This window comes from Helianthus annuus, chromosome 5 (assembly GCF_002127325.2).
Source record: "Helianthus annuus cultivar XRQ/B chromosome 5, HanXRQr2.0-SUNRISE, whole genome shotgun sequence".
Classification (NCBI taxonomy): domain Eukaryota; kingdom Viridiplantae; phylum Streptophyta; class Magnoliopsida; order Asterales; family Asteraceae; genus Helianthus; species Helianthus annuus.
In genome coordinates this window covers 147,961,824-148,033,912 of record NC_035437.2, presented here as the reverse complement: position 1 = coordinate 148,033,912, position 72,089 = coordinate 147,961,824, and the positions used below count along the sequence as shown (strand labels likewise).

General features: G+C 39.3%; 3 protein-coding genes, 3 long non-coding RNA genes and 1 other non-coding gene across 7 annotated transcripts; 2 read left to right on the top strand and 5 right to left on the bottom strand.

The window, feature by feature from the left end:
* Positions 1-32,326: 32,326 nt before the first annotated feature.
* On the top strand, positions 32,327-33,610 carry LOC110939238. Its single transcript, XR_002592094.2, has 3 exons — positions 32,327-32,979; positions 33,161-33,290; positions 33,377-33,610. It is a non-coding gene; the product is annotated as an uncharacterized LOC110939238 (long non-coding RNA).
* A 660-nt stretch (positions 33,611-34,270) lies between these two features.
* On the top strand, positions 34,271-35,250 carry LOC110941465 (deoxyuridine 5'-triphosphate nucleotidohydrolase). Its single transcript, XM_022183102.2, has 3 exons — positions 34,271-34,623; positions 34,711-34,802; positions 34,897-35,250. Exons 1-3 carry the CDS (start codon positions 34,271-34,273, stop codon positions 35,139-35,141), a joined length of 690 nt encoding a protein of 229 aa, XP_022038794.1. The 3' UTR covers positions 35,142-35,250.
* A 647-nt stretch (positions 35,251-35,897) lies between these two features.
* On the bottom strand, positions 35,898-35,969 carry TRNAE-UUC. Its single transcript has one exon. It is a non-coding gene; the product is annotated as a tRNA-Glu (tRNA).
* Positions 35,970-36,293: 324 nt separating this feature from the next.
* On the bottom strand, positions 36,294-42,381 carry LOC110941466 (triadin). The gene is made up of 5 exons (XM_022183103.2): positions 42,073-42,381; positions 39,991-40,043; positions 37,750-39,480; positions 37,486-37,669; positions 36,294-37,008 (listed from the first exon to the last, which is right to left on the bottom strand). The coding sequence occupies exons 1-5, from the start codon at positions 42,179-42,181 to the stop codon at positions 36,398-36,400; spliced, it is 2,688 nt and encodes an 895-aa protein (XP_022038795.1). The 5' UTR covers positions 42,182-42,381; the 3' UTR covers positions 36,294-36,397.
* A 671-nt stretch (positions 42,382-43,052) lies between these two features.
* Positions 43,053-43,844, bottom strand: LOC110939239. The gene is made up of 3 exons (XR_002592095.2): positions 43,733-43,844; positions 43,391-43,447; positions 43,053-43,276 (listed from the first exon to the last, which is right to left on the bottom strand). It is a non-coding gene; the product is annotated as an uncharacterized LOC110939239 (long non-coding RNA).
* An 87-nt stretch (positions 43,845-43,931) lies between these two features.
* Positions 43,932-44,391, bottom strand: LOC110939240. The gene is made up of 3 exons (XR_002592096.2): positions 44,302-44,391; positions 44,097-44,218; positions 43,932-44,017 (listed from the first exon to the last, which is right to left on the bottom strand). It is a non-coding gene; the product is annotated as an uncharacterized LOC110939240 (long non-coding RNA).
* A 1,343-nt stretch (positions 44,392-45,734) lies between these two features.
* Positions 45,735-46,843, bottom strand: LOC110943712. The gene is made up of 4 exons (XM_035990010.1): positions 46,641-46,843; positions 46,141-46,347; positions 45,806-46,054; positions 45,735-45,740 (listed from the first exon to the last, which is right to left on the bottom strand). The coding sequence occupies exons 2-4, from the start codon at positions 46,315-46,317 to the stop codon at positions 45,735-45,737; spliced, it is 432 nt and encodes a 143-aa protein (XP_035845903.1). The 5' UTR covers positions 46,318-46,347; positions 46,641-46,843.
* Between the last annotated feature and the right edge of the window lie 25,246 nt (positions 46,844-72,089).

Here is a 72,089-nt window from a genome sequence, read left to right as displayed (position 1 = left end):
CTTTTGTTTTGGGATCTTGGAATTTGTTTGATGTTGCATGTTTGAAAGGTGTTCATTAATTCCTTGGATTTTTCTTTGTATCTTCTCATGTTGGGCTCTTTGGCAACATAGCTGTCATTGACTTGGCTTGATACCAATAGTGAATCAGTGAACACTTCAAGCTTGTTGACTTTCATTTCTTTGGCTAGCCGGAGACCAGCAATCAGTGCTTCGTATTCAGCCTCGTTATTGGTGGTCTGAAAGTTGAAACGAAGAGCATATGTGAATTCTAGCCCTTCAGGGTTGATTAAGATTATACCAGCTCCTGACCCTTCAACGCTTGAAGCCCCGTCTGTGAACAGTTTCCAGGCTTCAGGGTTGGAGGGTTCAGTGGTTGTGGTGTTTACTTCCTCAGTCTTTTGGCTTGGGATTTCTACTAGAAAGTCAGCCAAAACCTGAGCTTTGATTGCTTTTCGTGGGACATAGGTGATGTTATGTTCACCTAGTTCCACTGCCCATTTTGCCAATCTTCCCGAGTTTTCAGGTTTTTCAAGCACGTTCTTAACAGGTTGGTCAGTGACCACTTGTATAGGATGTGCTTGGAAGTACCTTCTAAGCCTTCTGGCTGTTTGGACCAAGGCTAGGGCTAATTTTTCAAGGGGAGGATATTTGGTTTCAGCCAGTTTTAAGGTTTTGCTGAAAAAATAGACGGGTACCTGAGCCTTATCCCTTTCAATGGTTAGGACGGCACTGATGGCTTCATCGGCGACTGAGAGGTACACCGATATGAGCTCCCCGGTTTCCGGTGCTGCGATATCTGGCAGTGAAGCAAGGTGCTGCTTCATTTGATTAAAAGCTTCCTCAGCCTCATCGGTCCATCTGAAATCTTTCTTATCTGAACAATTCTTTAGCGTTTTGTAGAAGGGTAGAGATCTTTCGGCCAGTTTTGATGTAAAACGTTTCAAGGCTGCAAGCTTCCCATTCAAGCTTTCAACCTCCTTCTTGGTTCTTGGCGGTTTAGCTTCGAGAACAGCCTTTACTTTGTTGGGGTTGGCCTTGATGCTTTGCTTTCCCACAATATGACCCAAGAATTTTCCTTCATCAAACCCAAACGAACATTTTTCAGGGTTAAGCTTCATGTTGATTTTTCTAAGATTCTTGAAGGTTTCTTGGATGTCATCAAGCATCTGGTATTCCGTTTTGCTTTTGATCACCAGGTCATCGACATATGCTTCCATGTTTCTTCCAATTTGGCTTTCGAAGGCTTTATCGACGAGCCGTTGGTAAGTGGCTCCTGCGTTCTTGAGGCCAAAAGGCATTTTTTGATAACAGAAAATGCCCTTGTCGGTGTGGAAAGCTGTCTTTTCTTCGTCTTCTTTTTTCATGAGGATCTGATGATAGCCTTTGTATGCATCGAGAAAGCATTTGAACGGGTATCCCGTGAGTGAATCAACCTTGAGGTCAATTTCTGGGAGTGGGTAACAATCTTTAGGACAAGCCTTGTTAAGATCCTTGAAATCTATGCACATTCTCCAGGAGTTATCAGGTTTTCGAACCATCACAGGGTTAGCAACCCATGACTGGTACTTAACTTCTCGAAGAATGCCAGCTGACACAAGTTTTTCAACCTCTTGGCAAGCTGCTAGGCTTCTTTCGGGTGCCAGGCTTCTTTTCTTCTGCACCACTGGCTTGATATTTGGTGGTATTCTTAACTCATGTTCAGCAATGTTTCGAGGGATTCCGGTCATATCCTCGGGGGACCAAGCGAATACATCGCTGTGGTGTTTTAGCAGCTTTTCAAGGTATGAAAGAGTATCTTGAGAAAGGTTGGGGTTGACCCTTATCCGCTGTTCGGGGTACTTAGGGTTGATGACTAACCCCTGCTTGTCTTTCTCGTCATCGGGACTTTCTCCTTCGATCAGGTAGGCCTCCTGAGAGGGTTGGAGGGTTGCAATCCCTCTCTCGGTGGGGAACTTGACAGTGCCATGGCCAACGGATACAGCCATGTAAAATGCACACTGTCCGGGCCTCCCTATGATCACATCATAGTTGGAAGGGATATTGATAACCACGAAGGTTAGTGATCGAGTCCTTTCCTTTAAACCTTCCCTGAAACATACGTTAAGAGTTATTTGCCCCAAAGGTTTCAAGGTTATATCAGCGATACCTTTTATGGAAGTCCCGGAGGGTTGAAGCCTTGAACGCTCCTCATTGCTTAATCGGTTAAAGAACTTTTCGAACATGATTTCAGTGGCTGCTCCCGTGTCTATGTATGCTTTGCTTGTTTGTAAGGTCCCCACGAGGGCTTCGACCACAAGAGGGCCAGGTAGTGGGTCCTTCTTTGTTGGGGGGAAGCAGACACACTGAAGCTCCCAAGCTTCCAGGCGTTGTTTCTTGTAAGGGGCCTTGTCATCAGAGTACACCATGTTTACTTCCTTTCCTTTGCTTTCAGCCATCTTGTCTCGGACTCCTTTTACCAAGTGGGCAAGTTCTCCCGACTTGACAGCCTCTTCAATTCTCTTTTTCAGTTGGAAGCAATCATTGGTGTGATGTCCCTTTTCTTCATGGAATTCACAGAACTGAGTGGAGTTCTCGTTTTTCCGACTTTTGGGAAGAGGCCTGGGAGGTCTGAAGTTTTGCTTGACCTCTTCCGTTGCCAGGATCTCCTGAGGGGTTTTGGTGAGAGGAGTGAAACTCATGTTTTTATCTCTGCTTGAAGGGTTACGCCCTTCAACCCTTCGAGGGTCTGAACCCTTTGGGCGTCTGTCGTAAGAGTTAAAGTTGCCTCTCTTTCTAGCTGGACTACTACTTCGCCAACCAGAACCCCTTTTCCTTTGTTCCTTGATATCAACAGCTTCTTCTCCTCGGATGTGAGCCTCGGCTCTTTCAAGGGCTTCTTCCAAGGTTTTGGGTAGAGATTTGTTGAAATCTCGTGTGAGATACTTAGAGGTTATGGCGTTCATAAAACCGGCAACCCTCATTTTCTCATCAGCCCCCACGTAGGTTAGCCCTTCTTTTTTGTACCGTTCAATGAATGCTCGTAGGCTTTCGTCATCTCGTTGTTTTATTTGGAAGATTACAGTCGCGTCTTTGACGTATCTCCTTTGTTGGGAGAAGTTTGCCAGGAAGCCTCTGCTGAGATCCTCAAAGCTTCGAATGCTTTGAGCAGGAAGATCGTTGAACCAAATTCTAGCTGACCCAATGAGGGTTTGCATGAACATTAGGCAACATTCAGCATTCGACCATTTTTCTATTCGAGCAGCACCAGTGAAGATTTGAAGATGATCTTCAGGATCTTCGGTCCCATCATACGTTTTGATGTGGGCAGGCATTTTGATTTTTGACTGGAAGTCATAATCAGCTATCTGTCTTGAAAAGCATGAAAGGTTGCTTGGCTTGTAAGGTTTAGCCAAGTCCTCTTCAGGTCTCGTGCCTCCGTTGTTATTATTGCCTTGGTTTCCCTGGGTGGCCAGCACTTGATTGATGAAGTGCTGCCAAGGGAAGTGGGCCATCATCTGAGACATCACATTGGGCACGAAATTGAAACCTTGAAGGCTTCCAGGACCAACCGAGCAACTTACCCCAAGAGGGGTGTTGGCAACAGCACTTCGTGCTAAAGGGAGCACGGACAGGGCTTGCTCCCATGTGGTATTCAGAGAAGTGGGACAACTAGTCACTGGGGATTGTAGGAGTTGGTCGAGGGTTAACTCGTGTCCCAGAGGAGTACCACTAGCGGTTGGTTGGGAAGAAAGAACAGGATGAACAGTGGGGTTTGTCATAGTAGACAAATAAGGATGAAAGTTTGAAGGGTTGCTGGGACCGGCCTCACCTCTTGTAACAAAGGGTGGTAGAGGTGGCCCAGGAGACAACGTTGGTTCAGGTTCGTCGTAATCGAGACGGATCCTTACACCTTTTTCCCTTTCTCTGTTCACATGTTGGTTAAGGAGTGATCTTAACTCAAGGAAGTTATTAGCGACCCCCTCGGGGGTAAGTTCAACGCGTGTAGGAGTGTCAGACACACCAACGTTGGGAGACGGGGCTCCAGATCTGGATGGGGTTGGTGTGTTAAAGGTGAGGAACTCGGGTGTACTCCCCGGAGTTGAAAAAGGCGTTGTTACCGTTGTGTGAGCTTGACCACTTCCCGGGGTAGAGGTGTTAGGAACCTGGTTCACCTCCCCCGGAGATCCACTTTCTGACATGGTGATTTTGAACGAAAGGAGCTACACGTACCAGGTCTCTTCTGAGGAGAAATAGCGGCGTAGCCCCACGGTGGGCGCCAACTTGTTGATGCAACAAACACGGGACCAAGGATGGTAGCTTAGCTGGTCAGGCAAAAGGGCTGAAGGGTTCAGTTTTGCCTAACGCAGGTCGCGGGGTCCCTCCACGTTTGCAAAACGTGGAAGGAGGTTCACTAGTATGATTGAGATATTTGCTTTGAAGTTCTTTCTTCGAGACTAGCTCGAATTCAGAAAAGAAAGCAAATGAGATGAATTTGATGAAGAGTACTTTGGAGGTGACAAAGAACTCTTAAATGACAAGAGACTAAGGAATCTCTGCTTTTTGGAATGTCCCGGAAGTGTCTTCGAGCTGTCTTCTTATAGTGGAAGACACCTCTCGAAATGGTATGGACTATACTAGTGGAACCTGTTTGCTTATGGAGGGTCTCCCCTTTTGGGGTTCAAGGCTTTGGACCCCTGGTTAATAGGGTGTGCCTGTACAGACCTGCTCTGACTTTGTGAGTTGGTGAGCGTGAGTTGGTGAGATGAGTTGGTGGACATGACTAGTTACTGTTCCTCGATTCACTCATTATGCAGCTTTTCATCCGATGAACCTTTCAGCCTTTTAAGCTCTTTGCATATTAGTGATTTTATTTGTCTTTGGGCTACCCCCGTCGTCAATCATATAATACAATAAAGTTTTCATCTAAATATATCTAATACAAGTGGGCTACGAATGATGACCAACCGATCAAGAGCTACTTTGGGACTTTGTTATATAAAAAAGCTCTACAAGGTCAAAGCATAATAATCTAAGTCCATCTTTTTAATTATGCACGTGTACACCATGTGGTATGTGCCGATCCACACTGTAATATTACATATGTTACTCATTTGAGATCACATATATCCGAAACTTAGTATCCCATAATTATGGCAGATCTAGAAAATCTTTATAGAGACAACCTTTCAAAAAAAAAGGTAACGAAATCGAAAAAATATCAAATTTTTCCAAAACTTACACTAACGTCGAAGTTTCAATGGGTAGCAGGAGCTACCCCTATTAACAAGCTAGGTCCGCCCCTGATAAGTATGGAATGCGTGGTTTGAAGGTAGGGTTTGGTATTTATCGAGTGTGGTTGATTTATGAGAGGCTAGGTGATATATTATTAAAGTTGTTAGATGTTATCATCAATCTTAAAAACATTACAACTCTTGAAGAAATAAAAGAGCTTGACATGAAGTAACCAACTACTTTTAGCCAGTTGAGGTTCTGTATAATAATAAAAGCATTCTGATTTTTTACCTTGTGTGAGTAACCTATTATTTTTGTTATGTCCATCCAATCCTTGTTTCCTCTTTCTCCATGTCCACATCCAAGTATCCAATGGTAGATGGAAAGACACTTTCAGTCTTCAGAGTTGATTATTTGTTTTAGGGTGTTTAAAAATGGTTATTGTAGTTTTTTCATTTAGCCCATTCCATTTAGGATTTTAGCCCAATCTTATTATACTCTTATTTAGCCCAACTCAATTCAATAACAAATAAAAATAATGGTTTCTCGTATTTTTTTGTAGAAAACAATAACCAAACTGAATTCCAATTCAGATTGCGGTTTCAACCGAAACTATAATACCAGAAAAAAAAAAAAAACGATAAACACCCCTACTTTGTTCAATATGTCCAGATGAAACGTGTTATGAACTGATTGAACTCTGAACACAAATTGTGGTGGTTCGTCTCATGAACCAACGTTACATGTATCAAGCATCATCACCATACTTTTGAGTAAACCGTCACCATTTTTAAAAAAGTTCTTGAACTTTCAAGGAAGATATATCATAGTGAGAATGATTTCATTCAAGGATGACTAGTTAACAACAAATTTGAAGGGAATAAAACAAAACTCTTAATAGACCAGGAGGATTTTACGGTTTCTTTGTATCCCTCCCCCCCCCCCCCCCAGGCAACCAACTCCACCCGTATCCCAACGAAGACGAAAAAACATTTAGTTATATTTCTTTAGATTTCAGTTCTTTACAACCTTCATCAACCATGTGTATCTAACCCGCATCCCTCTTCTATAGATTAATAACTGAAATTGAGTTTAAATAATAAAAAACGTAACTTACAATTAGCCGAAATGATGATATTGTATATTATGATAGGGTAGAGGATCCTGTACATTAATCCATAAGTGTGAGAAGTGTAATATAACACTATATATAACACTATATAACACCATATAAACACCGTATAACACTATGTAACACCATATAACACCTTATAACACCATGTAACACTATATAACAAATATAACACTATATTTTGTCTGATAGCATGTCTATGATAGATGTATAGTGTTATATATTGTTATATAGTGTTATATAGTGTTACATAGTATTATAAGGTGTTATATGGTGTTACATAGTGTTATACGGTGTTTATATGGTGTTATATAGTGTTATATATAGTGTTATAATACACTTTTCACACTTCTGAATTAATGTACACTATCCCTACCCTTATGATAGAGACAGAATCAAGTATAATTAGATCTTAAAACATAGAAAATCAGGTCAAACGAACTACGGTTAAACTCATCCTAATGGCGATGAAACCTGGTTATACGAGCTATAGAATTTATAGTTTAGATTTTAGATTTTAGAGTTTAACTTAGAGTTCAGCCTTAGGATTTAGAATTGGGGTTTAGAGTTTAGGTTTGAGGTTTAATTTTAGGCTTTGTGGTCGAAAAGCCGATTCCAACACCACAAGAATAAGGTAGTGTTTGGAATGCAGGAATGAGAGGCGGAATAAAATGGATCATTACGAGAGAATGAAGAAAGGGGTGTTTGGTTGGTCAATGGAATGAAATCACTTATTCCATAAGACATTCCATTCTCTCAAAATCATTTCATTCATTCCCTATGTTTTTTTTCATTCCATCCCATCTAGCACCATTCATCACCAACACCACAACCCACCACCTTCGCCACCACCCACCACCACCACCGACGCCATCGTCGGCTCCGCCCGCAACCCGTCAACGCCTCCACCGCCACCCTGACAGCCACCATCGCCGCCGCCACCCACCCGCCACCGTTGCCACCCACTGCCGCCACCGCCACCCACCACCACTGTCGACGCCACCACCACTGCCACCCACCACCACTGTCGACGCCACCACCACCGCCACAACCTGTAACACCTCGTAAAAATCACGTCCAATGATGTATTGACACGTGTAATAAACCCTAATAAAGTCGAACAGTGAAATTTAGGGACTAATTTTTCGAAAAATCGAAAACTTTGATTTTGAAAGGACTGGAAGTGTTAGCATACCTAAAATAAGTTTCTAAATAACCTCTCACGATGGGGATGTTCACAAATGTGCCACTTGATGATAAAGTGTGGCCGTTTGCGTAATTAATTGAAAGTTTGCGCAATGAATGGTTAAAAACGTCAACATGTTAATTCTTACCTCTGAGTGACCTTTTAACAAACCGGGAGCTTCATGATATTTAATTATACTCTCGGGAATGCCAAGTAATGGCCAACAAGGGTTTTTATGCCTATAAGTAAAGTTACGCGCAACTTTGCAAGTTAGAGGGACTAAAAGCGTCAATATGTTTAATTATACCTCTGAATTGCCTTTTAGCGAACCCGAAGCATCGTGATGTTTAATAATACTATCAAGGATGTCTAATATGGATTAAATGAGGCTTCAATGCTAATAAATGATGAAATGCGCAAGTTGCGCAATAGAGGGGCCTAAAGCGTCAACTTTTGAATCTACACCATTCGGTGACCATTTAAGCGAACGAGAGCATAGTAATATTTAAGTATATGCTTGGTAATGATTAATATGGGCCATGGAAGGCTTAGATGTCATTAAACGGCATTTCGCGCTACTTTGCGCAATTAAGGGACTAATTGCGTCAAACTGCAAAAGGAGGTCGAAACGTATGGTAACAGACCTTCCGGAATATGTTCATAAGTTAAACATACCCTATTTATCCTTTATATAGCTTAGGTATAGGATTAGAGGTGTTTGGTGCGCAAAAATAAACTTTTATGTCATGCAGGGACTAAAAGTGTCAAAAAGTGCACAAGTTTGCACTTTTGCGCATATCTCGCATTCTGAATATCCCCGGACACCCAAAAATTTATGTAAGCACTAAAATATTTTATTTTAGTGATCGCCGTGATAAAATTCCATTCGTCGCGTCGTTTGAATCGTTTTTCGCGTCCGTCCGTGTTCCGTCGTAATTAGCCGAACAACGTGACCGTACGACCAAACGAACCGACATCCGGCATATTTTTGAGCATGTTTCATATTACCTATGCTTAGGCATCATTTTATAGCCTTAAAAATGGTTTAACGGGCCTCAAACGCATCAGAAAGGGGCTAGAAGCATGCAGGGACCAAAACTGCCATTTTAGAAACTTGATTTCCAGCTGTTACCAGCTGTTACAGCTGTTTTAATCAATTGCAAATGGTTTTCTTCAGTCCTTGGGCAGCCCATAGATTGCTAAAACAAGGGGTAAAGGTGTACGGTCCAGATGTGATCACGTTTATCAAGAAACGATCCTAACGGTCCTCAAAAACCTATATATACCCATTGAATTTGGCTCTCATTTGCACCATTTCCTTCAAATCTGCTATAATCTCTAATTTGTGAGGGTCTTGAACTCTTTTTGAGAACCTCCTTCAGTTCATAGGACCTCTTGTAAGTACCCTTTCGTGCCTAGTTTAAATTTCTAGCGGTTATAGCCGAAAGGTCAAACGTTTCGATAAACGCTTTGACTTTTAATCGGTTGAGCCATGGTTCGGAACGAACATGGCTACGTGACCATAATTAGGTAGGTGATTAACCCTCAAAAGGGCGCCTCCTAATTACCACGTTTACTTAGTTTAATTGTCGGGTCAAATTAAAGTCAAACGGGTTAGTTTTAAATAAAATGCATAACTATTAAATTAGAAGTCATAAAATCAGTTTTGCCACATTAATAACTTGGTAAATATTAGTTGAACATGTCTAAGCATGATTCAACCCGACAATTCTAAGTATAGGCCCGGTTTGGAGCCGAAAGTCGCGAAAGTTGACTTTTGCTTTGACTTTCAGTTCTGACCCGAATTAGACTTATTTAGATATGCCTTAGGATTCCTTTAGGATCATGTTATGGGTTAGTGTAACCCTCTGAGGTTATACAACCTGAATCCTTAGTTATCCTATTCATTTGCAAGTTTCCGTTATATGCCGAATTGTTAACCGTTATGCCCTTTTGACCTTAAAACAATATTTTTGAAAATGTGAGAGGATAGAAACCTTCACTACTGAATTATAAACTTGTCCATAAAATCTGACATCAGTTTGAGGTCCAGATTAGGAGTTATGCTCAATAGCGTAATTAGAAGCTTCTTTAGTAATTAAATAGCGTAAATTGCATATAACCTATCTAAACCCAAATTTTTGTATAAAACTTTATACCTACTGTATTAAAATAATATTTTGGGATTTTTAAAGATTTTTATTCAATTTTAGGCTGAGCATAACTTAGTGTTCTAAGCTTAATTCGGCTAATGCCGGTTTTGCCCTTTTAAGCCATAAAATGAGTTTTATAAATCCGATTGACCCCAAACCTTTTTCTACTGATCTAATATATTAAATATATTATTTTGAGCCTTCTGGAATTTTAAAAATATCAGCTTTCTTTATAAAACCCGGAAATGGCTCCAAATCGCCTTTTTTAAGCGTTTTTAGCACATAAGTATGCACTAGAACCTATTTAAGCATATGGGATTGAAACCTACTGATGTATTCAGTAAAATTTTATATTTTAACACTAGGAGGATAACTTAAACTCAGAATTTCTGTTTTGACCTTTTAGGCATTTGTGAAATTACCAAAACGCCCCTACGGTGTCTAGAATGATTAAGATTGATAAATTTCACATAAGGATTAATACCCCACTGTTATAACTTAGTAAATTAAGTTTATTTACTGATTTAATCAGACCTGTAACTCAGGTTATTATTTAAACCCTTTTACACCCTTTAAAATGACCAAAATGCCCTTATGAGGCATAAATTGGGTTTAAAACCATTTGGGGCATGATGGAAGGTATCATTCCGATATCACAACATGTTTAAGGCATATTAACTTAGGAAACTTGTATATGACTCTTATGGTTACTCGTTACGCACTTTATGCGTTCGGATCAGCGTAGGTAACTAGTTTACCCATTATAGCCGAAACGGGTCAAACCATATCATTTCGGTCTCAAAATCCAGAATGTGATTAAGTTACCCATATTAAACAAGTATGCAAGCTTGTTGGGTCAAAACCACATTCTAAAAATGGTCTTCGCCTTATCGTGCGTTTAAACCGTAATCTTCATTTAAGAACTAACCGGTCTAGGCTTAGGCCAAATTAAAGACCCGTTAGAAATCTAATAGGTTATTAAAAACCTTCGTTCCAGATTTAGGAGCCCAGTAAAAGCTACCTGTACTTGCTTGGTGGTATACGGCTGGGATTAAATTTATATTTAGCTCAGGTAAATACTTTTAACTTATTTTCCCTTATACGGGCTTGGGGTACGGTATATAAAATACCGCTTGGTCGTGCAATTGACCCTAACTCATTAGTAGTTGGGTATTATCAATGTGACCCGTTTGAAAATGATGTTTTGTTTGTATAACGCCTTTGGGGGCTTAATGACCATGTCCCGGATATCCTCGGCATCATTCAAAGAATGGCCACGACCTTAGCATACGGGTGTAGGCGTACACCCGTAGTGCATTAAATAAAGTATAACAGTCGGTACGAGAAGAAATCTCGCGACGGAACTATACTATGTGGTTTGTCTATTAAAGTTTAATCCGGCACGACCCGGATACTGAACGCTAACAAACATGTAATTCTTTTACAAGATTATAGGCAAATAATTGTCCCAAGTTATAAAATGTTTTGTGCCACAGGCATTCAAATCAATTTTTAAAACCTTTTCAAAATGAGTCAGTTAAATTGTATTTACCAGTGAAAACTGACGTATTTTCCCAAAAAGACTAAGTGCAGGTACTATGCGTAATAGGCTGGTTTCTCCTAGCATCAAATAGAAGTCTCGCAAGCTTAGATGCCTGAAGTCTGTTGAACAATATTTTATTTTATCTTGCGATCCGCCTGTGGATCTTTTACTTTCCGTTTGTAATACTTGGATATTACTTCATATCGGATTGTAATATATTTTGCTTCCGCTGTGCATTTAAATTGTGTGGTTTGACTATGATGATATCAACGACGTCACGGAACCCCCACCGGGCCCACCGGTGACACGTGGTAAAATCGGGGTGTGACAGGTTGGTACCAGAGCCAACGTTGAGTGAATTAAACACTAGCCTTTTGTGTTTAATCTCAATGACACAATAGCACATTCCTTGACCTTCTGAGTCTAGACTTAACATAGGAATATTTTCATCTGTATTCGGAGAATTGTTGCTTTAAATTCTATATCCGTCGCCAAGCAAAGAAGCCGTAATGGAATTTCTCCCCATTAGAAGCCTAGGGAAGGCCGAGCTTCGTGCTGCGACTAGGGTTAACGTGAAGCCAAGGAGAAGCATTCAGAAATAAAATGAAAAAGAAACTCCTTTTTATTAAAGCTCGTTTTCCTTAGTAATCCTTTTAAAGGCATATTTATCCTTCTGTCCCTTCAAGGACAACATCACTCCTTAGAAGTCCCGTTTAGGGCAACCATGTGCCTGTATGAATTCTAGTGGGACGGTTAGATTTAAAATAACGTTTCTATTATAGGATCTGCCATTATTATAAGATGGCAAAATCTAAAAAGGACAAGACCTGGCTCAGGTGTCATATAAGACAGGGCCAAGATGGTATCTCCATAATTAGATTCAGATCCATAATTAACATCTCAACTTAGGATTGTTCTGCGTTTAATATTAAAAGAGAATCTTCGGGGTAAAACCTAGCCACGAGTCATTATAGACATGGCCAAGATGGTAGAACCTGTCCAAAAGATTCCAAAAGTTTGGTTAACATCTGAAAGTATGTTAACATGCTGGGCAAATTGTGATGCAGTATAAATCACACAGGTCATCTTTGAAAATTGGGATTTATTTAAAATTCCCTGTAAGTAAAATAGCCATCCCTTAAGGATGAAGTGCCTGCGGGTAATAAATAACGTCCTCTGGGACTAAGAGACAGTAGAAGTCTGCAACTCACTGTCAAGAAAGGGTAATGAACTGTGATTCAGACCCAAATACCTCGATTCTGTGAAAATCCTGGTTATAAATTAAACTTGTCTACGTGACTAGGCTTTTTGTGCCATAGTTATATTTTAAATAAATTTAGGATAATTATAATGAAAATCCTGAATAAAATAAATATTATTCCTTTCCTGCCAGTATTTATATTAAAAAGAGTCTCAAAGGGTATAACCTAGCTTGAATGTCGTTAGGGACCTGGCTACGATGGTAAGACCTGTTTAAAGAGATTCAGATCCTTGTTAAACACCTGAAAACGTGTTAACACTCCTGACAATGGGTGATGCGATGAAATCACACTTGTCATCCTTGTATTAGAAATCTTCCAACCCTTCTTTTAGCCTAAATGGTCAATAGGAATCATGGCTAATAATCATCGAACATGATGTATATGTCAAAACATCCTTTTTAGATGTATGCCTACGGGCAAAGATGCATTCATGATAAAGATAGTTATTCATAACTTCCTGTCAAAAGGTAATGAGTTATGAAATTTTCCGATCCAAAGGAATCATTGATTATGTTTTAGATTGTCCTTGTGACAAGGCTTTGTGCCATCTAAAGAATCCTTTAAAAAAAAGCCTTTGTGCTGTATAAAGTGTCTGTACGACATTGACAGTTGTGACTTATATCCCCTGTCTAATAAGAAGGATTAGATTCTGTGTGAACGCCAAAGATGGTTTATTTAAAAACCTAGGCAAAACATAATCAAATAAATCTTATACTATCTATTGGCCTATATGGTTTGTTCGCACCATGGCTATTTAATTATCAAGTTCGACAATTCCCTATATGATTAAATTAATTATTACCACTTAGTTTGTAGCCTTCGAAGCATCATCATGGCCGACCCCTCCGAAACTCCCAATCATCCAGTTAATCAGAATGATGATGCAAGACTGAATTTAACGGGCACCGAGTTACAGGCTATGATAGATGTAGCCGTAAACAACGCTGTGGACCGTGCGTTGAAGGATCATAAGCGAAAGTCCGATGACACCCCAAATAAAGGTTGCAAAAAGGGTAAGGCCGGTTCAAACCAGTCCAAGCCAAAGAAGGCAAAACCCAAATGCAGTAACTGCAGAAAGCAACATTTTATAAAATGCACGATAGACCCACGTGCTAAATTGTGTGGAATTTGCAAGACCAAAGACCATAAGACGTTGGATTGCAAGAAGCTGGAAGATGCAACCTGTTATGGTTGCAACGAGAAGGGGCATATCAGGACTAATTGCCCAAATAAAACCAAGAAGCCTGGGGAGGCTAAGAAGACCAACGCTGAAAACTCTCAAATGGATGCTCAAGAAGCTAATCAGGATGACGACATCGCAACAGGTACTTGCCTTATCAATAACGCTCATGCTAGAGTATTACTTAATTCAGGTTCAGATAAGTCTTTTGTAGACAATGGATTTTGTAAATCTTTAAATCTGCCTGTTAAAAACTCTAAGCGTTAAGTATAAAGTAGGATTGGCCAATGGTACCCTAGAAACTGCTTCAACAATATTAGATGGATGTTATTAGGAACCATTCTTTTCCACTTTCCTTGTTTCCATTGAAATAGAGGGATTCGATATAGTGATAGGAATGGATTGGTCATCTTATAGCTAAACCCATATTGTGGGTAATAAGAAGCAAGTGGTTATCAAGACTTTTTATGTTAAGCCCTTGGCAATTCAAGGAAGAAACATGATAAGGACTGCCTGAGCACTTGTTGAAATTGGTATTTAATACCAAAGCTTCGAGTATGGAAAACTCGGAAAGGACAAACAACAGTCGCGATGCTAGGAGATGCGACAAGTGTTAATGGCGCAACAGATGTGAGCCTCAACGTTAATGAAGTTAGTCTCCAAAACTGAAATTAACACAGCTGCTTGAAAGGATATAAGAAAAGTCATGAAAAGTTCTCAAAACCTACTCATCGTAAGTCCAGTAAGGATCTACCTCAGCTACTCATGTTATATAGATTAAGAAATAGCCAGTCAAAGCTAAGACTGCCTCGAAATTGTTAAAGATTCTGCAGCTGAGTTTAAAAGGATTAAGAATAGAGGCGTTTAACCCTCCTGATGAATGATTAGAGGCAGTTCGCATTAATAATGATATTAGATAAACCCCCTATTGTGATTTTAGTACTAAGAATTTCGTTTGGTTTCGGGTACTGATAAGTTTCTCATAAAACCATAAGCTTAGCAAACTTTTAGAAAATATTCCGTAAGAACCCATGATATTAAGTGTAAGGTAAAACTTACAAGCGAAATCATAAGAACCGTTTCTTCTGTTTCCATCAGAAACCTTCAGCCGTAAATTTTTGAAGTATCTTCTCTATAGAGGAAGTGCGTCGGCATATACAGTTGATATCTCCTTGATCTCAATCGATTGCGAATACCAGACAGTATGATAAAAGCGCCATATAAGGATTGATGTATCTTAATATGTTCCATAGATTGCTTCCATGCCTGATCAGTATGGAGGTTTAATGCATGGGACCACAAAGATATCCCGATGGTCATATGGTACTAAAGTCAACTAATGGTATTCAAAGAAGATATCCAGAATGGAAGTTTTCATGCAAATGTTCCCGATTAAGGAATTCGTGGACTTATAACATGAGTGTGTCATTTATTTGACACGAGAAATAATGGGTAAACTGGAGCCTGAAATTTGGAAAATCTCTACAACCGCCTTGTATCTTGAATTTTCTTCTCCTAAGATTACCCTGTTACCTCCTGAGAGGCAAGTAGAGTTAAGATTTATATCCCATTTAGGGCTGTATTAATATGAAATCTCCAAGACGGCTAGTACCATCATTGGATGAATCGAAACCCTGATTAAGTAAGTTTTAAAATAGAGGATTCTTATAGCCTAACTCAATATTCTGAGGATTCAGTGTAGTTAATTAAGAAAGACGGTTCATTTTGCTTATGCATTGATTACCGCAACCCTAATTAGACAACAATTAAGAATTTCCATCAGCCGCCCAGGATCGTCGATTTATTCGACTGACTTAAAGGATTAGCTATCCCTTAAGGTTAGTTGTAAGCAGTGATTGGAATAACCATCTCACCTTAAGATTAGCTTTTCTATAATAGTTGTTATATAAGTATCAAGGCTGCTCCTTGGGAGACCTTGTATAGATGAGATGTTAAACATCTATTGTTAGACAGAAAATTGGTAAGTCCAATTATCAGGATCTGAAAGTTGCCTTGGAAACAACGAATAAGATCGTGCAAATCCATAATCATTTATAAGTTGCCAGTATTCGGCAGAGAATCAAGGATTCATGGAAATAGCAAACCTCCTAAGTTCTTGTTAAGAAATAAAGTTCAACAAAAGATATCACCCTGGAAAGGTGTGCCAATCTGTTAATTGTTAGGATAGTTAAGCTCTGAATATACGAAATCATTTGAAGGAATCGAATGTATCAAGATCAAATAGCTTATAAGCTAAAACCTATTTAAGGAGCTTGGCGGATCTCGCAATACGTTACACATTAAGGATTTAAGGATGTGTTTCACCAATAAGTCAAGAAGCATTAACTCAAATGATAGGCAGATATATGATATGATGAGAAACCTGTATCGATTAAGGACCGGCAGGTTAAGAATACTCGAAAGGGATACATGTACCTAAGATAGAGGTCAACTTGGGAGCTTGGAAAGACTCCAGACATGCTATGAAAGATTAAGTCCGTTATGCGACAAAAGAGACTTCCAGCATTTTAGCAAATCTCGAGGTTGAGATTTCTTTTAAGGGGGTGAGGATGTAACACCTCGTAAAAATCACGTCCAATGATGTATTGACACGTGTAATAAACCCTAATAAAGTCGAACAGTGAAATTTAGGGACTAATTTTTCAAAAAATCGAAAACTTTGATTTTGAAAGGACTGGAAGTGTTAGCATACCTAAAATAAGTTTCTAAATAACCTCTCACGATGGGGATGTTCACAAATGTGCCACTTGATGATAAAGTGTGGCCGTTTGCGTAATTAATTGAAAGTTTGCGCAATGAAGGGTTAAAAGCGTCAACATGTTAATTCTTACCTCTGAGTGCCCTTTTAACAAACCGGGAGCTTCATGATATTTAATTATACTCTCGGGAATGCCAAGTAATGGCCAACAAGGGTTTTTATGCCTATAAGTAAAGTTACGCGCAACTTTGCAAGTTAGAGGGACTAAAAGCGTCAATATGTTTAATTATACCTCTGAATGGCCTTTTAGCGAACCCGAAGCACCGTGATGTTTAATAATACTATCAAGGATGTCTAATATGGATTAAATGAGGCTTCAATGCTAATAAATGATGAAATGCACAAGTTGCGCAATAGAGGGGCCTAAAGCGTCAACTTTTGAATCTACGCCATTCGGTGACCATTTAAGCGAACGAGAGCATAGTAATATTTAAGTATATGCTTGGGAATGATTAATATGGGCCATGGAAGGCTTAGATGTCATTAAACGGCATTTCGCGCTACTTTGCGCAATTAAGGGACTAATTGCGTCAAACTGCAAAAGGAGGTCGAAACGTATGGTAACAGACCTTCCGGAATATGTTCATAAGTTAAACATACCCTATTTATCCTTTATATAGCTTAGGTATAGGATTAGAGGTGTTTGGTGCGCAAAAATAAACTTTTATGTCATGCAGGGACTAAAAGTGTCAAAAAGTGCACAAGTTTGCACTTTTGCGCATATCTCGCATTCAGAATATCCCCGGACACCCAAAAATTTATGTAAGCACTAAAATATTTTATTTTAGTGATCGCCGTGATAAAATTCCATTCGTCGCGTCGTTTGAATCGTTTTTCGCGTCCGTCCGTGTTCCGTCGTAATTAGCCGAACAACGTGACCGTACGACCAAAAGAACCGACATCCGACATATTTTTTAGCATGTTTCATATTCCCTATGCTTAGGCATCATTTTATAGCCTTAAAAATGGTTTAACGGGCCTCAAACGCATCAGAAAGGGGCTAGAAGCATGCAGGGACCAAAACTGCCATTTTAGAAACTTGATTTCCAGCTGTTACAGCTGTTTTAATCAATTGCAAATGGTTTTCTTCAGTCCTTGGGCAGCCCATAGATTGCTAAAACAAGGGGTAAAGGTGTACGGTCCAGATGTGATCACGTTTATCAAGAAACGATCCTAACGGTCCTCAAAAACCTATATATACCCATTGAATTTGGCTCTCATTTGCACCATTTCCTTCAAATCTGCTATGATCTCTAATTTGTGAGGGTCTTGAACTCTTTTTGAGAACCTCCTTCAGTTCATAGGACCTCTTGTAAGTACCCTTTCGTGCCTAGTTTAAATTTCTAGCGGTTATAGCCGAAAGGTCAAACGTTTCGATAAACGCTTTGACTTTTAATCGGTTGAGCCATGGTTCAGAACGAACATGGCTACGTGACCGTAATTAGGTAGGTGATTAACCCTCAAAAGGGCGCCTCCTAATTACCACGTTTACTTAGTTTAATTGTCGGGTCAAATTAAAGTCAAACGGGTTAGTTTTAAATAAAATGCACAACTATTAAATTAGAAGTCATAAAATCAGTTTTGCCACATTAATAACTTGGTAAATATTAGTTGAACATGTCTAAGCATGATTCAACCCGACAATTCTAAGTATAGGCCCGGTTTGGAGCCGAAAGTCGCGAAAGTTGACTTTTGCTTTGACTTTCAGTTCTGACCCGAATTAGACTTATTTAGATATGCCTTAGGATTCCTTTAGGATCATGTTATGGGTTAGTGTAACCCTCTGAGGTTATACAACCTGAATCCTTAGTTATCCTATTCATTTGCAAGTTTCCGTTATATGCCGAATTGTTGACCGTTATGCCCTTTTGACCTTAAAACAATATTTTTGAAAATGTGAGAGGATAGAAACTGAAGGGGTATGGTCCCAAAAAGTTGCGCAAACCTCGGATCAGGTTACGCGTGAGACCATACTCCTTAACACAACAACTTGTTAACAACAACCTCGCGCGACCTACATCGCACTACGATTTATCCCGCGCGAGGGAATGCACACAACAAACCCAGATATCAGCACTTAGCATAAAACAATGGAAGAAATGAGCCACTCAGTAGGGAAGCGCGCGGCTACCTACAGTGGTACATATGGTACAAGTGGCAGTAAAAGGAGCCAATGAGCGTCTAGCAGGCTCTGGTCAATCGTGCGCCACGATCGCCTGACGAGAAGTACACAAGGACGCCTACATGGCACCAATCAGAGGACGGAGACAACTGTCCCACGATCTCCACTCATCTGCTGATGACAGAAGGACAACAAGGCCGACAACAATGACACGTGGCTCCAATCAAGGTGCGCCAGCACCGACGAGCATCTAGAAGCCACTAAGCGGTCGACGCCAGTGAGACAAAGAGCATATCCGTTTTGTTGTCCGCTTCTGGCCCAAGGCCCATCAGCCCATAACCCCTCACACCTCTCCGGCTATAAATAGAGACCTCATTCCACAGGTTAAACAGTCTATTCTCTCGGCTCTTACTCTTTACACTTAATCACTCTCAAAGCAGTCGCTTATTCTCACGCCGGAGCCTGGTTAAGAGGGAAACCCCCACATTCCCCTCTTAACGAGTAACGGTGTTCTGTTTTGCAGGTTAGATCACCAAGTCGGAGCTCAAATATCCTTAAAGAAGATTAACCCTCATGAAAGGAACATAAACCAATCTAATTAACTCCCAAAATAGATCACTGTTTCTTCATTGGCGCCCACCGATTTTTTCTATAACCACCCTCATCTTCTTTTATTTGAGCCTTTGACACCTCTTTCTTCCTTCGACTATGACTGGTCAAGGAATCATCCCAGAGTTCGGTTTCGGAACCAACTCTAACACGGCGTTGGGCGAAGGAATCCAAAACTTCCAAGCCCAACAAATCGAAGAAATCGGCGAAGTTGAAATCAACAATACTGGGGGTCCGCGCGGGAGTTTCACCCGCATCACACAAGTGGTCACCCCAGGGAACGGAGAAGGACCTTCGAACACAACGCCACCTCAAAATGTATCTGCATTACTTGGCTTACCAGAAGGCGAAACCCCAGCCTCGTGGTATGCCAAGAACATCGCCACTATCAATGCAGCATACCAATCGCTCATCGCGCAGTAAGCAGTTTTGACGGCAGAACCGTCCTTGGTCACCCCTCCGAGTCAGGGGGTGCGCCAAATGCCACCACCAGCCAATATACAAGGCAGAACCAACAGGCCTCCCCCTATAAGACGTTTAAGCGTACAAGACACGCGCGATACTAGAGGGGAAACGGATAGTTACTATGAATATCCGTCGAACCTTCAACGAGGCCCTGTTCACAGCCGGCTCACGCCGCGCAACATGAACAATGAATGGGAAGAAACCGACCCATATGATCCCACATGGGAAGGTGACGAAGAATCATCAGTCTTTAATCGTTTACCAAAAAACCATGAGTACTACAAGCCAAGACAACACATTGGCTACACAGAAGAAGCTGAACGAGATTTCCGCCTGGCATACAGACCAGCGGAAGCTGCGGAACACTCCAAGTTTATCCCGAAAATTGCACTCGCACCGCTCTCACGAGAGAAGCTACCCCCAACTGTTGGGAAATTCAATGGGTTGACTGACCCAGACGATCACGTCAGAACATTCACGAGTGTGGGCTGCATGGGAGGTTGGAACATGCCCATGTGGTGCCACCTGTTCATTCAAACTCTTACCAGAGCGGCTCGCGCCTGGTTTGACAGCCTTCCGCCCAGGAAGATTAAGTCATGGACAGATTTCAAGACGCAATTCTTAAGCTACTTTAGCCAACAACGTCGCTACCAACGTGACACAGCCGAAGTAGAAGATATTTGGAGAAGAGATGGTGAAGGTCTGGAGGACTTCATCACGCGTTTTAACAAAGAGTGTCTGGAAATAGGCGGCGTCAGTGAGCAACTCATGCGCTGTCACTTCAAAAAGGCTATACGCTGCGATAGTCTCATTAGAACCATCACAGGCAAAGATGGAATGCCGAAGGAGTGGGATAAACTGATGGAAGCCGCAAAAATCGTCGCGCAAACTGAGGAGTCCCTTGCTGGTGGAAAGGGCTACTACCCAGAAGATCGATTTTCAAGAGGAAGTACGCGCGATAACAACAACAAGCGTAACAAATATAAGAGTCATGACTGGAAGTCTGAAAGACCAAGAGGCCGTGACGACAGGCCACGCTACAGAGAAGATGCGCGAGAAACGATTGACCGAATCGGTTACAAGAAGGCGGTCAGGGACGACAATCGTGACAAACACTGGACTCCTCTCACAAAAACTCCAAAGGAGGTATTGATGACGGAGAATGTCGATTTCAAGGCGCCAAGGCCAATGACAAACAAGAAAGGGCAAGACCCTAACTTGTACTGCGATTTTCACAAAGATTCAGGGCACCTGACCGATGACTGTTACAGCTTGCGCCAAGAAATCGAGAGAGCGCTCAAAAGCGGCAAGCTAAGCCATCTAGTGAAGAATGTACGCAAGGAAACCCGTCAACTCCAGCGCCACGATGAAGGTAACCACAAAAAGGTCCGACGACTAGAGACTCACATGATCAACGGACCCAGGTACAGCGCGAAAGAGAAAGGCAAACGCCCTTATGAACCTTCTTGGCAGGAGCAGCAAGTTATATTTCCGGTAGTGCGCGACGGACCTCGCGCCACACGTCCTGTGGTCATCACCGGCATAATCGGGCATTATGAAACTGACTACATATTCATAGACCCGGGAAGTACTGCCGACATCATTTACGAACAGTGTTTCAATCAGTTGGATGAAGAGGATAAAGCGCGACTCGAACCTGTCGATTATCCTTTGTCTGGATTTTGCAACGAGATGGTTTTTCCTCTCGGACAGATCAGTTTCCTCGTCACGCTCTCTGACGGGAAACACTCAAGAACAACAAATGTGAACTTCATGGTAATGCCAGTGAAATCGAGGCATGATGTGCTTATTGGGAGGGAAACACAAGGCGAGCTAAACATGGTGACTTCAACGCCTCATTCTGCGATAGGTTTCCCAACCAAGACAGGAGTAGCAATCATATATGCCAAGAAAGAAGTAATGTCAACTGAAGAGCTGCGCCCAACAAAGGCGGCGAAGGTCTCCACGACCGAGCCGGAGAAATGGGTTTTAAACCGAAAATACCCCGAGCAGACTGTGACAATTGGCCACGCCATTTCGTCAGATATCAGAACACGTCTAAAGCAACTGCTGTTTCGAAACATGGATATATTTGCCTGGACACCGGCAGACATGACCGGTGTCCCGCGCAACATCACCGAGCATTGCTTAAACACGTACCCATCTGTCGAGCCAAAGGTCCAAAGAAGGCGCAGCCTAGGGGCAGACAAGACAAAAGCAATGAACGAGCAGGTATGTGAGCTGCTCAAAGCCGGGATCCTGCGAGAGGTAAGATATCAGAGTTGGGTGGCGAACCCCGTGATGGTCGAAAAATCAAATGGCGGATGGCGCATGTGCGTAGACTACACTGATCTCAACAAGGCGTGCCCAAAGGATTGCTATTCCTTGCCTGAGATCGATAAAAAAAATAGATTCTCTCGCGCCATACCGATGGAAGTGCTTTTTGGATTGCTACAAAGGATACCATCAAGTGCAGATGAAGCTAGAAGATGAAGACAAGACAGCGTTCAGAACGGATCTTGGAATCTTCTGCTACACAAAGATGCCGTTTGGCCTGAAGAATGCAGGCGCGACATATCAACGCTTGATGGACAAGACCTTCGCAGGTGACATCGGAAAACACATTGAGGTTTATATCGATGATCTAGTGGTTAAAAGTCCCGAGGAGGACCAAATGTTGAAAGACATCGAGAAAACGTTCAACTCATTGCGCAGCGTAAATATGAAGCTAAATCCAGCCAAGTGTTCCTTTGGCATGGAAGAGGGGAAGTTTCTAGGCTTCATTGTCACAAACGGCGGTTTCAAGGTGAATCCAGAGAAAGTACAAGCTATTGAGCGAATGCCCTCACCGAGAAACATCAAGGAAATGCAACGACTAGCCGGCCGGCTGGCCGCGCTCAATCGTTTTCTCTCCAATCACGCCGCAAAGTCGTATCCCTTCATTAGCACGTTGCGCAACTGCGTAAAGAAGCAAGAGTTCAAATGGACCCCGGAAGCCGAAACAGCTTTTCAACAAATGAAAGCGTGTCTGATCGAACTCCCTACCCTGACTGCACCATTTGAGAAGGAGCCCCTCGTACTGTACTTGTCCTCCTCGGATAAGGCAGTAGGGTCAGTATTATTGGTCGACAGAAACGGGGTACAAACCCCGATCTACTATGTCAGCAGGGTACTCACTGACCCAGAAACAAGATATTCCACAATGGAAAAGCTGGTTCTTGCACTGCTACACGCCTCCCGAAGGTTGCGCAGATACTTCACAGGCCATGTGATAACTGTGCTTACAAATTTCCACATTGGCACCATACTACAGAAGCCGGAGACATCAGGCAGGTTGGCAAAATGGGCCATTGAACTGGGCGGCCATAACATCTTGTACAGGCCGCGCCCAGTCATTAAGGGGCAGGTCCTTGCCGACTTCATCACAGAAGTGCCGGCCGATAAAATCAAGGAGTGCGAGCTGATAGAGACTCCCGAGACAGATACAACAGATGAAACTTGGATGCTTTACACCGACGGGGCATCAAATGAAGATGGCGCTGGAGCAGGATTGCGCCTGGTGAGCCCAGAGAATCACGAGTTTACTTACGCCATTAAGTTGGACTTCAAAAACACCAACAACGAGGCTGAGTACGAAGCATTTCTGGCAGGCTTACGCCTCGCCATCAAGATGGGAGCAAAAAACTTGCGCGCACATGTTGACTCACTCCTGATAGCCAGTCAAGTAAACGGCATCTACGACGCAAAGGGAGAAGTCATGGCTTTATATCTAGAACAAGCGAAAGAATTGCTCCAACAATTCAAATCCCACAAAGTTATACATATCAATCGCTCAGAAAACAAGCCCGCCGATGCCCTGAGCAAACTCGCCTCGACTTCCTTTCAACATCTCGCCAAGGATGTAAGGATAGAGGTACTCAAGAACCCGTCAGTATTGCTGCGACAGGTGAATGTGATCGAAACAGGGCAACCGTCGTGGATGACCCCGATCATCCAATACTTGCAAGAAGGGCTGCTCCCCGAAAACAAAGCGGAAGCAAGGAAGATCCAAAACAAAGCCCTGCAATACGAAATGAACGGCGGTATCTTGTACCGAAAATCCTTCCTAGGGCCACTACTGCGCTGTGTGGACCCCCAGGATGCGAATTATCTGATAAGGGAAATCCACGAAGGGATTTGCGGCATCCACTCCGGACCACGGATGGTTGTCGCGAAGATCATGAGCGCCGGTTACTACTGGCCTGGTATGCATGTTGACGCAATGAAGGAGATCCGCAAATGTGACTCTTGCCAGAGGCACTCTCCAAAAACGCTGCGCCCTAAAAATGATCTTATCCCCGTATCCACCGCATGGCCCTTTCAGTAATGGGGAATTGACATGGTGGGACCTTTCCCGGATGCTCCCGGTGCCGTAAAGTTCATCATAGTAGCTGTCGACTACTTCACAAAGTGGGTAGAAGCCAAAGCCCTTGCATCCACCACAGCTATGATTGTGCGCAAATTCATATGGGAGCACATCATATGCAGATTTGGCCTCCCGCTCAAGATCGTGACTGACAATGGCACCAACTTTGCTTCGGACGATCTTAAGAAATGGATGAAGGAGATGAACATCGAACACACTTTCACATCCGTTGCGCACCCACAAGGCAACGGACAAGTGGAAAGTGTGAACAAATGCATCGTCGAAGGAATAAAGGCCAGATTAGGAACAAGGCGGCGCGGATGGGTTGATGAGCTCCCAAGCATTTTATGGGCTCATCGGACCATGCCAAAGACGAGTACCGGCGAGACCCCTTTCAGCCTGGTCTATGGCTCAGAGGCGGTCATTCCGGCGGAGATTGGCCTGCCCTCGCCACGCATGACAACGGTCAACGCAGTTGACAATGAAGCGGAAAGGCGCCTAGACTTGGACCTGTTAGAAGAAAGACGCGAAATCGCGAGAATCAGAGAGGCCAAATACAAAACCCAGCTGGAAAGGTACTACAACACAAGGGTTCGCATTTGTACCTTCAACCCAGGGGAATACGTCTTTCGCGACAATGAAGCATCAAATGCGGAACGTCCAGGGAAATTGGCACCTAAATGGGAAGGCCCATATCTGATTCATGAGGTCCTGGGCAAAGGGGCCTACAAATTGCGCACCCTAGATGGCCACATCTTACCAAGAACTTGGAATGCGCAACAATTGCGCAAATGTTACATGTAATCTATTTCGGCCTTGCGCCATCTTTCAATTCACTAAGTCGGCTACAAGCCATTAGCAATTATGTATGAAGGCCTAAGCGCCCATTTCTGACTTGAATGAAAACATACGACATGTTTTTCTATTACATTTTTTCGTTACAAATGCATGCTAAACTTTTGATTAGCGCGAAAACGCTCCAGCATTTCAGGGTTGGTCAAACCACCTCCAAGGTCCTCCGCGAACAAAGCGCGAGACCGGGTGGATACCTTAATGCTTAAAAAATGCTTCCATTTATTCGAGCTAATTTAACATAAAGTTTTTATAGCAATGCAATAATTGCAACGGAAAAAACCAAAATGTTTCATTTCATTTAAAACTTGCGCAAATGCGCAGCATTGTACATAGAGTGTCCGAAGAAATTACAAAGGCACAAATGCCTATCAACCACCTATTCAACAAACGATCCTATTCATCGCGTCGATCATCACCATCATCTCCGTCATCTTCACCATCATCATCGTTGCCATCATCATCACCATCGCCACCATCATCACCAGCTGGCTCTTCGTCGGGACAACTCGACGGTAACTGGTGGATCGAGGACTGCCTTAAGACGCTGGCACCAGTCGTCTTTCTTCAACGATTCAACAACCAACTCCATGATAGGCAAGGAAAGGTTGTCATAGGAGTTCTCAGCACTTGCCAGTGCAGCATCAGCATGTTCCGTCACTGAGCAATGACTTATGTCAAATTCTTGCCCAAGCATCTGCTCAACGTGATCAGCACACTCCAGGTAGCCTCCCCGATGACCCACCGCACGCGCCGCATCTGTCAGAGCCGCTACGGCGCGGTCTAGCTCGCCCGCATTCAGGATGGAGTTGGCAATCTTCACAAAAAACAAAAAGCATTAAAAATAACTCTCAACAAGAAAAAGCATAAGACAAGGGCACTTACCAGCACTACGCCGCGAGTGCGCATCCATTCAGCCTCCGAGACAAGCGTATCAACGATGCCTTGGGCCTCGGAGTAGTTTGTCTGGGCCACATTAAGCGCAGCAGTGATGACAGCACGCGCCTCCTCAGCATCAGCAGCCTTGACCTTCTCAGCCTCAAGGTCAATCTCCAAAGACGTTTGAGTTCCGCAATCTCAATGTCCTTGGCTCGGAGATCCCTGTCCTTGTTGGACAATTGCACCTTGGCTTCAGTCAGCTCAACCTGAAAATTGGCAAATGCCTTGAGAATTGACTCAAGAAATTTCATAAACAAAAAAGGGAAGAGCGAAAGTCAATAGAACTAACCTCCATCTGCTGCTTGGCAGCTTTTTCAACCTGCGCTTCCTCCACCTTTGAGGTCAAGTCCGCAACTTTAGCCTCAAGATCAACGATCTTCTGTCGTAGCGCATAAGCACGATCGTTGTCTTGGGCGCATATACGCTTAAACTCGGCCTTCTCCTTGGCCAGTTGCTCCTCAACATTGTGGAGTTTTTTCTGCAGCCCCTCGCGGCCCCACTCTTCAGCCTTCTTGTCAGCCTCAAACTTGGCTCTCTCTTCACCAAACGCGGCTTTAGATTTTTCAAATTCAGCAATACGTTTCAGCATACGCTCGCGATAAGCCTCCCAGTCGGCGCGCTCCCTAACCATCGTTCGCCATTCGCGAACTATTTGATGGTTGGCAGCACGAGCGTTGGCCTCACCAAGGATATAAGTACGATACAACATCTCGTGAGGTTTCGCCCTTTGCCGATGGACTTCAGCAGGTGTAAAGGAGTTCAGGAACCACTCGCGCGCAGGGCTGAACTCAACGAAAGTATCTTTCTGTTTTAAACTCCAGGGGGCTTGATGAGGAGCGTCACCACGTTCTTCTTCATTGTAAGTCTTGTAGTAAATATCCCCAACGGTGTCCTTCGCACCTATCACATTGGGGTTATAACCCCCAGCTCCACCAGAGCTCGCGCCGCTTGAGGAGAAGCGGCTGGAACCCTTGGAAGTAATAACAGGCCCGGTGTTGGTTGGTTTGGTGACCTCAGGACCTGGAGATTTAAGAGGCTGATCCATAGCCTTTTTCGCCGTTAGCTCCTTCTCCAAGGCCTGCTTCCTCGCCACTTCAGCCAGCCTCTCCTGCTCCGCCCTCTGCTTCCTCTCCTCCTCCTCCTTTCTCTTTCTCTCCTCCTCTATCTTCTTCCTCTCTTCTTCTTTCTTTCTCTTCTCTTCCGCAACTCTCTTCTTCTCCTCCTCTCTCTTCCGATCCTCCTCCACCTTTCGCTGCGCCTCAGCAGCCTTCGCGGCATCCTGAGCAGCAGTGTCAGTGGACTTGACGGTAATCTTGGGCCTCTTTACCCCAGCCTCACTAAACGTGACACCCTTCTCAGGGGTCTTCTTCTTGATTTCTGAAAAATAAAGCAAGTGCATTTGAGTAAAGGGAAAAGTATTAAGAAGAGAAGCGAAGAACTTACCAGGAGAAAATTTGTATAACGAGCGCAGCTTGCTCGTTTTCCCAACCACGGGAATCACAGCAGATGTAGGGGCGGAAGCCACACCAGTCGTGGCTTCGCTCCTACCCCTCTTCCGCCCAATAAGCCGGGCACCAGCATCTTCCTCTTCTACTTCTTCATCTTCTGGGAAAGACGGAGTCGCGCCAGCTTCAGGGTTGCGAGAACCCGCGCTCCCAGAACTCTTCGACCCACCAGCACCGGTCTTCCCCTTAGCTGCATGTGATAAACCTTCATATGAGTCACTGATTATCACATAGTCGTCTAAGTCACGTTGACGAAGGCGAAGAGTACCTTTGACAGCAGCAGATGTTGCGCGACTAGGGCCAGTGCCCTTACTGGTCACCTCAGGCTCCACCTTCTTCTTCCTCTTCACCGGTTTCTTCTTCTTCTCCTCGGGGTCAATCCCCAGGTCGCGCAACACACCTGCAAAGATTTTAGACCAAGAGCTTAGCGCGCCGCTGGAAGAACCTACGGACTCCTCGCTGGAAAGATAGAAAGTCTCTTTCCCAGCGAGAGTCACAGAGCGCAATGGACGAGGTTTAGGGTATTGCGCACCTTCAGTAGTGGTCGGCGGTGAAGCGAAAGCATCAGCAGCAGGAAACATGAAGTTTCCTTTAATCTGGTCATACCAGCTTTCCTCGTCATCGCGCAATGGGCGAACGCCCATGGAGCCACCAAAGGTAGAGAAGGCAGCTTGGTAGAGTTGCGCTTCTACAAATAGAGATAAGTAAGTGACAATTACAGAAATCCTACTTAGAAACAGAATAAAGAAGAAACTAACCTTGATCGCCGATCTTCAAAACCGGAACCTCCCTGCTGCTAGGTAACCACTGGTCACTCATCTTAGCAGCAACTAACACATTTTCCCCAAACACCCGATTTGGGGTTGGGGTTAGCTGCTGGTACCACCGAGCAGTTTTTGGGATGGGAAGATCTTCCTTCGGTATGGCCTCGGTCCAGTCCCTAAAGGGCATGGCAATCGGCAAGACTTCTTCCCTGATGAAGAAGAACTTGGGTTTCCAGTCGTGGAAACTCTTAGGAGGATTCAACAAGATCTTCTTTGCCGCGCCCCGGCTTGCAAACGAGAAGAACCCCATAGTTCTCTGCAACTGGTAGAAAGCACGAAACTTATCTACCGATGGCTCGACGCCATGGGAATGGCACAAAAATTCAAAGTGTCGTACCCTCACCATCCCGGGAGGGCTCATCTGAGATATATGGAAATTGTAGTAAGAAAGGATACTGCCTAGGAAGTTGGTCGCCGGCAGTCGGAAATTACCCTGAAGAAAGAAGTCTTCATACAGGGTAATGTAACCGGGTGGTGCATCAGCCGCGGTCTGGCCCTGAGCCGGATACCGGGCATCCCACTCCGGTGGGAATCTGAAACTACGAACAATCTGTTCGAAGAGACCTAAGTCCCATCTAAGGACAGGAACTGGTCCTTCCTCACTAACAGGAGCCTCTTGGTGTTCTTCACTCATCTTTTTAGAAAGATCTGGAAAAAAGCTTGAAGAAAAGTTTGAAGATTTGAAGAAATCTTGAAGAAACGAAGAACACTTTGAAGATTCAAAGAGTTTTTGAGAGAAAAGTGGAGAAGAAACGAAGAGAAGTGAGAATCTCTCACCTTCTCTTCGGATATATATACCCATCGCATTTAATGCGATGGGTAACCGTGCCGCGTTCGCCGCTAGGTTAACCAACAGGAGGTTGCCACGTCAAGCGGGAAACCAGGGGTGACGATTACCACGCGCGCTTGGGCCTCACTCTCCTGACATGAAGTGCAACCGCCGCAGGCGGCATGATGACACCCGTGCCAGGGGTCAACTCAAACGTCGCTCTCAGCGACTTATCTCACCAACCTGTCAGAAGTTCAAATTTCGAAGTTTCCCGCCATAAAACGTGCAAGTAACTTCATGCAGAAGTCACATGAGCCGCGCCAGATATACGTAAACTACTATAACCTCGCGCGCCTAAAAGGCCAAACAATAAATCACTCAACACCTGCCTAGTACCTGCGCATTTAAAACGACAGTTTTCAACGTACGCCATACAAGACAAGATCAAAAGAACCATTTCCCCTTCTCTTATTTTTTATTAAGTCCAGAGCTCCAACCACTTGCGTTGCGCATGGTGCAGCACTGGACTGGGGGGACTTGAAGGGGTATGGTCCCAAAAAGTTGCGCAAACCTCAGATCAGGTTACGCGTGAGACCATACTCCTTAACACAACAACTTGTTAACAACAACCTCGCGCGACCTACATCGCACTACGATTTATCCCGCGCGAGGGAATGCACACAACAAACCCAGATATCAGCACTTAGCATAAAACAATGGAAGAAATGAGCCACTCAGTAGGGAAGCGCGCGGCTACCTACAGTGGTACATAAGGTACAAGTGGCAGTAAAAGGAGCCAATGAGCGTCTAGCAGGCTCTGGTCAATCGTGCGCCACGATCGCCTGACGAGAAGTACACAAGGACGCCTACATGGCACCAATCAGAGGACGGAGACAACTGTCCCACGATCTCCACTCATCTGCTGATGACAGAAGGACAACAAAGCCGACAACAATGACACGTGGCTCCAATCAAGGTGCGCCAGCACCGACGAGCATCTAGAAGCCACTAAGCGGTCGACGCCAGTGAGACAAAGAGCATATCCGTTTTGTTGTCCGCTTCTGGCCCAAGGCCCATCAGCCCATAACCCCTCACACCTCTCCGGCTATAAATAGAGACCTCATTCCACAGGTTAAACAGTCTATTCTCTCGGCTCTTACTCTTTACACTTAATCACTCTCAAAGCAGTCGCTTATTCTCACGCCGGAGCCTGGTTAAGAGGGAAACCCCCACATTCCCCTCTTAACGAGTAACGGTGTTCTGTTTTGCAGGTTAGATCACCAAGTCGGAGCTCAAATATCCTTAAAGAAGATTAACCCTCATGAAAGGAACATAAACCAATCTAATTAACTCCCAAATTAGATCACTGTTTCTTCAGAAACCTTCACTACTGAATTATAAACTTGTCCATAAAATATGACATCAGTTTGAGGTCCAGATTAGGAGTTATGCTCAATAGCGTAATTAGAAGCTTCTTTAGTAATTAAATAGCGTAAATTGCATATAGCCTATCTAAACCCAAATTTTTGTATAAAACTTTATACCTACTGTATTAAAATAATATTTTGGGATTTTTAAAGATTTTTGTTCAATTTTAGGCTGAGCATAACTTAGTGTTCTAAGCTTAATTCGGCTAATGTCGGTTTTGCCCTTTTAAGCCATAAAATGAGTTTTATAAATCCGATTGACCCCAAACCTTTTTCTACTGATCTAATATATTAAATATATTATTTTGAGCCTTCTAGAATTTTAAAAATATCAGCTTTCTTTATAAAACCCGGAAATGGCTCCAAATCGCATTTTTTAAGCGTTTTTAGCACATAAGTATGCACTAGAACCTATTTAAGCATATGGGATTGAAACCTACTGATGTATTCAGTAAAATTTTATATTTTAACAGTAGGAGGATAACTTAAACTCAGAATTTCTGTTTTGACCTTTTAGGCATTTGTGAAATTACCAAAACGCCCCTACGGTGTCTAGAATGATTAAGATTGATAAATTTCACATAAGGATTAATACCCTACTGTTATAACTTAGTAAATTAAGTTTATTTACTGATTTAATCAGACCTGTAACTCAGGTTATTATTTAAACCCTTTTACACCCTTTAAAATGACCAAAATGCCCTTATGAGGCATAAATTGGGTTTAAAACCATTTGGGGCATGATGGAAGGTATCATTCCGATATCACAACATGTTTAAGGCATATTAACTTAGGAAACTTGTATATGACTCTTATGGTTACTCGTTACGCACTTTATGCGTTCGGATCGGCGTAGGTAACTAGTTTACCCATTATAGCCGAAACGGGTCAAACCATATCATTTCGGTCTCAAAATCCAGAATGTGATTAAGTTACCCATATTAAACAAGTATGCAAGCTTGTTGGGTCAAAACCACATTCTAAAAACGGTCTTCGCCTTATCGTGCGTTTAAACCGTAATCTTCATTTAAGAACTAACCGGTCTAGGCTTAGGCCAAATTAAAGACCCGTTAGAAATCTAATAGGTTATTAAAAACCTTCGTTCCAGATTTAGGAGCCCAGTAAAAGCTATCTGTACTTGCTTGGTGGTATACGGCTGGGATTAAATTTATATTTAGCTCAGGTAAATACTTTTAACTTATTTTCCCTTATACAGGCTTGGGGTACGGTATATAAAATACCGCTTGGTCGTGCAATTGACCCTAACTCATTAGTAGTTGGGTATTATCAATGTGACCCGTTTGAAAATGCTGTTTTGTTTATATAACGCCTTTGGGGGCTTAATGACCATGTCCCGGATATCCTTGGCATCATTCAAAGAATGGCCACGACCTTAGCATACGGGTGTAGGCGTACACCCGTAGTGCATTAAATAAAGTATAACAGTCGGTACGAGAAGAAATCTCGCGGCGGAACTATACTATGTGGTGTGTCTATTAAACTTTAATCCGGCACGACCCGGATACTGAACGCTAACAAACATGTAATTCTTTTACAAGATTATAGGCAAATAATTGTCCCAAGTTATAAAATGTTTTGTGCCACGGGCATTCAAATCAATTTTTAAAACCTTTTCAAAATGAGTCAGTTAAATTGTATTTACCAGTGAAAACTGACGTATTTTCCCAAAAAGACTAAGTGCAGGTACTACGCGTAATAGGCTGGTTTCTCCTAGCATCAAATAGAAGTCTCGCAAGCTTAGATGCCTGAAGTCTGTTGAACAATATTTTATTTTATCTTGCGATCCGCCTGTGGATCTTTTACTTTCCGTTTGTAATACTTGGATATTACTTCATATCGGATTGTAATATATTTTGCTTCCGCTGTACATTTAAATTGTGTGGTTTGACTATGATGATATCAACTACGTCACGGAACCCCACCGGGCCCACCGGTTAGACGGGGCAATCATGACCCGTATGAATAAATATGGGTTGATTTGGGTCATTTTTAATTTACTATGGGTCTATTTGGGTTTTCTTTTAATGATTAACGGGTCTAACTGGGTAATTCTAAAACTTTAAAAGATATTCACGGGTCTACTTGGGTTGATAGAATTAGAACAACGGGTTGATGCGGGTCATTAGGGTTTTAAATAGAAGAAACCACGGGTCTGAACGTCTGAACATCATCTTCATCATCGACGTTCATCTTCATCATCTTTCGTACATCTTCATTCTCTGGTACTTAATCGTTTATCATCGATGTTCCTCCTTACATTCATATGCTTCAGCACCGTAGAAATTCATACATCAATCGTGGTATGCGCTGGGTTACACTTGAGGGAGGCTTGAGTTGGATCTACCGAAATTCATTGATTTTTAGTTCGAATTAAGAGTTAGGATTGTTCTGTTTTTTAATTTGTGTTTCATGATTTTGCTAATGCTTGTCAAAATATGATGGATATTCTTATGATACAGATTGTTCTGTTTTTGAATTCATGATTTAGTTGAACAATAAGTTTGGAATTAGGGGTTGTTGTTGTGTAATTTGGTAAATGATGAACCCATGAAAATCCAGCAGCAACTTTTAGATGATGAAACACGTGCTCTTCAGGTATTTTGTCACCAATATTGAGTTTCTGAAATTCTACAGTTAACTGTATTAAAAGTATTTGGACAAGAAACTTTTCATTCAAGTTAGCCAACATGACCTGTGCACATTTTGACCCGTTATAAAACCCTTGTAACTTGCAACTTTAGAAATTATAGTTGATGGTTAAGTTAAATTGGTTCAGGTGGAGTTGTCGAGTCTTCTAGATGCAGCGCGTGACACTGAAACAAAGAAGGTAGAGTTGTCGGCTTTAAATCATCTGATGTCAACACATGTTGCAACAGGCTCAACAAATAGAGTATCTGTATGACCAGGTAAGACAACTCAAAATGTTGATAAATGACTGCATTTGATTTCTAGTTGTGCTTACGTTTTCTGTTCTCTTTCTTGACTGGTACAGTTGAATGTTTCTTTGCTAGAGGTGAACTTTCTTCGGTGAATTGAGCAACTAGGGGTGTGAGCAAGTGAGCTGAATTGCAAGGTGTGCAATGAATTGATCAACAGCAGCTCAACATTTTTGTGAATTTTGTTCCACAAATCGCTATAAAACTATGTCATGCTGAGTAATCTTGATAAATATTTGTATTCTTTTAAAAAAAAAACCTTTTTTAAACCAACACGACCCGGCCCAACCCGAAACCCGTTCTGACCCGGACCCGTTCCGACCCGAAACCCGTTCTGACCCGGACCCGTTTTGACCCGGACCCGTTTTGACCCGACCCGTTTTGACCCGAACCCGTTTTGACCCATGACCCGACCCAACCCCACCCGACCCGTTTGCCAGGTCTACCATCGGTGACACGTGGTAAAATCGGGGTGTGACACAACCAACCACCGTCGCCGCCACCCACCGCTACCTCTGCCTCTATGCACCCCCCGGTCACCACCACCGCCCATCGCCGCCTCCACCGCCACAACTCACCACTGATTTTATTCCTTCGTTTTTCTTGCCTACCAAACAATACACAATAATAATTCATTACATTTTCATATGGTAATCAAACAAGACATGGAATAGTAATGATCCATTGCATTCCCCTGTCCATTCCATTACCTTGTCTTTTCCATTGCCCCATACCAATCATAAGTTCAATCAAAATTCATATGACTCGATTTCCAACTTTTCTTTGATTTTGAACATTGTGTACCACCTCTTCTGTTATAACCTAAAAACCCGAATTTACACAATATACACATAACACACCAATTATAATCTAGGTTTAATATATAAGATATAAGCGTAGAACTAAACCAAAGTACCAAACCAACTATGCTAACCATTCATCAGCAATCCATGCCATGGTGCTCTAGGGTTTTAAAGATGGCGGGAACTCTTGGCGCCATTACACATTCTCTCCCTTCACCCATTATTTTCAACCCTTATAAAACCTACCACCATCACCAATTCAACCCATTTCGCTCTCCCCTCATCTACCCTCCATCCAAACCACCCTCTGTTTCAACAATGGCACAAACCCTCAACGGCAGCCCCGAAATCAAAGAACCCACCCCAAAGCTTCAAAAACTCGACGATCAGAACGGAAACTCTGCCCATCAAATCCCTCTTTTCAAAGTCAAGAAGCTCTCAGATAAAGCCGTTTTACCATCCAGAGGCTCGTCTCTAGCCGCCGGTTACGATCTTTCTAGGTAACCCTAACCCTAACCGGTTTTAATTTTTATATAATTTTTATTCAGATTTTAATTTTAGTTTTAGTCTCATTTCAACTGATGTAGTGCGGTTGATACAAAAGTACCAGCAAGGGGTAAAGCATTGGTGGCTACAGATTTAAGCATAGCTGTACCTGAAGGAACATATGCTCGCATAGGTATACTTTTGTTTAATTTGTATTTAACTACCTTTTTTGGTTTTGTTGAGGGTGTTTTTAGGGTTTTGGTTTATGTTGATTTTTTGTTTTGTAGCTCCGAGGTCTGGTCTGGCGTGGAAGCACTCGATTGACGTTGGTGCGGGTGTTGTTGATGCTGATTACAGGGGTCCGGTTGGGGTGATATTGTTTAATCATTCGGATGTTGAGTTTGAAGTGAAAGTTGGTGATCGAATTGCGCAGTTGATTGTTGAGAAGATTGTGACTCCTGAAGTGGTTGAAGTTGATGATTTGGATTCGACTGTTCGAGGTGCGGGTGGGTTTGGATCCACGGGTGTTTAATGTTTTGTATAAGTATTGGTTTATCATGGTATGTAATTGAATTTGACTACTAATTTTGGTGCTTTGTATGGATGTTTGGTATGAAATTGTGGTAGTTTTTGATGGACCATTTTGTCGAACACTTGGTGGGCTTTTGTTTTGTTGAAATATAACCCTGAGGTTCTAGTAAATGTTTTATTTTTGAAAAGCGATTTGTATATTGGAAGAAACCAGTAGCACATGGACTGAAGGGGTACAAAATAAACTAAAGAAAACAAAGCAACAGAAACAACAAATCAAGAAATACAATCGATGGGGTTCCATTGTGAAAGGTATTTGGCGCATTTATAAGATATCTACGATTCTTCTTTATTTGTAATCCAATAAACTAATGTGTTTGAACACTACATAACGATTCTTCTTTATTTGTAATCCAATAAACTAATGTGTTTGAACGCTACATATGTTGAGATTTCCACATAAACCAAATAACGGAATAAATAGTCACGCGCCGCAACTTCTACCTGTTCTTAGAACCAAGTCTTATGAGTCAGCCTTAGAGAGATCCCTACCACGACACTGGTGCCAAACCTCTTTAACAAGCAAGCACTGAACAAAAACATGATTTGAAGACTCCTCTGTTACAGAACCGATATAGAGAGGAACAGGCTGAATTGCCCCTTTTTTGAAAATTGCCCCTTGTTTGATCTTAAAGTGTCGTATTTTCAAATCAGCCGTGAAAGAAGCAATCTATTGTAAAAAATAGAAACAAAAAGGTTCCATTGCCGGGAATCGAACCCGGGTCTCCTGGGTGAAAGCCAGATATCCTAACCGCTGGACGACAATGGATTTGTTGTTGTGTTTTATACAATGTAACTCAAATATTATAACGCAATAAATTGTTTTAAATCTTAAAATTTTGCATTAACATATTTTTTCTTATTTGTATACTAACAAGAAAAAACAGGAGAGGACACATAACACAACAATAAACATGGCGAAGTAAAGGTAAAGGCTGCTTGAAAGACTTGTATGCCATGCTTCAGAAATTTTAACTATTAAGCAGTAGTAATATCCACTCACAAACCTAAGTTTCTTCCTTTTTATTCAAATCAAAGAACTACAAATTTAATATTCATGTTACAAATCATAAGAATTTCCAAAAAGAAAACAAACCCAAAAATTCTGTATTTGCATCTTCATCTTTACAAATATCGTCACACAAAACGCTTCATTACACATATAAATAAACACTATTCACTCTCGTTCGACGATCCCTACATGCTCAAAAGATCGTCGACAACCTCATCTACTAGTCTACAAAGCATATCTTGTTCCACATCACACACAAACTCATCTTTTTCCACAAATGTAAAAGTCGTTATATGCCAACCGAAATCCCAAAAACTGTTGATATCTGGATTTTTGTTATAAATGTCTTTTTCAAGCATATGATGCAAGTAATCACTTTCGTCGTATTCGTTACGTGTATCTCTACCATATAGCCGCACGCCTTCCAAATCTTTATACAACTGTTTTACCAAGTCGTCCAGGAACCTTATACTCGTATTGCCAATGGATGGTTTGACATATGGATGAATTGATAGTTCTTGGCTTCTGGCTTTTCGTTTCAAGATTTCATACCCGCAATCTAGTTTCAACTTAGTTTCATTGTCGTGATGGTTATGATCATCTACATGAAGAAACCCGACGGGTATGTTGAGTTTGAAAAGGGCTTCTGTTGTGCTTAAAAAGAGTTGATCTTTGATCAGAATCTCTTTCAGTTGCTTCTCTTTTTCGGTTAGTGCTACTTGCATGCTCGAGTAGAATGCTTTCTTCGGTTTGTTTTCCAAAAGATTACTCTTATCTTGGATTCCTGCATTTGTACCTGTCGAGATGTCAATTTCAACTCATATATATTATGGTTCAGTTTTGGCCCGGGTGTTCAAGGTCCGGTTTTGGCCATTTTTAGGTTAAATCGTGAGCCAAAACACTAGCAAAGCTTTTTAAATATGTAAACCAAAATCTTATTATCGAAATTTGAACCCAAACCGATGCTAATGGTTTGGATTCACAGTTTGGGTATTAGCTAGCTAGGAATAGGACCCGGACCTTAATTAAAGCCGATATATTCTAAGAAGTTTGAAGAGTCTAAAACGACTTAAATATAGTTTTTTAAGGTACGGTTCTTTTTGTGCGCTGGCTTTGGGTATACGCCGTAAACCAAATCATTCGCTACGGCTCGAAAACTTTGAAACCAACAGACCAATAACTTTTGAGAAAAAGACAGAGAAACCAAACCGACGACCAATTTGGACAGTGTTAGATTCTTAAACGGAACCCTCAGCATTATACTTTTACTTACCAGCAACTATGATTTCCGAAGTTATTTGAAGATCCCTCTTGGCTTCAATTGTTATTTGAGTATCCCTCTTGGTTTGATTTGTTATTTGAGAATCCCTCTTGGTTTCATTTGTTATTTGAGTATCCCTCTTCATTTCTTTTTTTACTTGAGGATCCCTCTTGGTTTCGTTTTCGCATATGGGTACCTGAAAGATCATGAATATGAATATGAATATGAACAAGAAAACCCAAAAATGAATCAACAGAGAATTGAATGTAATCTTACAATGTCATATGATCGGGTTATCGCATCTGTTTCATTTGCATTTGAAATCGAACTCGCTTTTTTGGTCTTGATTTCTTCAGGTCCCGAACGGATGTGCACTTCATTTCTGTTAGTTTCTTTCAAAACCGAAAGTTTATGCTTTAATGGTGTCGGTAAGTTGTTGATCGTTCGATTTCTTCTCCTCAACACCTCGTCTTTTGTTCGAGGGGACTCGATTCTAGCCACCGCTATCGCATCTACCTTCTTTCGTACCACAGGCACCAACTTCTGTTGTTTTAGTTCCGGTTCTTGTGCCTTTGGGGTTGGATCTTTAACTTTCTGATTTCCTTCAACAGGTTGCGGTTTGGACTCCGGTTTGGACTCTTTTGAAACCGGTTTCGTGTTTCTTACTGATTTGATTTGTTGTGAGTCTTGTTTAATCTTTTGAGCCCTTCTTTCTGGTTCTTGAATGTTATTGCTTCTTGGAACGAGTTTGATCTCGTTACTCTTCTCTGCTCGAACGGTTTTCTTCTTGCCCGCTTGCGAATTCTCTACAACTTCCGGGCTTCTTCGCTTTGAATGCACCTTCTCTTTCACTTCATCCTTTGATTGTCGCTCTTGCTTTTGGGAAACTCGATCTGCTCGGTTGTTCTTGTTGATTTGATTCATTCTAGACTCCCCATTCGTATTCGAATCATGGGTTTGTTGCGGTTTTCGATCATTTGCTGGTCTAGAAGTCTTCTTGACTGTGATCTTATTCATATCTTCGTTTTTCACAACTTCACCTCGCTTGGAATACAATTCCACCTGTTGCGGAATCACACTATCTTTCACCGGTCTCGAAGGCTTGTTAACAATGCTCATACTCGAATAGTCAACTTTCTTGACCTCGTCTCTCCGCGAATATGAATCAACCTTCACGGGAACTTCTTCGAGTCCCATTAGTTTGGCAATCACATTTGAAATCCTTCCTTTTTCCGAAGTGGGTTTTGCATAAGAAACGCTTCCAACACTTTCAGTGTCGGCTGCAGGGGATACTGTACTATCCCCTGCAGCCGACCACTGGTATGTTGGAACCTTACTAAAACCATCGGCGAACTGCGAATTCGCTTTTTTCGAAGGCTTGTCGAACGAGAACCGAGGCAGAGCAACCTGGTTTCGCTCAACAACCTTCGAACGCCCGTCTTCTTCTTTATCATCATCGACTTCAAGTAACGTAATTCGACTCTTTCGTTGCGGCTTAACCATCATTTCCGAAGCTTCTTGCAAATTCACAAGCATTCTTAACGATTCTTCCAAACCCTTTGCCCCTTTCAACAGCTCTTTCCCCACCTCCATCGAATACCTATTAACATTCGTTCCATTCGAAGTAGATCGAATAATTTCATATAGATTTTGAACCCCTTTTGATATCTCCTTGATCTGAATTGTTGTAAGAGCAGGCGCAACCACACCGTTTGACGCCCCATGCTTCACTAGACTCGTTGACATTGTCCCGTTTCGAGCATTTCCAGCTTCAAATGTTTTTCGGCCGATTTGGTTCAAGAAATCTATCATTGTATTTGTGTTACTAGCATTCGAAAAATCGACGTTCATGAGTTTTCCGCCGTGTTTAACGGCGTAAGTGAACGCCATTGATAAGTCTCCCATTGTTTCTGATCGCTGGTGTTGTCTACTGGAATATGAAACAATTTGTTGTTGTGATCCTCTTGAAGGAACTAGCTGCTGGTTCGTAGATTTCGACCCGCCCATCTGCAGAAAAACATAGGATGATCCGGTGATTAATTTGCTAAACATTCTCATTTTCATGTATGCTTAGGGTATACGGGGCACTCTCGGTGACCCCATGCGGTGACCCAAGTCCCCGCTAGGGAACACCGCCGCCATCCCTGCGGTGAGGCAAATCGGGGACCAAGCTCGGTGTATGTTCACCGCATGAAGGAGAGAGGAGATGGTGGGCCACCCTCATTTTCAACCAATCAATTATTTTCCTTTTTTTTTTTTTGAATAAAAAAACAAATCCCTCAAGAAAGGGGTGTCGCCATCAAATTGAGGGTGTGAGGGGAGTTGACGTGGCATAACCTGATTGGGTGTGTGTAAGAGAGGGGACTCCCCTAAGAGGGGAGTGCCCCTCTCACCCTTAACACACTCCTATATGAGAAAAAGTAAATTGATAATGTGACAGATTTAGTAGTTGTACGTTTAACACAACATTTAATTTGTCTGTAACCAAATTTCATTTGATTTGATGGATTAACTTACTGATTTGGTGTGTCTAGATCCTCTCTGCATACTCCCTGGGTCTCTATATGCATCTGTTTATCAACAAAAATGAAATATGAAGGATTAGAAATTTTCAGGCAGTAATATTTAATTTTAAAATATTAAAAGTGAAAGGAACTTCATTTGTTTTTTCAAAAATACTTTACTAATGATACGTTCGAATTGCAAATTAATTTTTATTATTTAAAGTAGTTCAAAACCTACTAGTTTAGTTTAAAAAATAAATTGCATGTGTAGAAAGAGATAGAGAGAACCGATGTGTGAATATTAACTTTTTTTTATATTGTTTCGTGTAGTGTTGTGTACATGAAAAAACTGATGTGACATGTCATGCAAGTATAGGGGGTACGGGGTGGAAGCGGCAAACCTTGCGGGGAGGGTTTTTGCCGCATGGGGTGAGTGCCCCCATCAAAAGTTTGCCGCACAGTGAAGAATTTTTTGGTGAATTGTTGCCGCATACGGGGTAATGAGACTAAGCGGTATGGGGCCGGCTTAGGCCCGACGAGGCACGGCGCCGATCCCTCACACCGCCCCCCTCATCCCGTCCCGGCGAAACCGGCTCCCCACAGACGAAGTCGACGGGCCTCTCTCCTTCTCTCACATATACCTATACATACATACATATATATATATATATATATATATATATATATATATATATATATATATATATATATATATATATATATATATAGGGGGCTGCTAGAATGAGAACCACCCCGAGTTGTAAGAACCGCGAGAACTACACCCCACGGAGCGCCGTTCGCCGCAATTTTTTTTTTACAAGTAGATGTGTGCATTATAAACACGGCCGTAAAAAATCACGGCGAACGGCGCTCCGTGGGGTGTACTTTTTTACACCTCAAGTTTGGTGTTTTTTAATTTTTTTTCATTTTTCTTTTTTTTTTTCACCAAACTTGAGGTGTAAAAAAGTACACCCCACGGAGCGCCGTTCGCCGTGATTTTTTACGGCCGTGTTTATAATGCACACATCTACTTGTAAAAAAAAAATCGCGGCGAACGGCGCTCCGTGGGGTGTAGTTCTCGCGGTTCTTACAACTCGAGTTGGTTCTCATTCTAGCGGCTCCCTATATATATATATATATATATATATATATATATATATATATATATATATATATATATATATATATATATATATATATATATATATATATATATATATATATATAAAGAGGTTCATCCCCCACCCCCTAGGTCCATCACCCTCAAGCCATTCCTATGTGGCGGTGATATGGCGGCCCATCCTCTTGAGGATGGGGCTCTCCATACCCTCTAGTCTGATGGGGTAGTGGTGGGGCCCAGCATCTATGCAACCAATCATGTTTTGTTTTATGTTTTTGTTTTTTTAATAAAATGGGTTGGTGAAACAAAACCTATGTTTTTTCCCCCAACTCATAACTCATAAGGGGTGGACCCCTTACACCCTAACTTGATTTGTATGTACTTCTAGGTGTTATCCAAAAAAATATATATTTTCAGTTAATTACGTTTAATTAATAAAACTAACTTTTTATCCTCTCTTTAAGCATAAATCACTCCATTCTTAATTACATTAACAAAACCAAACACAAAGTTATTGGTTTTATAGTAAAAGTTACCATTCATACACCCTCACTTGATCAACCTTTTCACTTTATGGTTCTACAGGTTTGGAATCGCTTCTGGCTATTAATAAGGAATCTTGATCTAGCTTAACTTTGACCTTTTGGGTGTAGGATGATCATTTTCAATCAGCCATAGACCGAACCTGAAGCACCGGTCATACCGAGCCGTTTCTGGTTTGAACCGGTCGGTTAGAGACATGACTAGAAACTATCCGGAATGGTTATGTTTTTTAGTTTGTAACTAAAATATTTTATTCAGTTGTTATTTGCACTCAGCCTTGAGAAACAAATACCGGTTTACTTGGCTGGTTACAGGCTAACCAGCCACTGGTCTAGTCGGTCTAGACCATGTTTTTTCTTCATAGGGCTAATAATACACATAAGAGTTTAACCAAATAAAAAACCAAAGAAACGCGTTAATATACAACCATACCTCTAGTTGTAGCATGGTTACGAGCCGAACCCTGAGATGCGCCCATTCGTTCTTTCCTGAGACGGAGATCATTCAACAACTTTTGTGCAAAGTCGGATTTTGCTGCCATTTTTGTCTTTGAAAAAAAGTTTTTAGTTTGGTTTAATGAGAAGAAAGAAGAATGAGAAAGGGTGGAGAGAAGATCATGTGATAGATTTGGTGATCATGTGAGAGATTTGGTACAGAAATGGTGATGGTGGTTAGGTTGAGAGGGGTCAATCAAGATCAGGTGAGGGTAGCGAAATGAGGCCTAAAGAAAACAACGGTCAAGAAGGTATACAAAGATTGACGTGAACGTTTTCTCACCCACTGCAATATAACACTACCTGAAATCACAATAACTTTGATTCAAAAGCAAGCAATGTCACCTATCTCTAGTGATTTATTACACCTTTTGTATTTATAGTCTTATTACTTATCATTACTATATAGTTACACGAGTTTTACATTATTTTCATCAACAAATTGTTATTGTTATTATTATTATTATTATTATTATTATTATTATTATTATTATTATTATTATTATTATTACTACTATTAGTATTACTATTATAATTAGAGGCTGATTATTCTACAAATTGTCTTAACGTACGCTGTGTACGCGATGCAGTATGAACATGCGATTTTTTTTTGAACATGCAATTTTGATTTTTTTAAACATGCATTTTTTTTAACATACGAATTTAATTTTTTTATAATACGCGATATTTGGTTTTTCACAACATGCAATTTTCATTTTTGGTAACATAACGTGCGATTTTGTCATCGCGTACGCAACGTACGTTAAGGCATATTGTAAGATATACTTTTTTTATTATTATTACTACGGAGAAAGCCCGTGCGATGCACGGCATGCATAATAGTTATTGTTTGTTCGAGTTAAGACGTCTGACACGGCCGGTGCATAACATGTAAGACAATACGTCTACAAAGGGGCGTGCTTAAACTTTATTAAACCATGGACCATAAGTTGTTTCCTTGGCAAAACTTGCCGGCCAAAAAGAAGTGGAAAAAGATGTCTTCCAAGAAAAAAAAACATGAAACAGAAAAAGGAAAAACGCATAAACTCTCGCACGCCTTCCTATCTTATTGGATAACACATAGACCAAACTTTAGCTAATGCATGCCACCGTCATCCCCAATCCCATCACCAGCCAACTGACTGCAGTGAAATAACGAAAAGAAAACTATTAAAAATGGTATACTATGTTTACGTATATATGCATCGAAAAGTAGTATGGGTTTTCATTACTAACACTAAGTGCAGACGGTATACCTTTCATGTGGGTCACTGTCAACTGTTTCTTCTGAATCCGAATCTGCATAAGCAGGCCTGCGAAGGAAAAGCACGAAACATTTATGTAGACGGTTATCTAAAAATAAATATGCACAATTACATTGTTTATGGAAATCAATCAATTATAGGTGAAACTTCCACAAGGCAGATTATTGGACCATTTTTGAAAATGGGTCCCACAAAAGGAAAAGGTATCATGTGGTCGTTAATATTCTCCAATCGCATTCATTCATTCATTCTCCAATCACATTCATTCATTCATTCATGTGGCTTACGTAGGCCTAAGTGGGGTCTAAGTTGTAAAGTAAGTTAGTAGCGCACCTTCTTTTTAGTCTTGTCGCCACGCACCTTGTCCAAAAGCTCACTTAGGGTGCCAACATAGGCTACATCCTCGGTAATTGGCTCGCTAGTACCATCGACGGCAACACAGCTGGGAAACGCATACAAATAGTCAGGCAAAGCACAGAACAGTGCAACACAGGTAAGCAGAGGGTAATTAGTTGAGGGTGTAATAATACCTGATGGACGCCCTGAAAGACTGCAGCGCAGGTATCTCGTCCGAATCGATGAGCATAGTCGATGTTGAGCTGGACAAACACAGGGTGCCTGCGCCAGGCAAGAAAAAAAGTTAAAACAATATAACAACTTCAATTGTAAGCAGACATGTAACGGGAAACAAATGTACCGAGGTAGAACTTCGCGCTCATGGAAGTCAAGATAAGAGAGTAAACGGGTGGGTTCTCACCCTTCCTCTGAATCATAACATCACCAAGGTGGCCCCACAGTGTCACTCTGACTTGGCGCTTGCTGCAAAACACCGATTAGAATAAAAGTCTCAGTTGTCACGTAGGGAGAGAAGGCTGCGTAAGCAATAGGAACGTGTTACTAACCGTTCATTCGTTAGACTGAATTCGACTGTGCGTGAACCCGAAGCGTTCACAGATGGCGCACCTACCTCAGTAACATATCCGATGACATCTGAAATGGAATGAGACAAAGAGTTATTAAATAATCAACCTAGGCATTTTAAGAAATTAGCGGGGATATGGTTATACAGTAACGTCTCCATTTATTACCTCTACCATTATAAATAAACGTGCACACGCCACTGCCCATTTTGGGTACATAAAATCCTTTAGCAATAACCAATGCGGGCATATATGAACTGATTATTTTCACATAAATATATATTCAATTATTTTAAATTATTTGCAATTCTGATTTACTAATTCTCGGTATTCGGTAGCTCTTTTTCTTTTTACTGAACTCGGCGGCCCGCCTTTTGCTTTTTTTTTCTTTTCCTTTTCTGTTTTAGCAATTCTCGGCTCCAGGTATACATGGTCTCACATTATGAAATGCACTCTTTAGTTCAATGACAATATTAATATGAACATGTGACATATATGTTCAACACAAAGACTCATATGTGGTGTTAGCATCGTCGGCTCCAGGGTAGTGTGAGCCGGACGATCAGCCAAGCCCGGTAATTTTCGAGGCAAATATTTTTCTCTATATATTTAAATTTATTTTTTATAAAATTGGTATGTATCTTAATCATTGTAAATATATAGGGCCCAAAACCTTTTATACGAAAACTGGTTACTATTTCAAGTTAGATGTATACATTCCTTTATGCTATTGAACTTGTTGTTTTGAATCATGTTAAAAGTATGTCAACGGCATGTAACCCCACTTGCCAAATATCATGCTAAACATGTCAATGTTGTGCAACTTTTCCTTTATGTCGTATATTACATGTTTAGCTAAATATGATAGTGTACCCGATGTTAACACGACCCATGTTAGCAAACAAAACATATCGCCTGCTCTACCCTCACCAAATAAAAACGCCAAGTATTGCATTTATGATTTAATGGCCACATTGCACCCATACTATAAACCCTGTGGTATTGTTATTGTTATGATCAACTTACCAAAACGACATAAATTTGTAATCAGAATACATTTTTTTTGGGAACTTTTACTTTGCTGTTTTACCTATGTTAAATGAATCACATCATTAATTATTTTAAAACACGTAGCATACTGATGATATGAACCAGTAACATCTAACTGTAATAACTGTGTCGTGTTTATAATCTGCTTTAAGTTGGTCTTAAAAACATTAACATGTATAATTTAGAATATTCTTTTCACACTCATTTATTAACATTACTAATTATTATTCTATTTGTATATTATTATTATTACTATTAATTACTATTATTAATAATAATAATCATTAGCGTCTTTAATCAAAAAGGCGCAGCCCCGCCGCCCCCTAGCCGCCTACCTACTCGTGTTCGTAGCTCGATCAGAGGTATTAACACTATTATTATTAAAAAATATAAAAAATATTATTATTATTTATTTATTTATTACTATTAATATTACCGTTTTACTATTAATATTAAACGTCGTAAGCAGGAAAGGGTAGCGTTCAAAACGACCGCCGTCATCATCAACCCGCTTCACAGTTGTCGAACCATGCAACCCAATCACAAAGGGGCTGTCTTTAAGAACCCGATACTGATTTGTAGGTTGCACGGCGAAACCGTTAACCAAATATACACCGCCCTCTTTGAATTTGTCAAAGAAATAGTGGGCAATGTTATTCCTTGCGGTGCAATGCATCACACCTCCCTGCGCAAATAAAAGCGTAGATTTTTGTTTCAGAATCAAAAGTAGAAAAGCGTAAGAATGTGGGATAACAGAGGGTAAAAAACTACCTTTATGTCAGTGACAATATAGTCGGTGCTCATGTACCTGCCGTTAACACTTGTCACGTCCCATTTTCTACAAACCATTATCATGATAGGTCCGGTGCTCCCTTCACGGAGTTCACTAAGGAACATATAACTGCTTGTACCACCGTCGGACGTTTGCAAACTAAGGGGGCTGACCATGGCAATAGAGGAGGAAAGGAAACTATGAACCTACAAACATAACAAAGCCGACAATCTTATAGCATAATCAAAGACCGTTCAACTGTCTACAAATTAATCATATCCTAATGAATGATATTAAATGACAGGGATATTCAAAGAGGCGCAATAAAACAATGCAATTTACAAACACCCATATGAAGAATTAATCAAACAAATCGATAGGGATCTAGAACAACAACAATAATAATAATAATTACATAAAAAGAAGATAAAAGCATATGGGGCAGCCACTAATAAGATCTTAAAGTAATTAAACTCTATAAAATTCAAATTGACAGCACCTGAATATCTCTGTTTCTTGAGATTGTTGTTAAAGTGGTGATCTTTAGAGTCTTGAATTGCCCATAGTGTGAATCAATCGAGAAGATTTGAAAAAGTTGTTGAATTTGCAGTGTTGTGGGTGATTTGAATAAGAAAATAGGGGTTTTTTATTGGTTGATTGATGATCTGTGTTGCCGTTTCCCCCCATTCGTATGATTTCAAGAAAAGCTTTACCTGTATTGAAACCTCATCAAAAATATCAAAAAGAAGAGCTTTACCCATTCTTATAAGGTAGTTGATAAGTGCCAGTATTAAAACACAATTACTAAAAGAAATAAAAGCTAGTATTAAAGAAATAAAGAGCTGTAAGTAATAGTGGGTAGAGAAAGGGTCAAAAGGTTAAAGATGGAAAAGAAATCCATTTACTTTATACTTACTCATATGACCCGTTTGACTCCATCATGGTTAAACTGTCAACACATTCTTATGTAGGTTAATTTCATCCTTTTTATGTTTTAAATCCGTCTCACGGATTTAAACGTATCATTCATACTTGGTTGACCCGTTCTTACTTACGGACTCATACCTTTTCATCTTTACCATTCTTACTTGTTTGATTATTGATCCATTTCTTTGAAGCTGTCGACCCGTTTTGACCCGGAAGTATATGAGATGGAATTTTAGTTGACCCATTTTGACCCATTGAGTGAAAATATCTTACCCAAACCAACCCATATAATTTAAAAAGCAACCCAAAGTGACCCACTTGGAAGGTTTTGGGTCAAGATTGCCCCGTCTAGTAAAATGTTTGCCAAAAAGTAGACTTCAGCTGCGCTGTATGTAAACATTGCGCCTTTTGAAGCGATGGGGGGTTTTGAAAACCCATATCATTTTTTTCACCCTTTCAATGTAAAAACGGTGCACTAACATTCATGAGGGCCTCCTGGGTAACTTAACAGTGTGTCACAAATGTGAAGAATGTCCGCAAAAATAAATTCTTGGGTTAATATAAGTGTGATCCATTTAAATGCATAAAACTCTGGATCGACCAGTCATTAAACAACCCAACATAGATAAAAGCTGGTCATGAGGAACGTAATTTGCAACTTTTAATGTAAAAAGTATCTTAGAATGGTTCCGAATAACCGAAAAGTATATAAGTTCCATACTTATACTACCATCATCATCTTCAAATTCATTTTTTATAACAAAAACCAGGCAACACCATCCGAATTATCTAATCACCAAGATTAACAAAAATGAAAAAGTGTTCTTTACACACAACTATGATAATACCTGCAATACGTTTATAACCCCCAGACTACCTAGTATTTTGTACACACTCAAAACCTATAAAAAAGTAACAAAATAAAAGAAATCAAAGAACTACATAACATTAAGCCTACCTTAGATCCAAATTAGTTATTTGCTGCATCAAGTTTTTCCTTCAACAAACTATTTTCATCATTCAATCAAGAAACATAATCCTACATATAAAACCTTAAGATCAATTCTAAAGAACTTAAAATCATAAATAGGAACAGATGAGAGACGAAGTGATCTTACTTCGGTCACCAAAATACCTGTGGGAATCCTATTTCGCCGTCACCGTCGGTGTTCAATCCACCGTTGTTTCCATTCACCACCACAACCAAGTTCGTCACTAAATCGATCCACCATCGCCGCCAGGTGTTCATCGTCGTCGCCTAGAATCCATCAGTCGTTTTCTGTGGAAACCAACGATTGAAGATGATGGTGAAGCAATCATTTCAAGTTACACATTCAGGAATCAGAACTGATACAAAAAAGACAACAATTTTACATATATCGCATATCAATTTTAATTTATTGTCACATGGTTCCCGGCTCAAAGTAAAATACCTAAGCTTGTAGTTCAACTCTGGAAACAACATGTGATGATCCGGCTTCAGCAAAACCTACCTTGACGGATAAAAATCGAACATCATTCCTCACATTCGTTTGTTTCTCCATGGATTTTTGTGAATAGCCTGTTCTTGATGGATCTGTACCCATTGGTTGATCTGGTAAAACTAGACACTAATCGTCACCACCTCGATCTCCGATGACATCGCACTGGATTTTGATTCGTTAATTGAAGATGGAGATGAAATGGAAATGAGTTTATTGGGAATTAGGGTGTTTCAGAGAAGCTATGTAGGGTGTGGTGGATTTTATGGGATTGGAGGGGTTAGGGGGGAAGATGAAGTGAAGCGGCGTGTCTTTACTATTAGGGTTCTAGAAGAAGATGGCAAATTACCCTTTGGTGTCTTAAAATTTTGGATTAAATAGCTTACACATCCTTGTACATGGTGCTTCGTAACTTGTAAATATAGTTAAATTACAATCTTGTACACAAATTATTTAAGAGCCTCATTAATGAAGGTTGTAAAATAGTTCATATAACTAAATTTTTAAGTATATATTTTTCTGTGGAAACCAACGATTGAAGATGATGGTGAAGCAATCATTTCAAGTTACACATTCAGGAATCAGAACTGATACAAAAAAGACAACAATTTTACATATATCGCATATCAATTTTAATTTATTGTCACATGGTTCCCGGCTCAAAGTAAAATACCTAAGCTTGTAGTTCAACTTTGGAAACAGCATGTGATGATCCGGCTTCAGCAAAACCTACCTTGACGGATAAAAATCGAACATCATTCCTCACATTTGTTTGTTTCTCCATGGATTTTTGTGAATAGCCTGTTCTTGATGGATCTGTACCCGTTGGTTGATCTGGTAAAACTGGACACTAATCGTCACCACCTCGATCTCCGATGACATCGCACTGGATTTTGATTCGTTAATTGAAGATGGAGATGAAATGGAAATGAGTTTATTGGGAATTAGGGTGTTTCAGAGAAGCTATGTAGGGTGTGGTGGATTTTATGGGATTGGAGGGGTTAGGGGGAAGATGAAGTGAAGCGGCGTGTCTTTACTATTAGGGTTCTAGAAGAAGATGGCAAATTACCCTTTGGTGTCTTAAAATTTTGGATTAAATAGCTTACACATCCTTGTACATGGTGCTTCGTAACTTGTAAATATAGTTAAATTACAATCTTGTACACAAATTATTTAAGAGCCTCATTAATGAAGGTTGTAAAATAGTTCATATAACTAAATTTTTAAGTATATATAGATTATTATTAAGTACATTAATTTAAGAGTTAAATGCTTGGTTGGTCTATGTGGTTTGTCATTTTTGCAGACTTGATCCCAAGGCTTCAATAATTAAAGAGTTGGTCCCGGTGGTTGAAATTTTTAAACTCCGGTGGTCCTTATCACTAACTTTTGTTAGGTTTCTCAGTTAAGTATCTGTGAAATTACTATGATATCCTTGAACAATTAAAAAAAATAATAATATAAAGGAGATGGGCCCACTACTCATCTTCTTCATCATCCCTCTCTCTCCCTCTCAAAAACTCTTCACCACCACCACCACCACCTCCTCCACCATCACAATCCACCACAACCTGCAATTGCCTCCACCACCACCTCCGCCATCTGATCACCTGCGACTTCCCCACCACCTTCATCATCACCACCACTTTCACAAACCACCTCCACATCGCCTTTTTCGAAGGCTTGGTGTTTAAAATTGCACATATAACTTTATTTTATTGTTTTTAATCGTCTTTTATGTTATCTTGGGATAAGTTTACTAGATGATGAAGGTGGTGGGGAAGTCGCAAGTGATCAGATGGCGGAGGTGGTGGTGGTGGAGGTAGTTGCATGTTGTGGTGGATTGTGAAGGTGGAGGAGGTAGTGTTGGTGGCAGAGTTTCTGAAAGGGAGAGAGAGGGACGATGAAGAAGATGAGTAGTGGGCCCATCTCCTTTATATTTTTTATTTTTTTAATTGTTCAAGGGTAATATAGTAATTTCACAGATACTTAACTGAGGAATCTAACAAAGGTTAGTGATAAGGACCACCCGAGTTTAAAATTTGCAACAACTAGGACCGACTCTATAATTATTAAAGTCTTGGGACCAAGTCTGCAAAAATGACAAACCATAAGGACCAACCAAGTATTTAACTCTTAATTTAAGTAAACATATAGTTTAATTATTGGGAATACAAATTAAAAAAGGAAGCATGTTATATGTTATTTAATAGAATCTACTATTCTTCACTTAAAACCGGTAATTATTTCTAAAAAAACATATTAAAACCGCTTAAAACTGATAGAGCTTTTAACTTTGTAAGAGCAATAGTCTTTTATTGACGGTAAACCCACACAACAATACTATAAGACATATAGAACCATGTTGGAATCTAAGTTTGATACTTGTAAATTAGTTTAGATAAAACAATAAAATTCGCAAGGAAGATACCATCAATTACTGTTTTTCATTAATAATAAAAGATCACAAAAGTTTTTACAGAATGATTCTACAATCTCCCATTCAGCCTGATTACTCACAAAACTATTTGTACAAAAGAGAATGTGTGAAGTGATAAAATAGATCTCTAACAGGTGACGTCTATTTATACTAAGTACTAAAGCTCTGTTCGTGATAGGTTGACATCACCCTGATAGTGACATCTAACATTCCTAACAAAAAAGATTCCACATATGTTACAAACATCTGTGCAAATCTGACATCTGATCTAACTATTCTAAACACTGATACAAAGCAAGTACTGTTACATTGGAAAACATCTGTTTAGGCTATCCTCTGTTGCTTTGATCCAAACAGATGTTTGGTCTTCTTCATTAGACCTTTGCTTTAACAGACCTTAGATCTTCAACATACCTTGTTTCTTTATGAATAACGATTCCAAGGCTTTGAACAAATGTTTGCTTGTCTTCAACAGATGCTCTGGTTTAGGTGTTCAAGATTCACTATCTTTGGGAGGAGATTTACTTCATCAACTGTTTATTTCTTGATCTCTTTGTCATGTTTTGACTTTTGAATATCATATGTTCTTTTATAGGTTCAACAATCTGCCCCTAGAACAGATGATACCAAAATAGATGTTTATTTGATCAATCTTTATTTCTCATCAATTGTTCTCTGATTTTTCCTTTGAATTGTAATTCAAAGTTCAGAGAATTAGTGTCTTCTGGGTCCCTCTCTAGTGGAAGACTTGTTAAGTCTTACAGATCTCCAATTTTTATTCTAGAAGCACATTTCATTGAGATCTTCTCTACCTCCCCACTAGCCCTGAGCAATGTCAATTCATGGATATCTTTGTTTGATTTCCATTTTAGAATTTTGAGGTTAGGGATTTGCTGGGGCCAGAGTTATTGTAGATGAGTTTGGAGATACATGTCTTCCCATGATAGTTAGATCTTCTTTCCTGGCTTCATCCTTCTTTTCAAATTTTATTTGTAGAAAATTCCTTACAGCTTTTGAGATGTTTCTTGCTTATGGAAATTCAGAAGGTTCAACCATTGTTTTAATAGGGAAGTATAACTGATCATATTGTGGCTTTTTGGGTTAACCTGTGCTTATAGCACTATCCTTTTGTGAGGATAAGTGAGGAGTATGGCTAGGTGGAAATGTTTGCATCTGTTGTGAGGAAGTAACAACAGATGTTTGCTGCATTTGTGTTACAGTAGGAATCTCTGGCATCTTAACCCCTAGAGACACCTTCTTTTTGGTTTTTCTTTTGGGTTTAGGGATAGGAATGGAAGTGGTTTGTGTGGAAATTCCTGATGTGGGTACCACAGTGGTGGGTTGATCACTGTGGCCATCAGGAGCAGTAGGCTCATCAAGGATGTTGTAACATCTATTGCTTGGTTTTGTAAAACATTTTCTTGACCCTTGGTCATCATGCAAGTGAATGTTTCATTTGAAAGACTCCTTATTTCTATGGCTGTACCTTGTTCAAAACTTTCCTGTTTTAAAACCTTTTGTAGGTAAAAACTTAACAGCCTTGGATATAAGAGAAAAGGATTGCCAATTTGCCTTTTGATTGCCCTTATGTTTGCCACCATGTCCATAAACAGTTTTGGGATAGCTTGTAATCTGTTTTTGTCAGTATAGCATAACCCAAATACAGAGTTTTTAGGGGTATTTCATTGAAAGAGGTGGTCCTAGCATACAAGCAAATCAAAAGTGTATGGAAAAGAAACTTCATTTCTGGTGGGAAATATGGTTTGAAAAGTGTTGCACCCACCAGTTGAGCACCATATCCCCTTTCCATGAACTTATTATGTAAGTCATTTTTGGGAATAGTTTCCATACCTGCCAAGTCGTTTATGTTGAAGGTTATGGATATGGATTCAGGGGTTATTTGGGTTTGTTCTCCATTAACCTTTGAAGTGATGGTGATGGGCTTTTTCTTTCTTAGTAGAATATCTACATTTGCCCAAAATTCTCGAAAAGTAGCAAGGTAAATTGGTGCATTGGCGATCAGAATGGGATGATATTTTGATGATGTAAGCATGTCAATGGTTGAGTGAAAATTATGTATCCTTATCATGTTTGACAAGATACGGTAAGTAGTTGTGTGGGGATTTGAGCATAAACGCCATGGATGAAGGTTTTGTGAAAATATTTTGAAAATCTTTTGAGCAGGTGTTCTTTTGATTAAAAGCGATGAGTTTTGATTGCGATTTTAGAGTTTTTCTCTTTTGAAATGCTTTTGATTCAATAAAAGTTGGTGAAGTGAAAACTCTGTTGAAAGAGGGGTTTTATAGGGTTTTATGGAACAGTGATGATGACGTGGCCAACTGTTACCTTTTGGGTAACGTGGCAGTCTTTTATTTGGTAAGGCAAACTTTGTTCAGAGACTTGGTCCCTTTGTGAAATCCCTTTGGTGAAGTAATGAAAGGTTTGTTTTGCCAAAGGTCTGTTTAGAAACCTTTGTTGGTTACCAACAGACGTTTGGATGTATAAAACAATGGGCTTGATATCTGGATTGAGCTTTAACATTTCAATCCTTGTGATTTCTTCCTGAAGGGCTTCTGTAGTTCAACTAGAGAATTGAGCTCTTGATGCTCTATAAGGCTTATTTTTCATGATGAACTCCAGATAGTCTTCCCTTAGTTCCTTTTTGAGGTCAGAGTTCTGGTCCTTGAGAAGCCTTTTAGCTGGCATCTTTAGCAAAGTCTTCAAGTCTATTCACTTTAGTGAATTCTACAGACATGATTTGCTGAGCCTTCTTATCACTTTCCTCTTTGCTTTTGAAAGTAGTTATCTTTTCAGCCTGTTTGACTTTCAGTTCTAGGTACTCTTGTACATTTTTAGGCTTTTGATATCTTTTGGGGGATGGAAAGGTAAGGTGGCTGATGTCAGTTGTGGAATAGAAAGATTGTATCTCTTTTGATACATTTTCTAATTCCAATGGGTGAAGTATTGTGGTGGTTAGTATTGTAGATGAAGTTGTAATGGCAAGAGCTGTAATTACGATAGTGGATGGTTGAGATGAGATGGATGAGGTTGTGGTGGTTGTTGTTTTGATAGGAGATGCAGGAGGAGTTTCTTCATCATCATCTTGGATAATGAATCTAGCTCTCCTGATCCTGGTTTGTGGTGTTTGTGTTTTTTATGGTGGTTGTGGAGGTAGTGTTGTTGGTTTTCTTTTGAGAAGTCCTTTTGGGGACTTGTGTGATGGTGGTGGTTGAGTAGTTGTAACCTCCGTTGTCACTTTTGTAGTGACAACAAATGTTTGGATAGTGGAAGCAGTGGTTTGAGTGATGGGTGTTTTGACAGTGGTATTATTGCATTAAGAGAAATGAAATGAAAGGACATTGAATAGATGGCATCAAAAACTCACTAGGGGTATTATTGTATTCTTCTATATCAACTATCTCAATGGAAAACAACAGTTTATTCTTATAAACATGAGTTGGTGTATACTTCTCATTGCAACCAAAACACTTCCCTTTAGCCTTATTCTTTTTAATTTCCTTATAGGATAATCTTCTAGAATTTAATGGTTTAGGTCTAAGAGGTGGAGCATGCAACATGGGAATATTAGTCATCCCATACTCCTATTTCCATAATCGGTGTTTTAGGAGCAAATGAATATGATGGTTTGAAAGTTTTAGAAGGGTGTATGAAGGACAAATTATTATTATTATTATTATTATTATTATTATTATTATTATTATTATTATTATTATTATTATTATTATTATTATTATTATCTTGAATCCTAGCTAACATATAGGCTTCTAGTAATTTCCTTGGCCTAATTAGTTTCATAGGATTGCCAATCTCAGGCTTAATTGGCTTAATTGCTCTTAAAAACAAACTTATTGCATCCTCATCATAGATATTCACCCTCGTCAATGCTAAATTAAATTCCTTACAAAAGTCATTAAAAGATCAAGTTTGTTTCAAATCTACTAAAGCACCCACAACATACTAGTTAAGACTTAACCCAAATCTTACAACTATAAATTCCTTATATTCCATCCATGTCATACCTTCAATACTACCACTCCTTGATTTCATAAAAGATTGATACCAAAGTAAAGTTATGTCTTTTAAATGCACTATAACATAAGGTACCTTAAGATTTTCAGGAGTAGCATCAATTTCAAAGAAGTGTTCCACTCAGCACAACCAACCTTCTAAATTATCACCGTTAAGTTTTGGAAATTCCATTTTTGTTAAACGATTATTATTGTTGTGATAAAGAAAATATTGTGAATTACTTGTTGAACCAATAACACCACTGCTTTTATTGTTATCCAAAGCTTGAATACTTCTGAGAATCTCAATCATTTGATTCTCCATTTGTGTTTTCATGGAAGCAAAGTTTTCTGCATTTGTTCTCACCGATTCCGAACTAATCATGGCCACATCATGTTCTTTTACTTTTTGAACCATCGACTAGTTACGAGTCGTCATCACTACTCGTAAAAAGGAATTGATCAATTATCGTTTACTGATCAATATTAAGACATAAATTGATCGAACCAATGATCAATCTCAAGAATTGAAACAAAAAACAAACAAAATTAATCGAACAAAAGATCAATTTCAAATAGCGAGCGGAACGAGAAGATCGATTGAATGAATCGACCGAAGTGGCACACAGATTTTCCGAGAATCGGTAGCTCTAATACCAATTTATTAGCTACAACTTGAGAGAGAAACAAGAAGAGAGGAATTCGATTAAATCATATTTACTAATATGCGCAAAATGTAACATATAAATTATATCAAACAAGGTATAAAATCAACCCTTTTATGTATTAATGTTGGAAAAAGTGCGTTTCTTTGTATACTTTTGATTTTCAGGATGAAATGAGCTTAAACGTACAAAAGGAACAAATTAACGGCAAAAACAACATAAATACAAGAAAGAAGAGTTGACACACCATACCTACCCTCCAAGCTACACCCAAGACCAAATAAAGGCAATATTTTATTGAATTTGGTGTTAATATATCGTATTTGATGTGATGGTAGAGTTAAATTTCGTTAAAAATCATATTGGCAATAATAAGATAAATGTTTATCGCGTAACAAACAAAATGCGAAACGAACGTCGGTGACCGCCCGATTAGTGTTAAAATCCTAAAAATACTCTGTTGTGATTAAAGTGCTATTTTTTATCATATCCGTGAAGAAAAATTAATTAAAATGCTTAAAATCTCTATTTTGCGAATTTAAGCGCATACTGCGCGTATCTTACAAAATTAAAACAACTCAGCCAAACGAGGCAAATAAAATACTGTTCAGCAATATTATGGCGGGTTAATTTTTTTAGAACGATAAAAATAATTTTGAACGCCTTAAAACGTGATTAAAACGTGAAATAAAATACCCGGTAGTCAGTTAAATACCAGTTTTTGCCTACTATATATTATATACATGTATGCATATGTGAAGAGTGTGTGTGCATGGGTAAGTGGCGGCCCCATGGGGTGCCCACCTTTTCTTCTTTTTGATAAGTGTTGCCTAGGGAAGATTTCTAATCATTCAAAAACCCTAAACACTCCACTAATGCACATTTCAAGTTGGTTCCAAGTCCATTTGAAGATCCAAAGGTGATTTCAAGGAGGAACAAGCTTGCATTCATCAAAAATCTCATCAAAAACCCATTGTTGTTCTTGGAAGGTATAAACCCATTTACCATTCTTGATCTTGTTTCTTGATGATGATGGTGATAGCATGTTTCTCAAACACTTGGGTTCTTCATAACTCTTGAAAACTAATCAACAAAATGAACTTATCAAAATAAAAAAATGGAAGTATATGGGTGTGTGTGTGGTCGTGAGTGTGTGTGTGGTGTTTTGCTTAAAAGTTGAGTTTTGATTGAAATGATTCTTGAAAGGTGATTACATGTATGATCAAAATGGATTTTTGTGAAAGTTTGTATGATTTAAGATGAAATGGATAAAAAGTTGGTGTTTGGATACATATGCATGTGTCGTGTATATATATATATATATATGTATATATGTACGTGTAGGTTTGTTCACTAGTTCATAAATGTTACATTCATTGAAGGTGTGATGATTATATGAATGATTTGATTAAGGATGATGTCTTGGATTATATGAATGATAATAAATGAATGTTGGATGAGTTTAAATGGCTAGATGATGATGAAATGATGATCATGCATTAAGTGCTTGTACATAAGTGTTAGTGATGATAAAATGATGATATGAAAGTAAAATTAGTGATGAAATGAAATGATATAAGAAAGATGAATTAAATCAGGTTGTAAGCATGTTAATATGATGCTATATGATATGTTTAGATAATACAAAGATGTGTCATAAGTTTGGTAGCTTTGCATGTTGTACATGAAACTTAAAAAATAGTAAAATAGGCGAAATTGCATGATTTATGTGACTTACATGAAATCTGCACTAACATCAATATAAGTGCCATTTTATTCATTAAATAACATGTGTTATGTTAAAATATCAAGTTGTGACGATTTGGGATGATTATGGTAAAGTTCGGTACAAGATTGCGTTAAAAACGGTAAAAATCGGCTTTTAAGGTGCTTTTGGCAAAACTGTTTTAGATCAGGTTATAAACTGATATTTTTATGATAAATACAACTATTTTAACTTATAATAAGTATTCTTGGTGTTTGGTTAGTCATACGTGACTTCCAACGCCCGAAAACGTTACCGAAATGTTCAAATACACATATTTCAACGTACGCAAAAACGGGTTGTTCAAGGGTGAACTTTGTGTGATATAATATGATATGCGGATATGAGTATCTGTAATGTGATATGCTAAATTTGACATGATAGTAGAAGTGAAGACTATACATGTACACTTGTATGGTTAAAACGGTAATTTCGTTAGATGTCACGTTAAATATATATATAACTTATTTGTCGAGCATGAAAATAATACATAGGTTAACTTGATGAGTTATTTTGTGTATAAATACTTTAAAAATGATAAAATGTATAAGTTGATGAGATATGTGAATTACGAAATTCGATGAATATGTTCATGTTTATGTAAATATATTACGATGCGCAAATCATAGATATATTATACGTAAACAGATGTAGTAACGGATATAACATAGTGAGGGTCACCAATGAAATCGTTCAAGTGGCAAAGATCTTAAAATATATATGTGTATGAACACACACACGTATATATATATATATATATATATATATATATATATATATATGTATATAAACACGCCAACATAATCAAAATAAAAACTTTTCGAGAAAAAATCTCGAAGTTATGTGAAAATTCTAAGTATTTGAGAAATTTAGTTATTTGTAGAATAATTGGTTATTAAATCGTTCCTTCTTAAATTAGGACGTGCGGACCAATTTGAGGGATTGCGCTAATATAAAAGCGCACCCAAAGGTGAATGCCTGTCGCAACACCTGACCCCACCCTAGGAGCGGGTGCCGCGAGTCTGACAAGTGGTATCGGTGTTTATTAAATTTTACAGTGGAATTAAATCATCAGGATCGTAGTTAGGAAATAATTTCAGAGTTTGTAAAACACCAATATTTTTATATTAAACAAATGGGCTAAAACCCATATTCCGTTTATACTGTATTTATAGGGATAAACCCTAATTGCTGAAAATATAAGTTTCTTTTTTATTTATGTAATGCCTCGCTTTTTTTGAAACTTACTTTATATAGAAAGATTATCTATGTACCTATTTTTGGGAACTTACATCCGTGTCGTATTCGTATTCCGCCTCCATTTACGTAATTCGTAACTTTGATCGTAATAAAATTAATTATTTCATACGAATTATACATCGTTTATTTATTTATTTTTATATGCTTAAACATTTAGTCCTTATACATATTTGATACATACTCGTACCCTTGTAAACACATGCGTAACTTGCAATCAATTCGTGATTCTAGACATCCTATACGTGCAAACACTTGATTATGGTCACAATATATATATATATATATATGTTTAATAAATTAGTTAACTATATATTAATATTCCATAATTATATTAGAATATATATTAATCAATCGTTATGTGCCAAAACATAAAAGATGTTTTAGATGGCAAGTTCAGCGAATCACACATCATAGCCAAACTTGGCTAATCAACTTGTGTGATATTTTTTTTATTATTACACTTAATTACATAGTATACCTTAACTATATTATAATACTAATATTATTATAATACTACTATTATATCAAATATAGTGGGCATATGACAAAAAAAAAAAAAAAGAAACCATGAAGGAGGTGTATAGCCGAAGACACACTTCCCAGCCACCCTTTCATGTTTAATAGGCCATGTTACATTAATTATATGTTCTTTGAACATTCATTCACTTATATTAAGTTTTTTTTAAGAAACATGGGGACTTTAATGGTCTAATAAAAAATGAATAATCAGTTGAATGTGGCTAAAGCTTTCGGCCAGATCATGAATCTGCAGCCACTTCTTTTTCAGCCAACCATTGGTCCATTTTACTTGTGTTTTCTTGTTTTGTTTTGTGCTTCTTGTCATAAATACTTACAACCACCAACCCTAATCACTTCCCTATAAATACCATGCATCCTCCAAGCCCCTACCACTTTTACAACACTAAAACACTCTCAAAAGTCTCTCAAAATCGTTGTTGAAAGTTCAGGTTCGGACAGATTCATCGAGCTTTACGAAAATGAGCATAACTTCTTCATTTCTTATCCGTTTTGGTCCATTCTTTTTCCAGAACGCTTGGCTTGACCTTGGCTTCGATTCTAGGGGTGTTTCACAGCAAACAAGTCCCTGGAACTCCGGCAAAAAGGCTTCAAAGTGTACTGTTTAAATTTGTTTTCATTAATCTTTGTTTAGACATGAGTTTAACTCACTCAAACCTATGTCCTTATGCTTATAACCACTCCTATGGTTAGTTAGGCTTGAAAACAAGGTTGAGACATACAAAATCAGAGGATAATCCTCAAATACTTCCTGTTTTGTTTAGGGTTTTGACCCACAAGTCATGTTCAAGCTTCAAGCTCGACGAATGAGTGATTATGGATCAACTTGGGTTATCCAATATAGAATCCCCACATGATTTGATGATTTCTCATAGTATGTTGTTCTTATTATTGTCTTAATATTGTTCAAGACCCTCCTTGGTTGTTCTTACATCAAGTGTAGTGGTGAATACAAAAGAGGTGCCTAAATGGGAGCTTATTCTTCCTACCTCCTACATGACTTCTATGACACATTTGAGGTACCTAAATGAAGATTAAATCTTCTACCTCATGCTTGAAATACTTGTACTAAGGACTTATTAATATATACTACCTAACCTAAATAATATCTATGTACCTTCGAACCTTTGATGTTGAATTCATGTTCATTTGTCAAAGTAGTAGGACATCATCTAGGACCTAAACCTTGTTATGATTCTTATAAGTGTTCAACTCATGAAAACATTATTATAACCGTCATGGTTACCAAGTGTCATACAAGTGTTATGTGTTAAAGATGATTATGTTGATATAATACTTTCATGTTGTTTTATTCCGAATCTCGACTCTAAGCATGCTTGAACTTTAACCCTTACACATTCAACCTTCTAAACCTCATCAACTTCGTCACATTGGATAATCGGAAAGCATATGCAACTTTGTGAGTATACTCGCAACCCCCTTTTTATGTTTACCACTTTTTAGGGTGTAACATGTTTTACTATTAAACTACACTTAAACTTATTCTTTATGCAATGCACAAAACAATCCTTATACATGAATACTATGTTATGATACTTGATGCTTACGTGGACCATACTTATGTGATATGTTTTAGTCATTAGCTCTCACGAGCAGAGGCGGAACTACAGGAGGGTCAGGGGGGTCAGTTGACCCTCCGGTCGGCCAAACTTTGTGTTTACCGGAGAATTTGACGGCAATGACGGGAGAAGCTTTTGTGTGTTTTGACCCCTCTAGATTATCTCCCTATAGTCTTTAAAGTTAAAAATCGAAGAGTTGGGTTGTTTTTGAGTTTTTCCGACTACGGCACGGCAGACAGGAGGCAATCGGCGGTGGGGATAATACACAGACAAGAAAGAAAGGAAGATGATAAAAGTAGTTGTAAATAATTAATTGCTGGTCAATATTGGTCTTATAGCCAATCAAATCCTTTTTATTTATTTTATTGTTTTCCTTTTTACCACACAAGTTCACAACGCATTAGTACAATGGTGTGTCTTTTCACCACCTGCCTCATGTTTTAAAATGTGGAAATTACAATTACCCAATCTATTAAATATATTATTTTAATTCAAGTAATACTTTGTCAAAATCATAAGTAATTTTGATCTTGATTATTGTACATATTATTATTATTATTATTATTATTATTATTATTATTATTATTATTATTATTATTATTATTATTATTATTATTATTATTATTATTATATACAAAAATCAAAGCATTAATAGTTAATTAAATATTTATAATGCCGACATATATATTATTGGAAGATGCATTGTTATGTCATGTGTAGTAGTAATACCACACAACCCCTTTTATGGATGGTTATATGATAAATGGAAAAAAAGTGAAATGTTGGGGGTTATAGGAGGGTTATATAACATGTGTATGCAGTGGGAGATTTATTTAGATATGGAGTTATATATGTATATATATGTGTGTGAGAGAGCCAAATGTATTCACCCCGTTATAATTTTCGCGAGACAACCTGGTTCAAGTGGTATAACGCCCCTCGGGGCGGTGTGGGGAGGCGCCATAGGGCGCTATGGAGGGGTTAGGCGTCATATAACCTTCCACTACGAAAGGTCTTAGTGATATAGTCTTGCCTAAGTCATTTATTAATGTACATCACTAATCGTAAAACGTTTATGTTACGACCCCCCAGTCTACAACTCCTGGTTCCGCCACTGCTCACGAGCCTCCCTTCGACATGTATAGCGCTATAGGAGTAACGCACCGCCCCCCTTAAACTTGGGTTATGTTGAATTAATTAAACTTTCTTGCGTAAACAGAGGTTGGCTAGAAATATTGCATGCCACTATAGGTTGATCTCGTATAAACTAAGTTGTCATGTGGATTCGTTTTAAACTTTTATACTTATACTTATACTTATGCTTAAACTTGTATACTCGCCTTTGCTTTTGCATTGAACTTTATTTTAAACATGTTACAGGTTGAGGATGATGATGCTATGAAATGAAGTAGCGTTGATGCCTAGATACACATATAGACGTTTAGGTTTAATCGTTGTATCAATTTTGATTATGTTGTATTGTAATTCATTTGAACTTGACGTTATTTGATTTCTTTGTAATGTTAACAAATGAATTATGAAATGAAATCGGTTAATTAAATATTGTCACAAATAGCGTTATGATGTCTCTAGCAATCTTCACACTTCGTCTCATCCCGATGTTTCCGCCATTGGTTGGGGTGTGACAGATTGGTATCAGAGCCATAACTATAGGGAATTAGGTAGAATTGCCATGCTTTTTACCTAGTCTATAGTTCTAGGGCCTTATTTTTATGTTTTATTTGAAACTACAAGCATGCCACTTTATGTGTTTCTTATTTATTCTCTTTGAGCCTTTTAAACGTATATGTCATTTTTTTATCCTTATGTATCATACTTGACATACTATTCTTATGTGTTAATACATGTTTTATTACGTGTTAATATTTGTTTTAATACGTCATTCTTTATGTGTCATTCTTGACATGTTTATACTTGTTTGTTTAATCTTCAACATACGCTTTTCCTCATACATTTTACTCGACTATTCTAAATTCACAAACACTCGTAATACCCAAACGAGACGACTTCACCGAAATAGGCGTGAAACCCACAATTTGGTGAACAACTCTCAATCCATCTACTTTTCTTTTACATGAAATTCACCATCAAGCTAGGAGTGAAATCCTCACCATGATGGAGAAATTCAAATTTCAAATTCTAGTGGACCCTCGTCAAGTGTTGAAATTAAATTTTGACCCGATGAGTACCAACCACACATAGGATACGGAATCGTTAAGTTAGGGGTGAAACCTGCACCTTGTCGACTAGTTCCACTCCTTGATTTTCATAAATCCCGCCAAGTCTCGAAATTTCAATTGATTTGGGGACATGTAGTAACCGGAAGGGTAAATACCGTTAACCGACTTGTCGGCGAGAGTATTTCACCTATTAGGCCAAAGCATGCTCCTCAAACTCGAAAGACCTTTCGACCACTTTGGTTAGTCAAAGTTCCGTTTTGGAACCATCCTAAATTTTAATCAAACATGTGTTCTACTATTTATTTTATACGATTCAATCTTTCGAATTCGAATTTACTTTCGATATGTACTCCTCACACACACACACACAACATATTAAATCTTTTTTTCATACATTTATACATATGCATGATTTCAAAACGTCACTCAATTTTGTTTACATTCTTTGTAACACCAAAATGGAGGCATACCATCGAGATAGGAGTGATTTCCTTACCTTGACGATTAGCTCCACTCCTTCTTTTCTTAAAACGACCTCACCGACGAGTTAGGGGTGATTCCCTTACCTAGGTGATCGTTACCAAAACTTTACCTCAAAAATGCCCTACTATGCAAATCCGATCATGTGTTATATCTAAATCATTTATCATTATTCAAAATACCTACTTATATCGATTTCAAAATACATTGTTTTATCAAATGTACTTCTTATTCTACGATCTATTTTCACTCAACTCATATACACGAGATTCTTAATCATATCTTAAAACGTTTTATTACCCGGATTTCAAAACCTTACGAAATGCTACCTATCAACCTAATTGGTCCAATGAAACTCTTGCCCATGAACTTCATATTCGACTTAATCACCAAAACACACTCACATTATATCATCATACTAGAGACATCTAATCTTAATCAAAACCAAACCAACCTTTCTTAATTGCTTATAAGATCTTATAGATATTATAAGATCGTTTTACCAAGGACTCTTTTCAACATCAACAAATCATTTGACAAAACCCTTTACAATAAACACTAAGTCCTTTTGCTAAATCTCTTTTTCTAAAGAGCAACGTTTTTACAAGAACCTCCTAAATTCAAAATTTCTTATTTTGATGCAAATGAAGCAAACTTATTATTTTCGAAGACCTTTTTCCTACACTACTTAATACAAATTTCCTAAACACGTGGGCTAGAAGACTTCATGGGGACTGACAATCTTCAACATGCGTAAACTCCCTTTTTAAACAAAAGTATCATTTCAAGCATTACAAAATACGTTATGCATAACCAATGAGTACTTTATGCTCCTTTACATTTACAAACTACATTCTACCTTCCAAATCAAACTCAACCTATTTTCGATTTTGATAAACTCAACATTTCGCTTGAACAACTATACATGCATATCATCATACACCTCTTAGTCAAAACCTCGCGACACCTTCGTTATATTATACGTTTTACATACTCACATTTCTCAAACGTTTTGTATGCTTAAATTCGTTATGTTTCAACATAAACTACATACTTAATCCTTATTGTTCGTATCAACACTCATACTCATACTCGTGACAATACATTTTATGTTTATACTTGTACTCATACTACTTATATGTTTTTTGTTTATACTCATACTTACATGCATTTTCATACTTAAACTTATGCTCATACTTTCATTCATACTCATAATTCATACATTCGTGCCTGTACGTGAGCGTAATCCGAGGGATTCGCTTACGTGGGTCCCATAAATACTTAAGCATGGACTTGCTTTTGTACTACATTCATATACGCACACGTTTTTATTCTTTAATGTATACCCTGATTCATACACAACTAATACAAGCTATGCGGATCATGCGACGATCAAAATAATCGCGGGTGCACACGGGATTATAGTGATAGGCGTATGAGAACCCTAGACTGTACTACTGTGTATGGTAAGACACGGAACGTAACATGATGCCGAATACGAAACGAATGTAATGTGGTCAAAACATGGTGGATACGCCGCTGGTACTTCCTATATATAAGTGTTTTCACCATGTTACCAAACTTTCGTAAAACGTGCCATGAGAAATTCATGTTTTGAAGACCTTTGGACCTTATACAGACTTTAAACAACCCACAAACGCATTATATCCGATTATCCATGACGAGAACTCATTCTTAATGCACTACTTTTGTCTATCCGATACGTATGCCATTCTTATACTTGTGATCGTCTATTAGATCAATCGTTCACCCTTATATCTCTGTTATTCTCTGTTGCTCTTCATACAAGCCTCAATTTGAAACAAACCTCTTCTTTTTGTCAAAACTCTTCCAAGTCTTCCTCTTGAATAAATTTCGGGACAAAATTTCCTAAAGGAGGGGAGACTGTAATGCCTCGCTTTTTTTGAAACTTACTTTAAATAGAAAGATTATCTATGTACCTATTTTTGGGAACTTACATCCGTGTCGTATTCGTATTCCGCCTCCATTTACGTAATTCGTAACTTTGATCGTAATAAAATTAATTATTTCATACGAATTATACTTCGTTTATTTATTTATTTTTATATGCTTAAACATTTAGTCCTTATACATATTTGATACATACTCATACCCTTGTAAACACATGCGTAACTTGCAATCAATTCGTGATTCTAGACATCCTATACGTGCAAACACTTGATTATGGTCATAATATATATATATATATATATATATGTTTAATAAATTAGTTAACTATATATTAATATTCCATAATATATATTAGAATATATATTAATCAATCGTTATGTGCCAAAACATAAAAGATGTTTTAGATGGCCAGTTCAGCGGATCACACATCATAGCCAAACTTGGCTAATCAACTTGTTTGATATATTTTTTTTTATTATTACACTTAATTACATAGTATACCTTAACTATATTATAATACTAATATTATTATAATACTACTATCATATCAAATATAGTGGGCATATGACAAAAAAAAAAAAAAGAAACCATGAAGGAGGTGTATAGCCGAAGACACACTTCCCAGCCACCTTTTCATGTTTAATAGGCCATGTTACATTAATTATATGTTCTTTGAACATTCATTCACTTATATTAAGTTTTTTTTTAAGAAACATGGGGACTTTAATGGTCTAATAAAAAATGAATAATCAGTTGAATGTGGCTAAAGCTTTCGGCCAGATCATGAATCTGCAGCCACTTCTTTTTCAACCAACCATTGGTCCATTTTACTTGTGTTTTCTTCTTTTGTTTTGTGCTTCTTGTCATAAATACTTACAACCACCAACCCTAATCACTTCCCTATAAATACCATGCCTCCTCCAAGCCCCTACCACTTTTACAACACTAAAACACTCTCAAAAGTCTCTCAAAATCGTTGCTGAAAGTTCAGGTTCGGACAGATTCATCGAGCTTTACGAAAATGAGCATAACTTCTTCATTTCTTATCCGTTTTGGTCCATTCTTTTTCCAGAACGCTTGGCTTGACCTTGGCTTCGATTCTAGGGGTGTTTCACAGCAAACAAGTCCCTGGAACTCCAGCAAAAAGGCTTCAAAGTCTATTGTTTAAATTTGTTTTCATTAATCTTTGTTTAGACATGAGTTTAACTCACTCAAACCTATGTCCTTATGCTTATAACCACTCCTATGGTTAGTTAGGCTTGAAAACAAGGTTGAGACATACAAAATCAGAGGATAATCCTCAAATACTTCCTGTTTTGTTTAGGGTTTTGACCCACAAGTCATGTTCAAGCTTCAAGCTCGACGAATGAGTGATTATGGATCAACTTGGGTTATCCAATATAGAATCCCCACATGATTTGATGATTTCTCATAGTACGTTGTTCTTATTATTGTCTTAATATTGTTCAAGACCCTCCTTGGTTGTTCTTACATCAAGTATAGTGGTGAATACAAAAGAGGTGCCTAAATGGGAGCTTATTCTTCCTACCTCCTACATGACTTCTATGACACATTTGAGGTACCTAAATGAAGATTAAATCTTCTACCTCATGCTTGAAATACTTGTACTAAGGACTTATTAATATATACTACCTAACCTAAATAATATCTATGTACCTTCGAACCTTTGATGTTGAATTCATGTTCATTTGTCAAAGTAGTAGGACATCATCTAGGACCTAAACCTTGTTATGATTCTTATGAGTGTTCAACTCATGAAAACATTATTATAACCGTCATGGTTACCAAGTGTCATACAAGTGTTATGTGTTAAAGATGATTATGTTGATATAATACTTTCATGTTGTTTTATTCTGAATCTCGACTCTAAGCATGCTTGAACTTTAACCCTTACACATTCAACCTTCTAAACCTCATCAACTTCGTCACATTGGATAATCGGAAAGCATATGCAACTTTGTGAGTATACTCGCAACCCCTTTTTTATGTTTACCACTTTTTAGGGTGTAACATGTTTTACTATTAAACTACACTTAAACTTATTCTTTATGCAATGCACAAAACAATCCTTATACATGAATACTATGTTATGATACTTGATGCTTACGTGGACCATACTTATGTGATATGTTTTAGTCATTAGCTCTCACGAGCCTCCCTTCGACATGTATAGCGCTATAGGAGTAACGCACCGCCCCCTTAAACTTGGGTCATGTTGAATTAATTAAACTTTCTTGCGTAAACAGAGGTTGGCTAGAAATATTGCATGCCACGATAGGTTGATCTCGTATAAACTAAGTTGTCATGTGGATTCGTTTTAAACTTTTATACTTATACTTATACTTATGCTTAAACTTGTATACTCGCCTTTGCTTTTGCATTGAACTTTATTTTAAACATGTTACAGGTTGAGGATGATGATGCTATGAAATGAAGTAGCGTTGATGCCTAGATACACATATAGACGTTTAGGTTTAATCGTTGTATCAATTTTGATTATGTTGTATTGTAATTCATTTGAACTTGACGTTATTTGATTTCTTTGTAATGTTGACAAATGAATTATGAAATGAAATCGGTTAATTAAATATTGTCACAAATAGCGTTATGATGTCTCTAGCAATCTTCACACTTCGTCTCATCCCGATGTTTCCGCCATTGGTTGGGGTGTGACAATTTAGGTAACTACAGCCACTTTATTTAAGCCTTCAATGCTCCATAGCTGGCTTCCAATAGCTTCACATCAAGTTATCTGAAACGCGTTTTAAAAAAATTTTATCAGCAAGAAATACTGGCGAGTTCATTCCATTTTTATAAAAGTAAATTGTTATAACTTTACAGCATTAAGAGCGATTACAATGTTTATATCTATCGATTATTCAACACAGTATGCGACTGGGGATAATCGCCAGTGCTCGTGGTCATATTAATTTGGATCCTGTCACCCAATAGTAACAATTCCTATCACACCCTTGGTGACTGTGGACTAGTTATGTATATAAAACCCCAACTACTGGCAATAATTATAGATTACAAAGACTTAATCACTGTAAGTATAATTGTAAATATTTAGAATTTTGTAAAGCATTTTAAATAAAAATGTATCACAATAATGTGAGAAAAAGAAGAATGACTCACTTTGTAAACTTAGGTTTTACTATAAGCTTCTTGATAATATTTTCTGGTGAATATCCTGAGTTCCTAAATAAAATATATAATGCACACGTGTTAGTATAATAACCCAAATTCAACTTTATCAATACATCGCGAGATCAGAACCCCAACATAGTTTACAAAGCATTGCCTTTATTAGGCAGCGCCTTGACATCCGTTGCTAGGTTCAAGATCAATCGGACAGGGTATCGAATCAGTGATCAGGGGTTAAAACACTTACAACGGAGCAGAGCTTTGTGAAAATAGGGGTATTGGGGGTATTTGTAACACCCTGTACTCTCGTTGTCAAGAAAAGGGCATTTTGGTAAAACGTGCGCCTAATAATTACTATTATTATTGTTGTTGTTGTTATTATTATTATTATTATTATTATTATTATTATTATTATTATTATTATTATTATTATTATCATTATCAAACCGCGACGAGATAAACGAGTTGAACCGCTATAATCATTCGCGACTTAAACCGGGCAATTGGGTATGCGGATCCTTTCACACGAGCCCAAAGCCCAACACAACTCTCCTAAAACCCTACCCTTTAAATAAACTTAAACCCCACCTTCCTCCTTCTTGCATAAACCCTAAAACCCTATTAGAAACCCAGCCACACACCTCCTGCCCCCTCTCTAATCTCTGGCGGTCGGAGATACATTCCGGCCAACTTTCCGGCGGTGTTCCATGGCCAACAAAGCAAACCCCTGAAACCCTTCTTCCCTCCTTATACCATTCTGCACGCTCATAAAACACATCCTCCCTTTGTTGTCTCATTTCACAGCACCTCCACACCCTTTGCACCTTCCTTCACCTCCGAAGATTTAAGGGAGAGAGAGAGAGCGTAGATGGAACCAGAGATGGCAGCGCCGCCATGGCGACGGTGGTGGCACTTCCGGCTCTGATGAATTTCACCGGTAAGAAAACCCTCTCCGTTTCTCTTCATCTCGTTCCTTTTCTGCTTGGTGACAAGTCAGCCGTGACTGGTTCAGTCGATCGAGGCCCGGGTACTTCTGGTTCGAGACAGCAAGTGGCAGCTAAATGGAGTGGTGACTGGAGCCGATGGCGGCGGCGGCTGTCGGAGCTCCGGTCAGTGGATGTAACAGCGGCAACAATGTTCAAAAACCCTCTCGGTCAGTGCTATACCACTGCTGGTACCCTTTATGTTTTCTGATTTTGCATAAGATTGATAAATACTTGCTTGTGAGATGCATACAAAGATTAGAAGTTATAGTTGAAAGCTGATTAAGTTATTTTTTCCTTGTGATTTGATGATTTTAAATGATAATAAAATGCTAAGATACTGTTTTCGTTAGTTAAGGTTAAACACAAATGTCTGTTGAATGGATTGATTTTTTTAAATGGTGACTTTGTGTGGATATTGGGTTTGTCATAATTAGTCAAGATTTGTCTGAGATTGTATTGGTATTTGCTTGTGTAAACTGTTATATGTTGCTGTTGGAGTGTAAGTATATGTTGAGATAAATGGTGATTTTTATCATGAAACCTACCTGCTGAAGATGATTTCGTAATAGGATTGTTGCCACTCGATTGGCGACTAAGTCAAAATGAACAAGTTTTATTGAATAATGATTGAAGATGAGTCTAGGAATATTCATGAGATTGATGAAATAACTATAAGGTCATAAAGTCTAGAATGAATTTGGATGTGAAAACCATACATGATGAACAGTTTGAATATGTGATGAATATTTGAAAAACCTGTAGATTGATCTGTGATTTGATTAGAATAGAATGTTGACAACATGTTAGTGAATTTTGATTGGACAGTACATACTCGTGAAATCTGATTGGTTAGTACAAAAGTTGGAGGATGTTCTAGAAGGCGTCCACCTGTGCTTACATTAGTGGTTGCGAGTCGAGAACATGTGGTTTCGACTCAAGACCACTCGGTGACTACTCGAGACCAGGCATGCATATTAGGGGACTCGAGACCAACTTGGCTGCGACTCGAGATCTCCTGGTCTCGACTCGAGGCCTGACTCGAGATCTCAGGGTTTCGACTCGCGCATGCATCACTCGAGACCTCCTGTTGGCAACCCGAGACCCCTTGGTTGCGACTCGAGACTGCATGTTCTCGAGTCGAGACCACCTGGTCTCGATTGGGTTGCTTGACTTGGTTATTGGGCCACAATGTGCATTGACGTGCTTGGACTGTGTGTTTAACTTTACTACATGTTGCTACTGGTTGACTGCTTATATGATTAGGACAGGCCCAGTAACATTGGTGTGCCTTATGTACTATGTGTTAACTGATGTTTTTGACTGTGTGCTAGTATTAATGTCTAACTGTTACTGTTTAACTGTTTACATGCTAGAATAGGTCCAATACCGTGTATGCTTGTATGACATGCATGCTATGTGTTAGATACGTGTAGGATTTTACGTGACACTACTTGCATACGAACCTAACGAATATTAATAACCATAATAGGGTAAGGTTGACCAACGTAACACAAGTAAATTGACTACCGAGCAAAGCAAAGGTGAGTTCACTACTTTTTACTTAAAGCATGCGTTCCCGGTGGTTGGGAAACGGAACGAAACAACTTTTCCTGGTTTGGAATTGCTTACTATCTCCTTGTGCGGGATGCGGTATTTCTATCTCCTTGTGTGGGATATGGGTAACAACACTATCCCCTGTGAGGGATACAAACCTACTTTTCTCCCCTTGTGTGGGACTCTTAGTTAATTACTCTTTATACGGAAATGCAACGAGCAACACTAAACGAAACTCTATCACTTAAGTCCCTACTACTTAATACCGATTAGTCGCCGGGGCTAGGCGAACGAGTTATTAGTTGATAGCGCTATTTAGGTCTTACCAGCCTCACACCGTGCCCGTGTATGGGATCGGGAGTGAACTAATAGACTCTGGCAATCCGTCAATGATGATAGAACATTGACAAACGGGGCACTTTACAGAAACGTACGGTCACATGAGTATTCGGTATTGGAAAAACAGTTTAGTCGCTTACTTATGGGGTAGCTCCCCATGGCATGTATAAACGGATAAATTAACTGGTTAAAACAAGTTTTTGGAATTAAAACTGGAAAACTGCAAACACTTGAACTCGCCAACGTTATGTTGACACTCTACTGCATGCTTTGCAGGTTGCTCGATACAGCTCTGGACGGACGTTGCAATCGGATGGAGTGCGTGGATCGTAAGTAACACGATAACAACTTGTGGTTTTCAATCATGATGCGTTTTCTTCCCCTTTCCGCTGTGAACTTAAACCATGTTTTGAAAAATTTAAATTAGGTCACTAATTATGCTAATATCTATAACTATAACTAATCCGTTCAAAATAATTAGTGGCTAAGATCCTGGTCGTCACACGCCTCGCGGTAATACTTCGCGTGTGGATTTTGAGGGTGTGGCAGTATTATTTTCGTGAAGAATGTTAGAGAGAAAGAAAGAAAATGAACGAATTGAAACT

What these genes read in the sequence shown, in the direction of transcription:
- LOC110941465 (XM_022183102.2), top strand. Translation starts at nt 34,271, where the DNA reads ATGCCATGGTGCTCTAGGGTTTTAAAGATGGCGGGAACTCTTGGCGCC. An exon ending in GCCGGTTACGATCTTTCTAG is followed by an intron (nt 34,624 to 34,710) that starts GTAACCCTAACC and finishes CAACTGATGTAG; the next exon opens with TGCGGTTGATACAAAAGTAC. An exon ending in AGGAACATATGCTCGCATAG is followed by an intron (nt 34,803 to 34,896) that starts GTATACTTTTGT and finishes TTTGTTTTGTAG; the next exon opens with CTCCGAGGTCTGGTCTGGCG.
- LOC110941466 (XM_022183103.2), bottom strand. Translation starts at nt 42,181, where the DNA reads ATGGCAGCAAAATCCGACTTTGCACAAAAGTTGTTGAATGATCTCCGT. An exon ending in TAACCCGATCATATGACATT is followed by an intron (nt 37,670 to 37,749) that starts GTAAGATTACAT and finishes ATGATCTTTCAG; the next exon opens with GTACCCATATGCGAAAACGA. An exon ending in TTCGGAAATCATAGTTGCTG is followed by an intron (nt 37,009 to 37,485) that starts GTAAGTAAAAGT and finishes ACATCTCGACAG; the next exon opens with GTACAAATGCAGGAATCCAA.
- LOC110943712 (XM_035990010.1), bottom strand. Translation starts at nt 46,317, where the DNA reads ATGGTCAGCCCCCTTAGTTTGCAAACGTCCGACGGTGGTACAAGCAGT. An exon ending in ATATTGTCACTGACATAAAG is followed by an intron (nt 46,055 to 46,140) that starts GTAGTTTTTTAC and finishes TTATTTGCGCAG; the next exon opens with GGAGGTGTGATGCATTGCAC.